Here is a 72089-nt window from a genome sequence, read left to right on the forward strand (position 1 = left end):
CATTATAAGCTTTTAATATTTTAAAGACGTGCCTGCCGTTCAAGGAGTGGTTTGTTTGGACTTGATAAGGCGTGAGATGCCGCCTCCCTGCGAAAATCCCCTTTTTTTCGTTTTTGGCCCTCCTGATATGGTTTGCAACGTGTCACGTGACTTAATCAACCTCGGTTATCCATACAGCCGTATAGTCAACTGGTGACGCTTGATTGAACAAAGCAGCAACATATTTTTTTCGTAATTTTTACCGTGTTAAAAAATCAGCTGAATTATTTTTTACACAGAAATTTGTCATAGCGTTGGCCGTTTTAAATTTTCATCGAAGATAAAAAGTCAAAATAATTTGTGAAAATTTACTAGTTTATGTCTTAAGTTTTTAGCTGTATAATTATAAACTATATGTACATTATATTACTTCAAAAAATAGATGTTTTAAAAAGTGGGAACGGGTCAAAATTGCACGAGAACAAAATTGCACGAAAATACTTTTGCACGAAGACAAATTTGCACGAAGGCACAAAATCGCACGAGGGAACAAAATTGCACGAGTTACAGTTTTGCACGAGAGTAAAAAAAAAACAAAAAATCAAAACTAAATAATAAAAAAAAAAAAGTTACTGACCGAGGGTAAGGGTTAGGGATAACAGTAATAGTAAAAAAAAAACTAAGATTATTTAAGATTATCATTATTTTTTAAATTATGATGTTTTCTGAAAATAATTAAGAACGTTCTAAAATTATAAAATTTAAAGTCTAAGCAAATATAATACTTTTTAAGAAATTCAAAACATGCTTGTTTTTGAACTTTAAATTAAAATTAGACTTAACAAAATTTTATATTTTACAAATATTTGAAAGTTTTTATAACTATCTTTTCAGATTAATTCTAAGTTTTATTAAAATTAAAAAAAAAAGCTACCGACCGAGGGTAAGGGTTAGGGGTGACAGTAAACGAAAAGTTACTGACCGAGGGTTAGGGGTTACAGTGATGGTAAATAAAAAAATAAAAGAAAAAAAAATTAACCCGTGCAAAATTGTCTGCTCTTGCAAAAGTGACCCTTCGTGCAAATTTGACAGCTAGCCTCTAAAAGTATATGTTATTAAAATTAATTGATAGTTGTTTAAACTCAAAATAATTCTACTTAACATTTCTTAACATTAGAGGTGAATGGGTAACTTATAAAAGTATACAATTTTTAACTGTTTTTGAGTTAATAAAGTATTTACAAATTATATAAAATCTTAAAAAAAACCTGGAATTTCGAACCAAACTCACTAACAAATCTGAAATTTTAAACCATTTCTTTATGTAAAGTAACAAAATTTGGATTAAACACGAAAAATATATCATGATGATTATTTATTTTTGTATAATTTAAACCTATTTACATTAAATATCACATTTAAAAAAGTTTTACATCATCTTTCGATGTTGTTATACTATTGAAGATAAATTTATTAACTTTAGTTTAATATATACTAAAAATGGACCAAAAAACTTATTTTTTAAAAGCTGGAAGAATTTTACAAAAAAACTTTGGCAACCCTATACACAAGTATAATAATTAAATTCGAAAACACAGAAATTGATATATCTTAGCTTATAAAGGTCGTAGGTGAGGTCTTACATCTTAATACTTATTTGCATAAAAAAGATTTGGTTTTGCGATAGGCTTTGCTAGTCTCGATCTTTAAGATTTAAGCCTCCATACGTTATTTATGGTATAGAAAGATACAAAAAAAAAATAAAGCGACATTTTAATGATAATGACTTGAAACTAGCTATATTTCTAGTAGATTGAAGTGTTTTTTAATCAAAACATATACTTTAATAAAACAAACAGTTTAAATGTACAAAGTATAGAAACTATAAATTATATAAAAAAACAATTTTTATAAAAATATATTGTCATATTTAAATATCGTTTTAATCAAAAAAAATTTGAAATAAACATCACGCTGGCATTTTTACTAGACAGCATTTTATAGTACCGAATATTAAACCGTTTTCTGATAAACACATTAAAAGTCCGTTTATCAAAAAAAAGTATTTACGGTTTACTACATAACAAAATGAAAAGTGCAACAAAGATTTTTAAAAAGTATCTAGTAAGGCCTTGCATTGTTTTACATTTGGTAAGTTTAGTTAATTATACAAACAATATGAGAAAAAAATATGTATAAAAAAAATTAACAACATATTTTTAAAAGGGTGTTAAAATATGAGTAGTAATAAGAAGTCAACAATATCTATTTAAATATTGAAATAGATAAAAAATCCAAGCCAAATTACACTTTTAAAAATTTCATCTTTATGTTAAGCCTTTAAAAAACGGTTTTAAGTACAAAGAAAAAATGGCTCTCATCAAAATAAAGTAGAGGCAACATAATATTTTTAAAATTAATAAAAAAAATTAATCTTTTTCAAAAGTTCATCTAGAGTTCTATTAACAAATAGAACTACGTATTAAACACAAACGTAAATATCAGATCATTTCGCCGAACACTGCCGTGTCAAGCCATAATACATTGTTATTATTTAAATTATTTATCTGGTCCAGCTGGATCAAAATTTTATAAAATGTATTTATCTGGATCAGTTTTAACGTGAGTTTAGATTAAAGTTCACGAAACCCCAACTTTTATTTTTAAATTAAGACGTTTTGACCTGGTAAAACACAAGCAATGACACAAAGTTAAGTATTTAGGCAAATAGTAAGTAGAGTTTTACTTTAGCAAGTATTATATTAAACTTTGTTCCAATAATTATTTTTTTCGAGTACTGTTGCAATATTTGTCAAACTTTAACAAAAAAAATACTTTACAAAAATTTGTGTAACCTCTATATCACTATAAATAAAGTATTAGTGTATTTAGTAGGTTAAATACCTTTTGAACTATGTAGTTGCAGCTGGTATGATAAAAATAAATGAAGTTTTCGTTAATTTTTAATTAAAATACTAAACAAATTAGAAAAATATTATAATCTAGTTACAGTTATTAACTTAAGAAGGTATATATAAAGTTTCCTTTGTATTGTTTGTAAATATATATATGTACACATAGCTTTAATTAAATATTAATTGTTTAATTATCCTCAACATTCTATAAATAGAAACTAAACAACAATAAAAGTGTTAACTAACTATTATATTTGTTACCATGTTTTAGTGGCAAAAACTCAGACGTTGTCAAATATTTATGAATTAGATTTATAATAAAAGTTAATAAGGTAGATTAGTAGAACTTTTTTATTAATTAACAATTTCATTAATATTTGTTAACGTTGAACTTTTTTCCCACTGAAAAACCTGGTAATAAATAAAATACTTAGTTCGCACTTATATTATTATCTTAATAAGCTCTTTATTCTGTAAGTTAAACAGTTTTGTTTGGTTAATACAAACAGTTATTAAAATACAAAACAAATATTTTTTGAACTTTGTATACTATGCTGTAAATTTATTGCTAATGTAAATGTTTATACAGGTTTTAAAATTGTATATTATGTTATAAACAAATTTAAAGTAAATAATTTAGCAAAAAGTTTTAAAATGAATGTTGTGTTTGAAATACATTTTCTAAAGTCTATCTAAAAACAATTTACTTCCTAGTAAAAAAAAACTTAAAATTTAAAATATTTCAATAAATAGTTTTAGTTTAAAAACTAAACATTTCTTAAAGAAACTAATTTAATGCTAAAACTTATTTGAAAAAATGTATAAGAATGGTTGAACTTAACAAAAAAACTGAATCCTTTTTTTTTACATGAAAAATAAGTAGTTTAATCAATGAACTAGGAAAACATTGTTCCAAATATTCTGTTGTGTTTTATTCTAAAAGTAAACAATTTACTACAAAAGAATTTTTATTTTGTTAAATTGTTCAATTTTGTTTATAATTCAACTACTCTTACACTAGTGATAAGTAGAAAGTTTAATGTCAATTAAAAAGCTAGAACTTTTTCAATATTTTGAAAATTATTTAATTAAAACAGACAATTGTGTTATAAGTGTTTAGCTTAGTTCATTTTAATTTTACATGAATCTAAAAAAATGAGGAAGCATACTACATCAAACAAAAACAGTATTGATTTCAAAGTAAATGATACAGAACAAGCAGAACTGGTAAAACCGCCAGAAGGAGGTTTAAAACGGAAGTGTTAAATGAAATAATATTTGGTGTTAACTTATACAAAAAAAATCATAGCTTAGTTCTTATTTTTTAAGCTTAAAAAAAATTTGTTTATAGCATAACACTTGACCTATATTTGAAATTTTTGGTAGTTGGTAAAAAGTTAGGTAAATAAGTAGATAAGTACATTTTAAATTGTCTGTTTAGTTTATGATTGATTGGCCCTACTTATTTAATAATTTTATACAAACTTACCAAAACTATTTATTGAGCTTTTACTTCATTTTTGCTTTTTTTTTATATTTCGAAAAATAAATGCTTTAGATTTACTAGGTGCTAAAACTGGTGCTATTTTCAAACTACCATGCCATTGTTTATTTGATTTACTGCTTGTTTTTGCCTGCCTTTATAATCTAAAAAATTGCTAAAGAAATTAAATAAAAAGTTAATTTTAAACTTAATTTTCAAGAACTTACTTACTAATCTCTTTAAAGATGTTTTAGTGTATTCTTATTAACACTATGAATATTTTCATTTTTCGTTTTAATATCAAAAAGTATAGTAAGCTATATTTGCGATGGATTGATCTAAGTGTAATTTCTTTAAAGCATCTCAGTTTTAATCTAAACTTAATGTTGGCAGCTTTTCTAGCGGCGGTCAGATTTATAAATATAAGTCTTTCGCCGGCTTAATAAGTTAAAAAAAAGTTTTAGTGGCTTCGTAGTTTTTAAAAAATATCCTGTAAATATTATAAAACTCTTTTAAAGAAAAAAGTGCAAAAACAGTTATTAAGTAAGTATTAATGTAAAGTATATACTAAAAAAACCCAACTTAAAAGTAAATGATAAAAACTTATTTATATTTGTCTTGTCAAGTTGTAAAAAGACGTCGAGGTTTGTAAGTCACCCAATCTAATTCAAGCTAAGCCAAATACAATGATAAAATCAATAATAAAAGTTAACAATTATAAAAGCGTTAAAAAGAATAAGAGACTATTTCACAAAAAAGTAATTCTTCTCAGGTGTACAGTACATATGTACTTTTTTAATATGTAGGTAACTAGCTATATATTATTTGTTGTAGGAAACTATTTGGTGTATTAGTCTTAAGTTTTAAAAACAATGCAACGGTAACAATAAATTGTTGTTAAATTTAGATTTTAAATGGACACTTTTTAATTTTAATTTTCACAATAAAATGATCAAAGTCAGACATAAATCTTTAAACAAAAAATTTAACAGTCGGTACTTGGACATCTACGAGGTATTGTCTTGCTTATTTAGCATTTTTTGGTGTTGCTAACTTATATGCCCAAAGAGTAGTACTAAGTGTAGCAATTCTTTCCATGGTAAACTCAACGTATCAAAAAGCTGATGACCAAACTATTACTAATCAATCTATAAGTTCCTGTCCTCAAAATATTGTACCTAATTCAGACACAGAGGCTAGTTTTTGTACATAATTTAATCATATTTAATTTAGCTTTCTTTGTAATCTCTTATCATAAGTGCATTACAATTTTTTTTTTGGGTTTTTGTGTAAGTGTTTGACTAAGGCATCGGAACCCGAGCCACAAAAACTAAAAGATATTAAGAGAAAATACATAAAATAAAAGAAACTAAATAAAACATTCAGAAATTACAATAAATTACACTATTTATAGCTTCTTACTGCAATCAAAACTAAACAAAAACTCAGTACATAAAAAAGAGTATATTTAAGGCAAATAGATTTTATAAAGATAATGTTCACACAAATAATACATTTAATCATAAAAAAAACGTAAGGGTCAACTAGTCAAAATGATTAGGAAAATTAAATTTAAAGCAAAAAAAATTCCACAAGGTTTACAAATTAATCAAATAAGTTTAGGGGGAGGCGTAGCGAAAAAAAAAAAACTTTTGTAGTTTTTTTACATTAGCAGTATTTAATTTGGATAAAGGTAAGTTTTTACAGAATTTTACTTGTAGCTATTCTACTTTTAAATTTTTAAAAGTTTATAACGAAAATTATTTATCCTCTCATGCAAAATACACCCTGGAGTAATTTCTTACACAAAGTCTCACAGTTCTATAAAAAAAAAGTGTCACTGGTTATATTTAAAATATTTTTTTTTATATTGTGTAAAAGGTTTGTTACTATGTATTTTATAAAAAGAAAATTTTCATTTAGATAAAATATAAACGATATTATGGTTTTCTGTTTAGAAAGCCTTATTAACTCATGATAAATTAATCAAAAAACATTGAAAAGCTAAAATTAAGTTTAAATTTTATTTTATTTTTGAGGTTTAATAGAATCAATTAAAACTGCACCGTTAAAAATTTAGTTACTTAATATAAATTTTGCTCATGAGACTTATATTTTAGGATGGTGAATTCAATTGGAGTGAAACACAAGAAGGAATTATTTTAGGGTCTTTTTTTTATGGGTATGTTGTATCGCAATTACCAGGAGGATATCTTGCAGGAAGGTAAATTTTTGTACTTGAAAAAAATTTGCTCAATATCGTGCATTTTTATTACAACGTACATCGTTATACTGACTAAAATTACTAATTCTCACTTTAAGAAAATGTCTTAAGTTAAAAACTAAAAGAGTATTTTTTTATAGCTGTAAAACATTACTAAAACTCTAGATCAGGGTTTCCCAAACTCATTTACTAAATCGCCCCCTATTCAGAAATTTGAAAAATAATCGCCCCCCACGATTTTAAAAAGTAGTTTTTCTCTTGAGTACAAACTTTTGAGCCAAAAAAATTGTGTTCGAAGTGTAGTTTAGTCTGGTATTTCTTATACACGCACTTTTGGGCTGTGTTCAAAGTAGTTTACAGGGCTTGAGAAAATAAGTTACTGTTGTTTTCTTATAAGCCTAGTAAAGTGTATTAAAATACTTAAATATTAAAAATCCTTGTGTAATCAGTAATCAATCCTGTTTAAATATGAATTGTTTTGAAACTTATAAAACTTTCAGGGTAGTGGTGGACAACTTTTGTAGTCAGCAATTCATATTTACTAAAAAATCTTTTCTTGTTTCAACTCGTTAAAAAAATGTAATTGCGGGCTACATAATTTAAAAAAATAACATATAGAAAACTAAAAAACTCGAGCATAATTGTAATAAAATGATTTACTATTATTGTGATCTAGGAAATACTAAAGTAACTGAAAACCAAATTGAAAGTGTATTTCAAAATCTTAAGCATCAAAAAACTAAATTTTGTAGTTTCAACTTACTTGGTGGGTGGAAATTTGATTGGATCTGGACCGTAAGTTACCCATCTGAAATCTTAACTGAAACCTGACATTATAACTATCTCTCATTTAACGAATTTCGGACATTTAGAGTGAATACTAAATAAATTATTTAAGCCGCACAAAATACTTAAACTATTTTATAAATAGGCATACTCTAAAATTAAATGCTAGAGATTAAAAATCTATAAAAGAATGAACAGATTTTTTAAACATAATGAAATAGATATTTAAACATTATTGCTGATCCAGTTTTAGGAAGTTTGACCGACTGGTTGATTATCTCACATGAAAATTAGGTTTATCAATAGCTTCTGTTAATGCAGTAAAATTATTAATTTCAATGCTGAGATATATTATAAGCAAATTAGTTGTAAAATTAAGAATTTAATTTTTAACTTTTTAAACTATATGTTTTGTAGTTGAATACCATTAAATAGTTTTTGACTTAAAATAACCTTTAGGAAACTAAGCCTTAATTTTAACATTTTTTTTTCTTCATTTAAATACGAAAAGAATCAAATGTTTTACAGTTAATTCTGTGAACAGAAAGTAATCAATTAAAAAGTTATTTTAATTGTGTTAAAACTTTCTTTTGTAACTCTAGCAGTCTTTTTGATTGCTTATTTATTACTGTTTAATTTTATTTTTCTCTAGTTATTAGCCTAAAATAATTTACCAGAAGAACATAGTGAAAAACTAAAAGCTAGTGTTGAACTATTAAAATAAACAACATATTCTAGTTTCTAATATGTTAAAAAAAAATAAAACAAAAAACAATTGTATTAATAGTTTAAAATTATTTAATATATAGATTTTCTATCAGTAATAAATCAGGTTAGAAAATAAATTTGAGTTTAATAATCTTGTAAATGAAAATTTTGAAGTCATTTCAAATAGAGACATCAAATCTATACTCTTTTAAAACCAAAAATAATTTTTGAAACAAAAACTTTAATGATTATCAAGGTTTTTTTATTTATACAGATTAAACAAGTAATAACAAAAATATGTCAAATAAATTTCTTTCAAACAAATACTTTAACAACTATGCTATAAAAACTTTTAGTGTAATGTAAATCGACAAATATAAACTACAAAATTAACCAGGTCAAAACAAAGCTATTAACATATTTAAAACATAAAACATTTTATAAATACAGTAGACTTGCTCTTTAATTCGCACTTTGAACAAAAAAAAGCTTAAACTCAAAAATTATTACCATTTTTTTTACAAAATGATAAATTTAAATATGTTGTATGCACTAACGTTATGAATAAAAATGAAATTAACTAAAACATAAAACAAACATTCATAAAAAAAAAAGATCTATATAAGCTATTAAATATTGTGTATTTTTTGTTTTATTAATACTTAATTAGTAATAGACTTTATTTAAGTTAAATTTAAGAGAGTATAAGTTTGCACTTTTTTTGGCTAAAAAGTGCGAACTCAAGAGGAAGTCTACCGTAATTAATATTTATTAGGCATTATGAAAACCTGTTATAGAATAAATAACTTAAAAGAATTTTTTATATAAAAAGACTACTTAAAAACAATACAAACCAGGTTAAACAAGAAGTATTTTAAATAATCAAATAAATAAATAAAACTTTCATAAAATAATGTCTGCTACTGAATTCTAATATAATGCGAAAGATGAGGTTCATGAATGCTTGCAAGTTTTTCTAATCTTATTCTAAATAAGTCAAATAAAGCCTCAAGTCACCTCCTTTACAAATATCTAGATTAGATATTTTGCTCAAGATGTTGATAACTAAACTGAAAGCTTTCTCAACAAAATAGCTAGAAGGAAAAACTATACACAACAATCTAAATTCCTCTCAAATAATTGGATACTTTTGCCTTAGTTTTTGTTGAGTCCAAAAGCTTTCATTTCGTTCTTTGGAAAAAATTACTTTAAGTTCAAGGTCAGTTTGTAAGTCGGAGAAGGTTTCCTGTGAGTCCTTTACTTCAAAAAGATCTGCCACGAAGGGATCAATATTTTTATCTATATGATAGCTTTTTTGTGTCAGATCGAAATTTTACTACTTAATATGTTGAAATTGTTAAAAATTCCAGATTAATTTTTTTTTTGCCTAAATTGTCAAATTCCAGGTTTTTCTAGGTAAATTGGCAACCTTGTATAGTTTTATTTCTTAGTCTAACTTAATGACTTTTCAAAAAACAATTGGAAATATCATGAGGTGATAGTTAATATAGAAAACATAGATTTTTACAAACCATTTATGATCCTAAATAACATATATGTAAGGTTAAAAAATAGTGAAAATAATTCCGATCGTCTATGATCTATGTAAATGTTAAATAAGTAAATATATAATTGAAAATATGTAATTAACTTGAAAGTAAGAGTCATAAGTACTTGATTTTTTCTCTATATTTTACATAAACACAATAAACTTTTTTGTTTAAGTTTTACCACAGGGTCAAATATTTAAAAGCAAGCTAAAATTAGTAAAATAGCAAAATAAAAAGTATAAATTTTATGACAACCCAAAATCGCCCCCTTTTCGCCCCCTTACTAGTTATCGCCCACCCTTTCGCTCCCTTACTAATTATCGCCCCCTGAAATACTAAAATCGCCCCCAGGGGGGCGATATCGCCCACTTTGGGAAACCCTGCTCTAGATGCTTAAGAAAAAACAACGGTTTGTAGATTTGTATAACATAAACTGTATAATTCTTTAAGTGTCTTTTAACTTTACAAATAAATTAAATGTTACTTAAAATGTATAAAATAGATATTGATATAATTTGGTCTATGACAAACTAAATTGCGTTTTATATACAGATTAAGTTAGTTTTAAGAATTCGTAGTTTAAGGATTTGGTACACAGTAAAGTCTTTAAAAGATTTTTTATTATTTTCATTCAACTAAATAAAAAACTATTAATAACTTAAATTAATTTAGTTTTGGACGTGCACTAGTTATTTAAGCATGAATATACTCGTAAAAAGAAACTTAAATTTTAAATAAAAGTTAATCGGTAGTTTTTAAAGATAAATTTCTTAAAAAAAATATCAAATGCATAAGCAAAATAAAGCATATTTTGTTTATTTTACTGATATATAGATACGGTGCAAAATTTGTCTATGGAACTGGATTGCTTATTTCATCAATTTTAACAATATTAACTCCTGTGGCGGCTAGAAGCAGTTATCAGCTTTTAATTGCAGTTAGAGTAATAGAAGGTTTAGTTCAGGTATTATGGTAGTTTTGTGAAATATCATGCTTCGTTATGCCTAAAACTAAGTACTATGACAGTCACCATGTGTTTAAAGTTATATAAATCTTTTGGTGAATATTTTGCTTGAGTTTATATAATATTTTTTAAATAAGTTTACCGAATTTTTACACTAAATAAAAGTTTGATTATCTGAAAACTAAACTAATATTTTAACAGGGGGTTTCATTTCCTTCAATGCATTCAATGTGGGGTAAATGGGTACCTCCTGTTGAAAGAAGTTTTCTCATTTCTATCGCATATGCAGGATCTCTGTTTGGTACTATTATATCCCAGCCTATTTCAGGGATACTTTGTTCTACTGATTTTTTAGGAGGGTGGCCATCTGTGTTTTACTTGTTCGGTAAATTTTTGAAATATAAGTATTTATGTTAAAAACTTTTATTATGAAATATATTAATTTTGTTTCTTTATCTAAGGTTCACTTGGTGTTATTTGGTGTACTCTTTGGTTTATTTTTGCTCACAGTTTACCAGAAGATCATCCTAGAATTTCAAAAGCAGAACTCAATTTTATTTTATCTACCAATCCTCAAGTAAATATATTTTTTTTAAAGTCAAAATTTGTCATGAACATAAAAAACACTATTTTTCATTTAAGTTTATTTATATACTGTTGATTGAAGTTTCACATTATTCATGATTGTATTTTTTTTTATACACTTTATACTATAAAAGGCTATGTTCTTTTTTTAAACCTACCTTAATCCATGTATACGTATTTGAAGAAGAAATTGTAGATTATATACAGCAGTTAAAAAGAAGTTTGCCTGATTTTTTACAGAAAATTGTAAATGATAAAGTACCTTGGAAGGAAATTTTGTTAAGCGGACCTGTTTGGGTGCTAGCAGCAGCATATGTAGCTAATAATTGGGGATTCTATATGCTTTTGACTTGTTTACCTACTTTTTTGAAAGATATTCTACACTACGACTTATCACAAGTTTGTTTTAGACTCTGTGAAAACCAAAAAGTATTAGCTTTTTTCAATTACTTTATAACTGCTTATATACTGCCATTACTTAAAACTTTCTAGTGAAAAGCCACGGTTACTTGAGAAATTATTTAATACTTATATTTATTTAAGACAAACTTTTAATTTTGTTTTCTTAAATAAAGTTTCGTGTTAGGTTAATTTTTGATAACAGAATTTTTCAACTGTTTTTTTTATTCATTTTACAAATTTAGCTAATAAAATTTTATAGGAAAAATAGCTTTTATAATTGTTTTAAAACTTGTATCAAACTAAAAACTTTAACTCTACCTCCTATTAACGAAAAGACTTTGAAATTTTTATAAAAACTAGACAGTTTTGAAAAATTTTCTTCTAATTATAATAAACATTTTTAAAGTTTTGGACCAAAGTTTATGCAAAAAACTTGTACTAATATAACAAGTAATAAATTTAATTTGAACTTAAACATACTTTAGGCTAAGAAGTTATTACCCTGTTCTTTTAAAACCACTGACTTGTTAAAGTTTGTAGTCAAAATTTACACAACGTAATTAAACTCACAAGCTTAAAATTACAAGAATATACAATAAAACCTGCTTTAGTATTGTTTCTTAGAAAACTAATATTTAATGTAAAAAAACCATTGGTTTTAATCTGAGTCTTTAGCCATTTAAGACATTAACAAAAAAAAAAAACTTTAAGTATTAAAATTTGTGTTTGTATATAAGCTTAACTTAATGAACTTTTTTTAGAGTGGTTTTATTGCGGCTCTTCCATACTTAGTGAATTGGATTTTCCAAATTTTGCTTGGATTTTTAGCAGATTACATAACAAAAAATGGTTATTTAACAACAACTCAAACAAGAAAACTTTTTAACACTTTTGGTAAGGTTAAACCGAAATATTACTTTACAAGTTTAATCATTTTTTTAATTAGTAAGAAGGTACATTTTTTTCGACTGTACCTACAAACAAACTCTTTTGTGCTAAGTACTTAGTCACGTTTGGTTTGACAGAAACATCGGTTCATCGTGACTTGGTTTGCTTAATGTTTCCTAATGATGACAAAACCAGGTCTCAGAATTTCCCATGAACTACTGTAATTGATTTAGAAAGGGTGTAGTCTATTGCTTTAAAAAGGATAAAATAAATATTAAATAAAACAAAGTCTATAAGTTAACTTATATAATTAGATAATTTTGATAGCTTACTAGGTAATTTTTCTTAAAGAAACTTGTAAGCAGACAGATACAACACGTAATCAAGTTATTTGAAATAAATGAGGTAATATGTTATTAAATCTTAAGATTATGGATAAGCAGAGCAGTCGAAATATACAAACAGCTACTGCAATATGTAAATTCGTAATTCAATAATATTATTTTCACTGTTGTAAAATTTTACTGTTATTATATTGTTTTTAATTGAATTTAACTAATAAGTCAAAAGTTTTATCCACATTTTAATTCTCACAGGACAAGTCGGTGCCGGAGTGTTTTTGATATTATCAGGCTACGTAGGCTGTAACCAAACACTTGTAGTTATGATGTTGTGTTTTGCACTAGGAACTAATTCTGCCATTTATGGTGGATTTCAAGTTAACGAATTAGATCTAGCTCCAAGGTAGCTTTTTTATTGTAACTAAATTATGATGTTAGCTTAAATAAATGTTTAAATTAGATCAGAATAAGCTAATTATTGTTTTAAAAAGTTTAAAAGTTAATGTTTTCTTTCTGTTGATACCTTTACTATATTTTAACAAGGTTGTACTAGTTTATCGTAATTATAAATGTATGTATAAAATCTAAATAAGCAATTTTATCTTAATTCAGTTTTAAAATTTTATTAATATTATTATATTAATAGTATAGCTATAGTTAGAACCGGATCCGGCCGGATATTGCCATTTTTGTCTGATATCCGGATCCGGCCGGATCTTGATATGAAAAAAAGATCCGGATCCGGTTCCGGTCGAATCTTAATTTAGAAAAAAGATTCGGATCCGGTTCCGGCCGGATCCTAACAGAGATCCGGCCGATTCGGATCTAGTTAGTAAAAAAGAGCATACAGAAAAGTATTTTTTTAAAAACAAACCCTGTGTAAATTAAAAAGAGTCATTTTCGTCAGTTAAAATTAAACACCTACCGTGATTGGCTCATTTTGTACACGTGAATAATTTACATTTGTTTACATTTAAACTATGAAATAAACATTTCAGAAATGCAACTCTTTACTTATGTTGTAAAATAAAAAACTTTACTACCAAAATGTCAACTTTATGGATAGCTGTTTTACTGATTATTAATTTAAAGTAATTTTTTCAGTTTTCAAAAACCTCATTCTGACTCAGGCTAGTTTATACTCACTCTAGCTAGTTTTTTTTGACTTAAACAGTGGCAACCCTGCTAGTTTAAAAATTTTTAGGAGTTTTTGAAAATCTTAGGCTGCCTCAGGCTAGTTTAGTTTTTTATAAAAACTCAGGCTAGTTTTAAGATTTTTTAAAAAACTCAGGCTAGTTTTCTTTTAGACATTTAATGAGTTTGAGCTGATCAAGTTTTCAATATTTTGTAATTTTCTAGTTAATTTAGTTCAAGAACTTGATTTCAGATTGTTAATTGTAAATATTACCTAAAATTTTCAACCTTGTGGCTAGCTGTTCTACTTATTATTAGATTAAAGTTTTTTTTTTTTTCAGTTTTTAAAAACCTCATTCTGACTCAGACTAGTTTATACTCACTTTACAGGGATCCCATATCCCTAGATTTCTCTAGATATCCCTAGATTTTTATAATTTTCCAACAAATAACCCCTAAATTTCCCTAAATAAAATTGAAAAAATCATGAATTTTCCTAGATTTTACTTTTTTTTAGTGCTGGACCAATTTTTATGATATATATATAATACAACTTACTATCCGGGTCCGGATCCGGCCGGATATTGCCATTTTTGTCTGATATCCGGATCCGGCCGAATCTTGATATGAAAAAAAGATCCGGATCCGGTTCCGGCCGGATTTTGATTTAAAAAAAGATCCGAATCCGGTTCCGGCCGGATTCTAATTTAAAAAACTATCCGGATCCGGGTCCGGCCGGATCCTAATTTAAAAAAAAAGTCCGGATCCGGGTCCGGTACATACATCACTAGTTTAAACACAGAAAGTTGTAGATTCTTTATTCAATTGGTTTTTAATAATTCTACTTAAACAAAAAAATAAAAATATTTTTTCAAATAATAAATAGTAATTTTCAAGTATATACTTAGTATAGGTGTTTCGATACATTTTGATTACAAGTATCTAATAAAAGTTTAAATAGTCTTTTTTTATGGTAAAAATAAATAACTTAGCTGACTTAAATAAAAAATAATGGCTATTTAAAAAAAAATATATATTTCAACTTAAAATTTGTACAAAATATTAAAGTTGTAAAAGAGTTTATCTCTTTATTAATAGTAAATGCTTTTCTATCTACCCCTAGTAAATTTAAACATAATTGCATCAATTTCTTTCCTTAACTTATTCATATGTGCTACGCTGTATGATCAATAAATTAACAATGATTTTAACATTTAGTGGTTTGAAAAACCACTGAAGTAAGAGTGAAATGTAATTTTAATTGATTTTAAATTTATAGTTTTCTTTTGTTTCATAAATTTGTTGTTATTTTATGGGAATTTTAGTTTATATTGCTCAGAGAAAGTTTTAAAAATAATGAAAGAAAACTCACTATAAAGTAAGTACATAGTGTCAAAACTGTTAAAAAAGCAGTGTTTTTTTAAACACAGGTTTCCCTAAGTAGGCAATAACTAGCAAAAGTAAACATGTAAGTAAAAGGTAAAGGGCGGATGTTTTGTAAAAGGAGTTTTTTTTTAAGTTTTGCCGAGTTAGCATTATTTACGTATTGTTAGAAAATCCTTGTTTAGGTTCATACACATATATTTTTATATAAGCATAAATAATACTTTTAGGATGCTTGTTGCTTAAACCATCCAGCCTAAAAAACTCGTAAACTAGTGCCTGTTTTATATAAGTGTGTATGATAGTAGTTTTCCCTTATAAAATTAAAGTGATATTCATAAACTTATATTTAAACTTGGCCTGCTTTAAATTTTTTGAACAAATTTTAAAACTGCTAGTATTGCAATAAGTAGTATAAACAAACCTGTACCAGGTTGTACAAACTATATATATATATTTCGTTTAGGGTCGTTAAATTTAATTCTACATAGTTTTGTTCAAAAATAGTTTGTTTTTATTAACTTTTAACTTACAGATATTCTGGTATTTTATTGGGTTTTAACAACACATTTGGTAGCATTCCTGGTTTTTTGGCACCTTTAGCAGTTGGTGCACTTACAGAAAAAAATGTTAGTTTTCAATTACCACAGCAGTACCTAATAGTTTAATTATTTTTAAACTAAATTTTTGTATGTATATAGAACAAGTAACCGTAAAACATTTTACAAATAATATAAAATTTCAACATTTTATTTACTTAGTCTTAACTAAATAAGTTTTTTTATCATACTGTTCTATTAAAAATGATTTTTAAATACTTATATGTACTGAAAATGTCAAATCAAAACTAACTGAAAATTTCGAACTAAATAGATTATAAGTCATTACAACCTGTATTGTTTAACAATATAGTAAATCAAAGTAAATAACTAAAATAGAGTGTGTACATTATTAAAAATGTATACGATAATCTAAAACATTAAGGTACATTTCTTACAATAAAACAGATAAAATTAATTTGACAGGTATACATAACTGAAATTTTTATTTTAATTTAAATCATGTAAAAAATAAATATTAGGTATAAGTTTTTTTCATAAAGTACCCCATTTATATAGTATATGAAATTTTTAGTTTACGTGTACTTAAAAAAAATTAAATATTTTTTTTTAAAGCATTACTTATAATACAGAACACATTAGAACAATGGCGGATTATATTTTTCATATCAGCTGCAATTTACACGACAGGGGCAGTTTTATTTTTAATTTTTGGAACCGGTGAAGAGCAAAGTTGGAATCGACTGAAGTCAACCGATGATGAACCGATTATTAGCAAATTTTGAAAAAAATATTGACAGTTATATTTGCATAAAAACAATGAGGTTCTAAACAAAATATTAAAAAAAAAAGTGTAGCTTGAACTATTTACACGTTTTATTTCTAATGAACTTACTAAAATTTAAAACAAAAGTAAATCAAGAATTTTTAAAATTTTTATCAGCATTTTATCTATGTCAATATTCGAGTATTTAATAATGGTAGTATAGTTAATAATCCTCTTTTAATATTGTATACATTGAGATATATTGTAGTAAAAAGACTAAAAAAAAGTCTTTTATTCTAGTTTATTGGTTAATATCTTAAATTATTTTACCAAAATAAAATTGAAAATAGTTAAAAATTATTTATAATGCTTTCATTTTGGCTTAATTTGTACATTCTTTATAAAACTATTATAGTTTCCAATTCGATCATAACATAGCTATACTTTCTTTAAACTTATAAATGACAAACTTTTTAAGCATTTTCTTAACTTCCCAGTTTATAGAACTACTATCTTTGTTATTCTTTTAGTTATAAATAAAATTATTTGTTTTTAAAACGTAATCTCATTTCAAAATCTTTTATTTAACAAATATTGGGCTTTGGTTTAAAAAGAAGGCTTTTTTTCAATGTGTGACATTATGGTCTAATTTTGTGTAAAACTTGTTTTAAAATACAAATTAAATAAATTTATCTCTTATCGTTTAATGATGTTTTTTTCAACTTAGTTTTAAGATCTAAAACGATAAATTTTTTATATTGATATAACTTCTATAACTAAGTTCGTTCGGTAAAGGTTTTTCGTATGGTTTAGTTATTTTATGTATTCGTGTGTGACTGATTAAAAGTAAACTGTCTGTTTTTATCTATTACTTAGCTTTTATTAAATCTCTATTGTATTATATTAAGATATTAAAAAATCCATTATGATAACAAACTTTATAACGAACCAACGTGTAATTTTATATTAATGTCTTTAAAAAGAAAAATTTATTTGAAAATCCAAGATAAAGACACTTTTTTATTAGCTAAATAATTCAAAATAAAATACTAAAAAAATACTTAGTAAACTCGATTTATACAGTAAAAAAATATTTCAGTTAAGTAATCCTGTTTTAAGATTTATACGCAATCTTATCTTTAGTATTCTACGATATTATCTACAAAGCAAAGTACGTTATGAAAGTTGGTTATTATAAGTATGTAGAGCGTAAAATAGTGACCTGCCAGATGCAGATAATTTTCCAAAATAAACAATGCCTCGAACATAATTTTGTTATAACTTTTTACTGAATTCTAGCTAATAATCATTTGATTTTAGAGATTGATAATTTCGTGTTATTTGTTGTTTATTTCCATCAATATTGTTACAAAAAAGATCGGAAAAAAAATTTATCTGCGGACCAGATCTGGCCAGAAACGTAATCTTTAGCTTGAAACAACCTGTAAAAATAGTCAAATTTGACCCTTTACCTATGAACAGTTTTAAACCACTGATTAACAAAGTATACGAAAGTTAATTCATTTAAGTATAAAAGCTATTTCGAAAAATTTAAAACAGTACAGTAAAAAATAAAAATGTTTTTTTTGTGTCATGATAGGAAGGAAACAAATGACTGAATCAATCAGAAAACTGCTACTGATCAAATTTATAAAATTCACATTTAAAACTTTACATTTGGTAAACACTTTCATTAAATGCTTTTATAACTTCTACAGCATATGCAAAGCGTTGATAAATATTTTACACCTTTAAATGTAGCTCAATTATTTCTTTTATAACATCCAATACTAGATTTTGTTACTGCTTGTTATTTTGCTTAGAATTTGTGTACATTTTAAATAATTTTTCGTTATAGATTTAAGTTATTTAAGTTATAAAATTTTAGATGTATTCTTTTACTAGATAACTTATGCCTTATTTACTTAATTGGACCTTTCATCCTGTCTTGTTCAATTTTGATTAAAAACTTTTTAAGCTCGTCAAAAAAGTTTCCAAGTTTTTAAATAACTTAAAGTTTTAAAACTACCCACTATGTAGCTTTAAATCTGCAACATTTACAAAAATAAAACTTTGATGGATGTTTTATTTAGAACTTTGACCGAACTTTTAAACTTATGTTGAACTTAAAAATTATCCATAAAACATTAACAATTTGTACTTATTGTCTTTACATCATTGATACAGGCAGATAGAGTTTTGATTTTTAGTTAGACTCTATTTTTTAGGTTTAATAATATACGACTAATAACGTATTAGATTTTTTGGTCTAAATATTTAGTTATATACTAAAAGTTATTATTTATTGTATAAAATCAAAACTCATAAAGAAAAATATACTGTTCTAGTAGTAATTTTATAAAAAAACATTTGTTAAAGTTTCTCATCTTAAATTTTTTAAATCTACAGATTATAATTATAAACTTTTTAAAAAAGTTGTCAATTGATTAAAGTCAAACTTTTCTGAAAAGCTTAAAAGATATGTAACTTTTAACCTCGTGGATCGTTTATTACTGCTCAGTTAATTAGTTAAAAATAAACTTTTATTTAAATTAAATTATATAAGTCAAAAGTAAGAGTTAAATAAATTTTTTAGTTGGAATGGGTTAAAGTTCAGTTTAGTTTCCGATTAAATTTACATGGTAACATATATAAAAACTACTCATAATAAGTAAAAAAGTATATAGTTTAATACAAATTTTAGCAACTATTTACTTTTTTTGACTATTTCAAAAAGTTTAATTACCTAACTACGAACCATCGTGACTTTATATTGTGATTATGATAGTTATTTCTTTTAGCTATATTAAACGTTATGCGTTTTTTAATTATGTTATGAAAAATATACCACTATAATAAAGTATATATGAAATTACTATACTAGTTAAAAAAATTTACAAAATATTCCAATATTAATCTAAAAACAATAAAAACTAATGACAAAGTTTTACACATATAGTACTGTAAGTATAAAATGGGAAAATAAAAGTTTACAACTAAAAATTTTCTCAAAGTTCCAATGTATCAAAAAATACTTAATACTAACTATATATATGACAGATCTAATTTTTAATTATATTTCACTAACAAAAAAAAGTTTTGAGGAACTAAACCCAAAAAAAGTACTATATTTTGAAAAAAATATTTTAATAAATAATCACTTGATTTATTTAGAAGATTATTGTAATTTAAAAAAAATTAGCAATTTTTTTTGTTTACTGTCCATAGCTCATTTTTAAATTACTGATTTTAAGTTTATATGCGACTAATAAAATTGCTAATAGAATGTCTAACTGTTTTAAAACAAGTCAAAGTAATTATATATGGGTCTTATTTTAATTAGTTTACGTTCAAAAATAGACACAAAACATTAACATTAAAGTAAAAATATAAGCTATTACAAACAAAAAGGCAAATTACACATTGAATTATTCATAGTTTTATAACAACAGAAATATTTTTATAAGTTTAAAAAATAATGACGAAAAAACTGTATACTTAAAATCTAAAGGATAGACACTGTTTGTACGACAATTTTAAAGAAAAATGTTATTATTTCAAATTAAAAACCAGGCTGGTTTACAAATTAAGTTAGTTATAAGTGACAAATGTATTTACAGTAACTCGTGTTAAGGCAAGTATAGGGAAGACTTATTATTTCAGTATATGATTGTAATAAAACGGTTTTTGCACACTGTTGCAATATTTGTAACAACATAAAAATAAAATAATTTACTTATTAACATGCTTGCAATAGCATGTGTAACTTTTATATCAATATAAACAAAGCGTTTATTAGATTAACGACATCCAGCACTAAAATTTGTATGTTAAACAAAGTTTTATGCATAAACACCTATTAATAGGTGAAATATTTATTAATTTTAAACTTAGAAGGCTAAGAAATGAAAAATTAAAACTGAAAAATAATCAAAATATTTTTTAAAGGTAGTTCATTAAGTGTTTTTGTAGTGAATTTTTTTATTATTCAAGTGTAGTGAAAAACAACTAAACTGGTTAAATTTTTTTTAATTCATTTTAAAAGTCAAACTGAAACCGTTACTGTTTTTTTATTCACTGGTATACTTGAATTCAAATAAATTCGTAAAGGTCTAACAGTGTATGGTTACAGAAGCTATATATATTTTTTTGTTAGTTTGTATACATATTGAAAAATAATGTTTAGTAAAAGAAGTAGCTTGACTGATGCTTTATTTTGATACACATATAAACTAAAATGACATAGGTTTTCAGGTTGTTATATTTCTAACTAATCATTAAAAAAATGTTTATTTTAAGACATTTTAATTTTCTAAAAGTATATACTTGTTGTGTAAATTTAAATCTTAACTCAATACCAGGTCAGTAGTAATTTAGGTTAACTGATAAAGTGCTTTAGACTTAGTTTTGAAAAGTGTTTATTTACTTTACTTTTAAAGTTACAACGGATATTCAAAAAAGTTCATTAAAAAAAAAAACTACAAAAACTCTTTAATTATCAAGTACCAATTCTAAAATTTTAAGAAAATTTTTTGTCGAATACAGTTAGCTCTTGCTTATTTACGCACATTGTGTCCACAGAAAAACTGCGTAAAGATACGAGAGATCGTAAAGATACGAGAGGTACCAAATATACTTACTATAATGGCTGTTTTTTTGATATTGCTTCTAGTTAAAAGCAGACTGGGGACTTTCTCACTTTTTAAAAATTTGTTTAATTTTTATACAAATATGAAAACAAAAGATAATACTATGCATATTTAAAAAAAAGGATTTAAATCTATATAAAAATAATAATATTTTTAGAAAATTTTTACTATTTTTAATAATAATTAGATTTTATCTTTATTTAAATGTGATTTATTTGATACTAAACATTTATATTCTGTTCTACTTAGCAAATTCAATTTATAATTAAGCATTTGTGTTAAATATAAACTCTATATTTATTAAGTATCACTGCTACTTTTTGCTAGGAAGTTTCATAAGGTTTCTTTTTTAGATGTTTGTTTATATAAAGGGCAAGAGTGCTGTGTTATTGGTTTGTGTTTTAAACTTTCATTATTTCATTATACTTTCATTATTTAACACAGTCATATTTCTTTAAGAATTCTAATTCAAACTCTTATTGTTAACAAAATTTCTGATATACTGAGGTATAACTAAATGTTTATCAATTAGTCAAAGAACATAAGTTTACAAAGTCTAAAGATATAGTGAAGTGAGTTAGCATTTAAAAACACATTTTACAATAAAATTATAAAATAAACCTAATTTGTGGAATATTAAAAAATATTAAATTTTTTTTTTTAATTTTTTAGAATTCTAAAATGCGTAACTAAACGAGAGTGCGTAACGTCACTAGTGCGTAAAGATGTGAGAGGTTACTGTAACTGCAAAAAAAGATCTACTTTTTTTTTTGAATTTAAATTTATATTTTACGTTAAAGGAAAATGTAATAGACGTCCTGGACAAGACGTTAAAAGGTATCAGTGGTGTACGACTCGATAACCGAAAGGTTCTTCGTGCATTAAGTCCTAGAAACAAAATTTTTGAGCTCTTTCTGTCGTTCAAAACTATAATAGATCTTAATACTTATAAATTGGCAAATTGAAATACACAAGTTTGTTTGAAAAAGTTATACTGTTTTAATGATAAATGACACAAACTTTAAATAAGATTTTGGTTTTTACTAGTTGACAAAACTTTCAATGAGTACTATTATCAAAAAAAGTACTGAAGTTATGTTTTTTTTTTTCTGGAAACTTGTTTGAATATTTTCGATTTAAAGAGAAAAAAAAACTTTAGATCAAAAATATATCAAACTGTACAAAAAAGTTTTATGTAGCTACATGACATTTTGAATTAAAAAAACTCGAATTTAAAAATCAAAATCAACACAGTAGAAAGTATAAGAGTTCAAATTGCAATATTTTTAATTGCGAAATTTTATAATACAACATTTCAACATACAAAACTTCCACAATTCAAAACTAGACATTTCAAATTACGACGATTAAACTTCTGATAATTTAGATTAAAACACTGTTATTAAATTAAAGTTTGTACTTATACAAAAAAAAAAAACAAACGCAGTCTGCGAACTGTATGTTTCCAAACATAAAATAAATGTTTTAATTGTCGAAACTATAAATGTCGAAGTTTGAAATTTCGTTTCTTTAATTGTTTTAAACTTTGTAAGTTGAATTATCTCAGTTTAAACTTTTGTAGTTTGAATTGTGGTGTTTTAGATTTTTAAATTATAGTTTTAGTGCAACAGTTTTTTAATATTTGAAAAATTTCATAACAGTCATAATTAAAGAAAATAAACTAAGAGTTTTTCAAAAAAAAATTACTTGAGTTAGTTTTAGTGAATGGACTTACAGAAATGAAACAACATACTGGTTCAAACAAATGTAGCAGCGATTTTAAACTACATAAAGCTGTACAGGAAATACTGATAAAACCGTCTGCAGAAGGTTAAACACGATATACTACTAAAAAATTTACTATTAGCAAAACTCCTATAACAAAATATATATTGCAGTATCCGTAACTAGTTTGAATTTATTAAAATAACTGAAAAACATTGTTAGGACATAAACTTAAGTGCTAACACAACAGTGGCGTCGCGTGGGGTGTTACACGGCCGCAATTGCACCACCTTAAAATTTTGTAAGAAAACGTTTTATTTTTTTTTTACAATAAAATCTTTTATAAAACTCCAATTTAGACAACGACCATTTTGCTCACTGCACTGCCGCAAACTCTTAGCTGCCTGCCGCAGATTAACTCAAAAAAGCAAAACTTCTTTAAGATTACCGCTAAATCAATATTTTGCGGTAAGTAAGCTGAGTTGAAAATTATTTAAAACGGTAAAAACAAAAAATGAAATAAAAGCTAAGCAGAGCAGAGGCGACTCGAGCAGTAACAAATCAGGCAGTAACAAATCGAGCAGGGCAACTCGAGCACCGGCAACTTAAGCACAAGCAACTCTTATTTATATTAGCACTTTTTGTTTTATTTTCTGACTCACCTAAGAAAAATACCACGCAACGCCACTGCTACACAATAACTTATTAAGGATTATCAATTATATTCCTCTAATTAACTTTTTCAAAAGTCACAAGAAATTAATTGTCTTAAACTATTGTGTCATAACATACTTCATACTGGTTTAAAACACAGTGAAGTTTTAATTTTTCTTGCAAAGTATTTATCAGTGTTTTCTATGAACAGTAGTTTATCAAAGACATAAGATAAAAATATTGTATTGATAATTACTTTATAGAAATAAACAAACTAACAAATGAAAAATGTTTACAAAATATTCAACAAATAGTTTATTTTCAACCGTTCTTTGTATTATATTTCTTAAAACTGTTATTTCAAAAATTAAAGGTTATATATGTAGTTTATAAACTTCACGACACAATAAAGCTTCCAATACTAATAAAATACTTTTTTTTTGTTAAAAATGTTTTTATAAAATCTAAAGTTGTTGACCTTTAATTTTTTACCTAGTGAAACATTCTAATATCTATTTCATTATGAAAAAGTTTTAAAAAACTGTATTTTTGACTAAAATACCAAAGAATTGCGCCAATTTAATAAATTTGATTGTTATAATATAAAAAAAAGACGAGCATAAAGTTAATCTTATAGGCAAATTTATTAATCTTTCAAAAAACATAAAACTTTAATGTCAATTATTTTCCTTATCTTAAAAGCTATCTAATTTTTATTTTATTTTAGAGAACGCACCTTTGTCTTTAATTAAAAAAAAAATTTGGTTTGGGGTTGGAATTATTTCATGGGGTCCCTCCAAAAATAAAGGTTTTTTTTTATAATTTTTTTTTTATTTTCCTTAGTTTGCATGTTATTTAAACTCTTAAATGTTTATTTTATAAATAATGTAAATATCTTTTACGATTTGACCCCAAAGCAAAATGATGTATATTACACTATCATTTGCCTTGGCCATTTCCTAGATAAAAAATTGATAAAAGGAAAAAAAAAAATTAATAAGAATGTGAATTACAACAAATTTTATTAAATTATTTTAGTTTAATTAAATTTGTTGTAATTCACATTCTTATTAATTTCTTTTTTATTTTTATCAGTTTTTTATCTAGGAAATGGCCAAGGCAAATGATAGTGTAATATACATAATTTTGCTTTGGGGCCAAATCGTAAAAGATAAAAATATTATTTATAAAATAAACATTTAAGAGTTTAAATAACATGCAAACTAAGGGAATTAAAAAAAAAATAATAAAAAATTATTTTTGGTTTAAAAGCAATAATAATGAAAAAAAAAATCTTTATCTTTGGAGGGACCCCATGAAATAATTCAAACCCCAAACCAATTTTTTTTTCAAATTAAAGACAAAGGTGCGTTCTCTAAAATATAAAAAAATTTAGATAGCTTTTAAGCTAAGGAAAATAATTGACATTAAAGTTTTATGTTTTTTGTAAATTAATAAAATTTCCTTTAAAATTAACTTTATGCTCGTAAAAAAAGGGGTAAAAGCAAATAAAAGATATTTGGAATCTATAGTACTGTGATAAGTTAGGCAGTGTAATTAAATAAAAATTTTATTTTACGCAGATACTCCAGAATACTATCCAACTTTATTAATATTTATACATATATATTTTTTTTTCATAAAAAATTCAACGTTTAAAAATTTTTGACAACATATGTTTTGTTTATATCATTTATTAACCAATACTTTTTTATTTTTTGGGTAGTTGAAAATTTATTTCGTAAATAAGAGTTGATTAAAGTATCCCCAATATTGACAGTGTCAAGTTTTGAAATATGCTAAATAATAAACAATGTACAATAACGCATATATTAAAATAATCTTTTTTTAAAACTTATTTTAGCTCAGGTGTACCTATTTAGTATATAGCATAACTATCTCATGTAGTAAAATTTAGTTTTATAAACAATGCAAGGGTAAAAAAAAGTTTTTGTTCAATTTATTATTTCAATAAACATTCTACTCATAATAAAATGATCAAAGTCTTACATAAATCTTTAAACAAAAAAAAAATTAACAGTCGGTACTTGGACATCTGCGAGGTATTGTCTTGCTTATTTAGCATTTTTTGGTTTTGCTAACTTATATGCCCAAAGAGTAGTACTAAGTGTAGCAATTCTTTCCATGGTAAACTCAACGTATCAAAAAGCTGATGACCAAACTATTACTAATCAATCTATAAGTTCCTGTCCTCAAAATATTGTACCTAATTCAAACACAAAGGTTAGTTTTTATTATACGGTAAAACTGTCGAATTGAAATTTGTAACTATTTTTCTTTTATTTTACTGAAATCTGATTTAAAAACAATACAGATATAAAATAAATCGGAACGACTTGAAGTATATTTTTAGTACATCTTTTTATATTCTTATTTTATATGTGTAAGAATTAATTTACTTCATAAACATAAATAGATGCTAAAACTACAGTTGTTTAAAAAAAATTAAAATAACAGAAAAAAACTTAAATAGTTATTTTAAAATTTAATTTTTGTTAAGTTAAAATAATAACGTTGTTAGAGTCTTCTTAGAAAAACTCTAAATAAGATAGATTTTTTAATCAAAAAGTCAAAAAATTAAATGTAGTGTTTTATTTCTATTTTGTTTATTAATAAATGTCAATTGTAACGTCTATATATGATTAAATCAATAAATAAGTTTAAAACTAAGTTAATTATACAATATTCTGAACTTCACTTATATTTTAGGATGGTGAATTCAATTGGAGTGAAACACAAGAGGGAATTATTTTAGGGTCGTTTTTTTACGGGTATATTGTATCGCAACTACCAGGAGGATATCTTGCAGGAAGGTAAATTTGATTTTTTGAATCTGTTTTCTTGTAAGCAGTGTAATTTGAACTTAAACTAAATGAATTTGTTTTCTTAGACCAATCATTTATTTATTAAAAAGTAAATATTTTTACACCTATCAGAACTTCAAAACAGTTTGTTACTTAAACTTTTATTATAATTTTCAACGGTATGCTTTTAGCAATTAACTATAAAACTATTAAAATAAAATCATTAAAATACATTTCTTAATGGTAGAAAAAAAGCTTTAATAAATTTAAGCGTTAAGGAGGTTATATTTTAATTTTTTACTACTTCTAATATATAGATACGGGGCAAAATTAGTCTATGGAACTGGAATGCTAGTTTCTTCAATTTTAACAATACTAACTCCTGTGGCGGCTAGAAGCAGCTATGAACTTTTAATTGCAGTTAGAATATTAGAAGGTTTAGTTCAGGTACTATGGTAATTTTCAAAACTATTAAACTTCGTTAGACATAACACAGAGTGGACCAGCATCTCGACACAGGGAATTTTTTTGTTGAATTTTTCTTTAAATATCAGTACATAAAAAGCCAAGATTCTAGCGCATTTAGAATTTCAAACTAAATTTTAAAATTCTGTTCACAACACAAGTTATGCAGTTGGCGCAAAACTAATTGAAGGTTTTTTGCAGAAATCAATTTTTTATGTCCATAGAAATTAAAAATAAATCGTCAAAAAATCTTTAAAAATATATTTAAAAAAAAACAATTTTTGTAGTTTACCAAAGGTATTTTAAAGTTGCGTTCAATAAGTTTAAGTATAAACTTTTTTGAACAGTTCAAAAGCTAATTTTTATTAAAGTTATTTAAAAAAAGGCTTTATTTTCACTGTTTTTTGCAGTTAATAGAGTAAAGGTTAGTAATTAATATATTCTCCCCAATACCTGGATATGCATACTCCATACTAAAAACCTTGGTTTTAGTAGATTAAATGAAAAAATATCTAGCGTTTAAGGATAATACATGAACTGTTTATTTAATTATTTAGTTTTATCAAAAAAAAAAATCTTACTATGTTTCAAGTTTTAGTATAATTTAATATTCATTGTTTAATATAGAAATAAAAAGTTTTATTATATTAAGCATATTGTTTTCATTAGTTTTAAAATATTATTTTACAACCTTTTTTTTCTAATTTAATTGGTTTTCACCATGACAATGTATATATTTTTCAGTATAATCAATAAATTGAGAATAAACAGAGACAAAAATTGTATCAAATGTTTTCTAAAAACGAAAAAAAAAAATGTTGCGTCGATACGCAAAATTATTAATAAATTGAATTTATAACTAAAATTTTCTCTTTTTTGTGATACACCTTTTTTTTTTAGCTTTAATAGCCATAAGACCTTAAAAGTTTCAGTTTAAAGTCTTAAATAATTAAAATATCTTAAAAAATATATATCATTTAAGATTAAGGTATGTTTACACAAATTTCTAAGGTTGTATAAACCTGTGCCTAGTTCAGCGCGATTCTGGCTTACTGTGCATTACACTATATGCTATAACTGTTTGAATGTTTTAAAGACATAAAAATTTTGGGTGAACAACTTACATAAAATAAAATTATTTAAATAATTCTACTTAATTTTACTATCAAATAAGAAAGAAAACATTTAAAAACTAAGTGAACACTTTAACAGGGGGTTTCATTTCCTTCAATGCACTCAATGTGGGGTAGATGGGCACCTCCTGTTGAGAGAAGTTTTCTCATTTCTGTTAATTATGCTGGATCTCAGTTTGGAACTGTTATATCCCAGCCTATTTCAGGGATACTTTGTTCTACTGATTTTTTAGGAGGGTGGCCATCTGTGTTTTACTTATTCGGTAAGTTTTTAAAATATAAGTATTTATGCTATAAATTTTTTATTAGATAGTTTATTAATTTTGTTTCTTTATCTAAGGTTCACTTGGTGTTATTTGGTGTGTTTTTTGGTTTATTTTTGCTCACAGTTCACCAGAAGGTCATCCTAGAATTTCGAAAGCAGAACTTAATTTTATTTTATCTACGAATCCTCAAGTAAATATATTTTTTTATAGTCAAAACTTTGAATGAATATGAAACATATTGTTTCTTATTCTAGTTTATTGATTTACTACTTGTTTATTATTTTAATTTTACTTAACTTAGTTTATTATACTTTTCATACTACTTATAGATATATAAGGCCAATATTTTGATTAGAAGTATTAGTTTTATAGATAGCCTTTTAAAACCAGCTTGTTTAATTTGTTTTAGAAAACTGTAAATGATAAAGTACCTTGGAAGGAAATTTTGTTAAGCGGACCTGTTTGGGTGCTAGCAGCAGCATATGTAGCTAATAATTGGGGATTCTATATGCTTTTGACTTGTTTACCTACTTTTTTGAAAGATATCCTACACTACGACTTATCACAAGTTACTTCAAATTATTTAAATGTATAACATATAACTTTTAAACCTTTTTTTGTAAGAAACAAATATTTTTTTTAATCTTTACGAACAAAAAGTCAGGAAACGACGAGAAATTTGTAACTTGTGTACTACAGAATCCATTTTAAGTTTGATTTTGTAATTAAAGTTTGATAACTTATTACAATTTAAAGTATCACATACTAAAACTAAAATTTTTCAATGTTCACTTTTAGTATTTGAAAAACTGTTATTTGCAAATTATTTTTTATACATGGTTAGAGATAAGCTAAGAAGAAAATTTTTGTTTTTATTATATTTGTATTATTTTATTTTTTGTTTAAAAATATACTATACTTTAATATAAATACTAAACAGGTTGTATATATAAGAAATTTTTAAATCATGAAAAATTTTTACATTAATAAGTACTAAATATTTCACAGCAATAGGTTGTTAATTGTTGTATAACTAATATTTTTAGACACTTCGTATTATAAAAAAGAATACTTTTTTTATAGTTTGATTTTATTAAACAAGTTTATTAAGAGATTAATACTTACATAGATCAATGATCAGAAACTAGTCTATTAACTTAATCCGTATTGTTAATTAATTATTTAGAACATAAAACGTACAAAACTTAAGTTCACATATAAACATTTATACATGTCTTTGAGTTATCTAAACAAACTTAAAAAACTTTTTTAGAGTGGTTTTATTGCGGCTCTTCCATACTTAGTGATGTGGATATTCATAAATGTTTTTGGGTTTATTGCTGATTATATTAGAAGAAATAGTTATCTAACAACAACTCAAACAAGAAAACTCTTTAATACTATTGGTGTGTTTATTCGTTTACTTCTAAAAAAATTGTTAGTTATTAGTTGTTTAGAAGAAAAAATAATAATTTAACTAAAAATATAAACCAAGTAAACTTACTAATATTATAACTTGACTTTAGCTCGGTATTTTATTAAAAATCTTCGCTGAACCAAATTGTTTTTAATTATAACACTTAGCTAAGTTATTAAATATGGCATACATAATGTGTTAGACCATAAAATCTTAAAGCAGGGCTCGTAAAAATATCAAAACAGCTGTTTCAATAGGTAAACTCATATTTTTAATTAAAGCGTTTTGATCAATTTAAACAAACAAAGAACTTTGTTCGTAAATAAATTTTTTACATAATGAAATTTTTTTGCTGTTAAATAAAGGTAAACGATAGTTTCGGCAACTTTCAGAAAACTACTGCTTAAAATTAGTGATTGGAAGACCAATACTTTTTTAAAACTAAGATATGATTTTTATTTAAAAATTACTAAGTAATAGGGCTGTTAATTGTTTTATGTTAACTTCTTACTTTACAGATTTTGATACTTCAGTTTGCAAAAAACTGATAATTTATAGTTTATTATATCAATTGTATTGTTTGCAAAAATTAAAGATCTACCGGAAAATTTCTTCAGATCAAGATCCATATCTTTTTCTAAATTAAAATTTGGCCTAATCCGATAGAATACTGATGAAAATGAAATAAAAACTGCTACTTAGGTTTTATGTTGGTTTAAGACTTAAAAATGTAAATGTTTATCTATTCATCAACAAATACAAATTTAGTTTTTCATGTGTTGTAGATTTAATAATGTCCTGGACAAGACGTTAAAAGGTATCCGTTGTGTGCGACTCGATAACCGAAAGGTTTTTTTGTGCACCAGGTCCCACGACCGAATATTTTGAGCGTATTTTTTGTCGTTCAATAAACTATGCATAATAAACTTCATTAAGAAATATTTAATTTCATCTCGGTTTTATTCTCACAGGACAAGTCGGCGCCGGAGTGTTTTTGATATTGTCAGGTTACGTAGGGTGTAACCAGACACTTGTAATTATGATGTTGTGTTTTGCACTAGGAATTAATGCTGCCATTTATGGTGGATTTCAAGTTAATGGTGTAGACTTGTCTCCAAGGTAGTTTTTCTTAAAATTTAGTCCAAAGTAAATTATGCTTTTAGCTTTGATAAACTTTTGTGGCATCAAGTAGAATCGTAAAACTAAATTTAAACTATATTTTGAAAAGGTGATTTCAACTTTTTGTTTTTTGTTGATACCTCAACTGTACTTTCAAGTTTTATTAGTTCACCCTTGTTACAAAACTCTTAGTTCTCTTTACAATTAAATACTTTATGTCTTAATACAGCTAAAAAAGTTAGCTAGATACTAGAGTTTTAATTATCTGCTTTTAAAACATATTTATACTGCTGTATAAATAGACATTACATACTACTAATAAAATTAAGTATATTTAAAATTCTAATTTTTGATTGATTTTTAGATACTTGACTACTATAAAGTTAGATTTTTTAAAATAATAGCTGTAACAATTTTCAATTAATACTTAGGCCAGATATTTTATGCACTTAAATTTAAACTATCTTGATAAATTTTTATGGTAATTGTTTTTTTTTTAGGTAAAAGTAGCTAGATTAACTAAGTTTCAAAATACATTTTACTTTGAAACTTCACTATTAAAGTGATGTATAGTTTTAAGAGTTAAAAAAAAGTGTTTTCTTATTTTTTAGTAAGCATTTAACGATCTTGAAAAACTTAAAAATACTTTATTAACTTGTCTTTCTTAAAATACTTGTAAACTTTATTAGTATTAAACCTGTACTTAAAACATTAATTAACTTAAACCTTAAAATATATATGTATGACAACTTACATTAAAAAATGTGTGTAACTGTAACTTTTAATCATATAACAGTTATTCATAAAATAAAATAATTTCTGAGGAGGTGTGACAAAAACCAAAACAGCTGTTCGAGCTAAAAAATAAACAGTTTTGTATCAAAACTATACAAGTATATAATATAAGTGAAATTGATACCAGTCTTAAATAAAAAATTAAAGTAGTATTTGAAAGTTTACATTCTAGGTTATTAGCTTAAAACTGCTCTAACTACTTTTTAAGAACTGTGAGCAGTTAAAGTAATATTAAAAATAAACCATTATGATATTTAGAATAAATATAGATTTCATTTTATTTATAACTTTTTAATTGAATCTTATAGTTAAGAAAAATCTTAACTTTTTTGATTGTTTTTATTAATCTTTGGAACTTACAGATATTCTGGTATTTTAATGGGTATCACTAACACATTCGGTAGCGTTCCTGGTTTTGTGGCACCTTTGGCTGTTGGTGCACTTACAGAAAATAGTGTTTGTTTATTTAGTACCATTTATATCAATTAAAAAAATTACTTAAGTTTTTTTACATAGAATGAGCAATTCTTCAATTAACTGCAATAAGATAACGTTTATGATAATGTTTAAAACAAAAAACTTGGTTATATCGTTGAAATTGGTTTTCTTATGTTTGAAAATAGTGTCAAAATATAAATTGAACTGTTTAATAATGTATAAATTATTAAAAACTTAATTCAAACTCATTTCAAGCTTTGTTGTTTAAGAACACAGTATGCTTATGTAAATTATTTTATTTTTAAGAATTTCAAGGTTTTTTTTTTGATATGAGGCCTCATAAAAGTATTTATAAAAGTTTGATATAAAAAAAAATCATGTAAACTATGAAAAGAATGTCTGAAGTTTTTTTAATGAGTTCAAAAATACTTTTTTTTACTATATTAAAACTAAACAGAGAAAAAACAGCTTAATAAAATTCCAATTCATTAAGTTTTATAACGAAATAATAACTTTACTAAAAAAAAGATTTGACTACATTAAAATTGTTTAACATGATAGAAATAATTATAGCACGTGTTTATTTGTTACAAAAAGTTTAACTTTCAACTACAGAACACATTAGAACAATGGCGGATTATATTTTTCATATCAGCTGCAATTTACACGACAGGGGCAGTTTTATTTTTAATTTTTGGAACCGGTGAAGAGCAAAGTTGGAATCGACCGAAATCAACCGATGATGAACCAATTATTAGCAAATTTTGAAAAAATTAGATATTTATATTTGCACTCAAACAATAAATTTTTAACCAAATAGATTAAAAAAAGATTAGCTTGTACAGTTGACAGATTTTGTTTTTAAAAAGCTAAATTATACTTAAGTTAAAAGTAGTTTACAAATAACTTGTTTTTTAAATTAAAGCAGCTTAATAGAACAGAAACGTATAAACATACTGAAATAAAGTTTGAGAAAAAGTAATTAGATTCTTAAAGTAATACTATGTTTCAATGTTTATATAAGATTTTATAGCTTAACTAATAGTAACTGTCAATACAACTTTTAGGTAAGCTTTTTTTACAACTAAAACACAGAATATATATTATTTAATTTACTTGCTAGGTTAAGATATTCTATGATTTAAATAAAATTTATTTGGAAAGTTGTAATATTTAATTTAACTTTTTGGATTAATTTTATTTTTTGAGAACTACATAAAAGCTGTTATAATTTTTTTCTACAAATTTATAAATAAATTTTTGAATATTTTTAAACAGCTTGTAAGAAATTATATACTTTATGTTTTTAAGTAAACACTTTTATCAGTAAACAATTTGTTTTCATTTGAAGTGCTATACTTTTGTTATGATTAAGCCAACATCATATATTTTTGTGTATTAAATACATAAATAAATTTAAAAATTTGAATACATAACTACTATGTATAAAACGAAAATTAATAAACTAAAAGACTTTTTACTGAAAGTCAAAAGTATCACAATAGTGTTTTTTTTTTAGCTTTGAATGCAAAAAATGTAGAAAAATAAAATTAAACACAAATAATATTTAAGAATATTGTCGTTTATTTACACGAAACATTTTTTATCACAAAAATTCAGGTTTTTTTTACACTGCAAAAAAAAAAAACAGCTAGGTATAGGTTTCACAAATCTAAATTAAGTTATAAAAGAAACTACGCTCTAAGTAAACTGTAAAGAAACTACTACACGATTCAAATTTTAAAAAGTATTCAAACACAATAAAAGACAATTACAAACGTATATAAAAAATTACCCAATAAAATTAATAAATGCCTTCATACAAAAACTACTGTTACATAGAGAACTGATTATAAAAATTAAGAAAAGTGAAGGTAATTTAAAAGAACACAGTGTACTGGAAAAAGTACGTTATTTGAATGAAGATAAAGATGATAATTGATGTTTTTTAAAAAATATATTCAATCAAAATTGCTTTGATTGTACAAGGTTTAACTAAGTTTGCATAAAAATTTTGAAATAATTTTACTTTTTAACAAAAATATTTTTCTTTGCTGTTTTTCTTTTATAACTTGATTAAGGTCTTTTGTTAGATAATGCCAATTTAATATAATATATACTTAAACACAATCAAAACAATAAAAACTTTTTTTTTAAAACAATATATGCTAAAAAAAACAACCGTTTATAGTAATCAACTGCGTACAATTTTTGAAAGTTTAACAACATATTGTTGATTTCTAGTTCTTTTAAGAGTGATTAAGCCAGTTGAAAAAAGTTATGCGAAATTTTAAAGTATAAATTATTGATTAGTCTAAAACAAGTCGTCGGTATCATCTGATGATGACGTGGTGTAGTCGTCATTGGACACGACTTTCTTTTTTCTTCTCGGTCTTAAAAGTTCTGGCTGATTAAACAACGCCAATATACTGTTAAAATCAAATTTTACTGCAACATCATAGGCTGTAAGTCCTTTTTCGTTCTTAATATCGTGTTTGGCTCCAGCACTAAAATCAAATAATTGAATAGAATTTAATGCTCAAAAACTATTCCAAGCATAGAAAAACTTTAAATTCTTCTAAAATTTAATATTGTTAAAAAATCTAAGTGTACGTTTAAAAAAAAAAGTTATTTTAAAGTTTAATGTATATATAATTAACTTTAATTAGTTTAGTTTTCAACAGTTTTAAGTAACTTTAATATTAAAGCATTGTAAACTCTACAATATACAATAATTATGCAAAACTAAATAAGAGTACTTTTGATAGTGTCATATAAGAAACTTATAGATGTCTCGTTTACAATTAAAATGATTTAATTTACGTTTTAATTGTTTTAACTAATGCTTTTAATTTTAAAGAGTTTCACTTATATATTTGAGTAAAAACATATAAACAAGCATCAAAATAATAAAAAAATAGGTAAACTTTTACTTCATTTAAATACCTTAACAAATCTTAATACTTTTATATCTGAAAATTAAACTTTGTCTCTTACTATTTAAGTAAAATACATTACTAGTAATAAAAAATGTAATATCAAAAAGTATATACATAAATATATAATTTTAGTCCTTTTTTTTGGTAAATTTTGCGACTAAAATCTAAAATAATCAAAACAAATTCAAAACTAAACATTATTTTACCGCTTTAGAAAATAAGACAGTAATTTGACAGCGTTAAGCAGCTAAACATACTACAATTAAAACAACACAAATCTGAAACATCAACACAAAAACTACATCACTATATACAGAAGTCAACTAACAGAAGTAAAGTTTTCACCACATCCTTCCCCTCCGGTCCTTTCTTCACGGCCAAGTGAAGCGGGGTGTTCATCTGCGGACCGCTTCTTCGGTTCACGTCGGCTCCTTTGTCTATCAGCGGCTTCAGACAAGACCTGCGTTCGTTGGCTACAGCTATGAGAAGGGGACTTCTTCGCTCGGCGTCTTGGCAGTTGGGATCTGCTCCTTCTACGAGCAGCTGTTTGATCTCTTCTTCCCTTCCATCACCCTTCAGTCCTAGCTCCTTCACCAGGAGTCTGTCTTCGGGCTGCAGATAAATCATGTGTTTTTTTTAATGAGGACGAGAGAGTTTTATAGCAACAGTTTTTAATTTTTTAAGCATTGGGAACTAGTAAAAGCTTTCACTAACGCTAAACAGTTTAAAACACAATTAAATTTTTAATTTGCGTAGAAGTTTGACGTGGACCATTTTAAGGTAAGAATCAAAAAGTGTCATCGTTACACAAGTATGGCTTGTCTCAGTTCAGTATTTCTTGGAAAATTAAATTTTGCACAACTTACATTTTTAAGTGTTTCTTCTTTCTTTTAAATTAGCTTAGGTCGCTTCAACATTTTTGTAACTAACTAAGTAAATTTTTCTAAATCATGATATCTAAAAACTATATTTATAATCCGGCTACTTTTCAAAAATTAAAAAAAAATTGCCTCTCTCCATTACAAACCCCATAATGTCAAGTGTAATTTTTTAGCTTTTGTCAATTATATCTCAGTTCATACTTGTGAAAAGGTATTGCTTTATTTACTCGGGCGTGAAATTATTAACTTAAAACAAAAAAAACTTAACGCTTCAGTGTTAAACTGGCATATCAAAAGTTAGAATTTTGACAACCCTGCCTCGGACATTTTTATTTACTCTTCGTTACAAACTCTAGAATACTTAGTGTAAAACAGTTGTTGTTGCCTTACTAGTTATCGCCCCCTTGCTGCACAAAATTTGAAAATCGCCCACCAGCTTACTAAAATTGTCTCCTTTGGAAATCCTGGTCTAAATCAATTACCTTACAGACTTTACTACGAGCTATAAAAAAATAATCAAAAAACTTTTAAATGTAAAATTTGTTCTACAATTAGTTTTAAGATAGCAAATAAATATAGCAATACATTTATGCTAAACTGTAGGAAATACTATATATACGTTTGTTATAGAACACGACATTTTAAACAAAATATAAAACTTATTATAAATGGTTAAACGATGTCATGAAAACAATTTCAAATGTGTATAAGATTAGATCAAAAAATAATTTAAGCCAATTTTTTTACAAAAGACAAAAAACAACTTAAAGTTCATAAAATAGTCTTAACTTATGTTTACATTACTCTAAAATTTTGACGAGTTTTTTAAATAAGTTAAAAAAAATTTACTTTAATGTAGTTTAGTAAATTGAATGTAGTAGTTAACAATTAAAACAAAATAACAAACGTTAAACTGCACTGTACTTAACACCAAATTATTAGATTCACAACATAGTTATACTTGCATAGTTTTTTTTATTACAAAACTATTTTACTACAAACTCACAACTATTTACTCATGCTTTGTGACAAGTTTTTTTAAGTTTATGACTCAAAGTTTACTTTAGCTGAATGAAACACTTTAAGTTATGTGTTTCAAAGTCTGAATAAAATTATAGTTGTATCATCTTTTTATATTTCTAAAAAGTTAATATTTTATCTTTTATCCAACGTAAATTCACGCATGAGAAATTATAGCGTCATTTAAAGTTTACACACCTTTTTAACCAAATATTTACGAGCTACAACATGTTCGTATGCAGCTTTAACAAGTGATATATGTTTAAATTGTTTTAGTAAAAAATAATTAAATGCAAGTAATGAATGTTTTAAAACAACTATTTTAAGAATTGATTAATATGAAACTTTACAAAGTTCTATTGTTAGAAGAAGCTTTGTGTATTCAAAAACTGTTTTCAACTGGTATAATTACGTCTTAATCAATAAAAAATTTAACAAATATTTTATAAAGTTTTACTTTTTATTTACTTTTGATATAAAATTGGGTTTAACTCGAATATCTTTAGGTATTACACAAATTTATTAAAACGAGAAATGTATGATTTTAATATTCAAATTATTTTCCAATTTCAAATCAAAACATCGTAAAATGTTCTATAATGTGTTTTCTATTGCATTTATTATCTGAAACTTACATTCATTTTTTCTTCCCTCAATAATGTGGTTGACTTCTTATTTTTCCTTTTAGTTTTTCTAGGTGTTTTTAATTGTTCTTCTTCTTTTAAAGTACTACCAAAAGCAATCTTTTTGTTGTACTTATAAATATCTAAAGAGTTTATATAAGTATTTATCAGTACTATTTTTAATTGATCTAATATCCTGTAGTTTGGAAGCTAATTTTTAGTTGCAAACAACTTTTAGTTTATAGTGTAAATTTCTTATCACAAACTCTTGTTCTCTTACCTCTATGAAGACCTTTAGATTCACTAAAGTCTGGATGACTTTTCAAACTAAAGTTAAGACTTATGATTAATTCATCTTCTCCTTCGTCTATTGTAGTTCCTAAAATCTTTAAGAAATGCTTAAATAAACTATCAAACTAAAATATAATAAAAAAGCTACATTTTAGTATTTTACAACTTAAGTATGATAAAAACACATTACATCTAAGTTTTTTAAGTCTACTTTTGCAAAAATTTTCACGTTGAAAAAAACTGGTGCAAACTTTTTACCATATTGAGATATATTTGCATTGCTCATTTTAGTTATTAAAAAAATAGAAATACATTGCTTTGATTGCTACAAACTAGTTTCAAATATTCATTTTTAACTAGCTCTACTTTAAAACTTTGTTGGTAAAACTTTCAAACTAATGTTAGACCAATCAGTCGTTTTACAGTTAAATACCTAAAAAATTTAACATCTATCATTACGACATAAACAGAAACTTTTTCAAAGTATGACGGAAACATTTAAGTAATTTTGTCTTATAAACAATACTTGTACATAACATATAAAATTATAACTTTAATACATATATTTTTAGGTATTTAACTTTCAATAATAAATTTTAAATTTCATTAACAATACAATGTTTCACTCGTTTGAAAACGAGATCTTCAGTTGTTTAAAATCTGCAAAAATGTATATAATAACATGTAGGAAGACATTATGCTAAATTTGAAACAAAAGAAAAAAAAAATTAAAACAAAAAACTGAATAAAATCTAAGTAAAACTTATAGCTTAAAGTTACTAGTATATGAAGATTATAATGTTGTTAGGTTAGATTTAGAAAAATTTAAGTTACTTAATAACTATATAATCTTTAAACTTAAACAAAAAAATGAAAATAATTATACTAACATTTAGTAGCCTTGCGAAATTTGTAGATAACTAACAAAGAAAACAACTCTTCAACTAAAGCCGATTTTATTCAGTTTTTGTTATATATATTTTTTAATTTCTTTTATTTCAAGTTTAGCTTAATGTCTCTTACATGTTATTATATAAATTTTTACAGATTTTAAACAACTGAAGATCTCGTTTTCAAACGAATAAAATCAAAAATTTATTATTGATCATTCTCCTTTTATTTAACTTGAGAACTTTGATTGCCACCTTTAAAGTATAAAGTACGCAGTATTTAACTTTAATTTATTAGATTTAAACAAAAATTAATCAAATGCAAAATAAAAGGAAAAACTAGCAAATAAAAATTAAATTGTTATGTTTTAGTGGGGATAGAACAAAATTAAAACATTATAGCATGAAAGTTTAGTTTTGCATATTATACAAATACTTTAATTTTACACATAATAAGCTAAACTATACTTTTACTCAAAAGTTTATACTTCAACAAACGAAATCAACCTTTCCAAGTCTTGGTTCCCCGATAACTGAGCGGAATTCCACGTTATTTGACGTGTATCCTCTAAGATGCCCACAAATATGATCAAGCTGCTTTCGCCAAAACCCTGTTTGCGCTTACTATTTAGAACACAATTTGAAAACTTAAACTTTCTGAATTTTTTTTTCTGACAGTTATTTGATATTAAACAATAAAAAATAGTTTTTGTCGAACATTAGAGTTCAAACTATATCTGTACGAATTAAATTAAGTTAGTTGATAAACATAAGAGCTTTTAATAAAACTTAAATTTAAAAGTTGTTCAAAATACGTAGTACTTTTTTTCTATCTGTTTATAAAATAAGTGTCCCTCAATTTTTCTTAAAAAATAGTTTAACCAGACAAAAGAAGAAAAAAAAGTTATTGTCGTTTTAATCTGTACATCTGCTGTACATCTATATTTTTAGAATATAAAACGAAGCTTAATACAACAAAGTTAGGAATAAAATTATATAGCAACCTCTACCAGGACTAATTGCATTGAGTGGAGGCATTTTGTCTCTCATTCTCAATTCTTGTGCTCTTAACTCTTCCATTAACTGTTGTTCCTGGGTTATTTTCTTTGCACCTGGGTAAAACAAACCAACAGTTTGACACTGAACTTCTTTGGTCGGTCGCTTTGAAGCTCGAATAACACGTGTACTAAAAAGTTTATAATTTAAATACGTGCCTATATAAACTTTATTGAAGTAAAGTTTTAATTTAATAAACTAAAAATACAAATACTTAAATAGTAATGCACAAATAATAATATTTTTTTAAAGGGGCCTGCTTCAAAAAAAAAAACCTCAATATATATTAATCATTTTTAGTTTTTAAGACAAATGTACCTTTTTCAAAAAAAAAAATATAGAGATATTTTAATATAAATATAACACTAGAATTAGAAATTAAGAATATAAGAGAGATGTTTAATGTTGAATTTACGTATTTTAAAATGAGCAAATTACACTTTTACAGTACCTTGATAATCGTACTACAACTAACAAACTTTTAATCATTATAACTTTACAGATTCATAAAAGACTAAGATACATTAAACATTCCGAAATTAGAAAACTTAGTCACAGGTAAAACTTAAAATTAATTTTTGTATAGGAAAAATTTAATTTACATAGCATAAAGTATTTAACTCCTTTGAAAAAATGTATACAAACTTTAAGAAATAAAAAACTTACGATCGGTTGTTTGCTGATGGTAAATTGGGCATTGGTACAGTTTGCCACATAGGTAGGTTTTTAAACGAATAGGAAAACTCCTGATCTTCAAGTTGAGAATTTCGCGGGTCAATCCGTTCGGGAGCTTCGAAATGAGCACCGCAGTTTGAGCAAAATTTTGAATAAGGCTGGTTGTTGGTCTTGCACAAAGAACAGCAAATAGGTAGCTCTTTAGGTATTGGCTAAAATAATAATTAGTGGTTTTTAGGCTCCAAAACAGGCTAACTTTAAGATCTGATAAAAAAGGCTTCAATTTTTGTTGAAGTATTTAAATTTATTTTTTTTAAAAACAGTTAACTCCTAATACTAAAAACATTATAACAAAAGCTACCTTTTCCCCACACCAATCACAGAATCTAGCATCTGGGTTGTTTATGCGTCCGCAAACGGAACATTTTATCAGGTTTCCGTCCAATCTGGGCAGAGGTGGTGCGTTTTCACCAGTGTGAACAGCTGCAGGGAACCTATGCTCACAGGAAGCACAGTGAGTAAGAGAGGGAGGATTACTTGAACCACATGCCCCACATATTATTGAATCCTGAAATTTGTAGATTTTTTTTAAACTAGTTGCATTAAATGTACAGAGGGCATAAGCTATTTTTTAAAATAACTTATTTTGTTGTCACTACCAAAAACTTTTCTGTGCTTATAATGCAAAGTATTAGTATGTTGAAATACTCAGTTTATCTGAAACAATTGTTTTACTGGCCTTAATAGTAAGCCAGAATTTCAGCCTGCCTACTAAGTAACTCGTTTTTATTTCATATTTACTTACTCAGAAGAAATCAATATATATTTCTATATATCTAACAAAAAAATTTAGACATCAACAGTAATGTAAAAATAAAAAACATTTTTCTTAAACTAATTTTTACCTAAAACTTTTGATTTAACTTTTTTAAACTGCAAAGTTAATAAAAAACGTGTTTATTAAAGACAATAATTCTACATTTTAGGCCGAAAAATATAACTTTTGCACCTTTGAAAATAACTCCATGATCTTTTATACGAAACTTTATTGAAATTACTTAATTTTAGAAGAGTAAAAATATATTTTTTAAAATTTTAAGAAATTCTTTATAAACAATTTTCTTAGTAATCTCATTAAACATTTTGACATACTACTTTTAAAATATTCAATGTCGTTTAACAATCAGTTTTAGTTTTGATAAAAAATCTGTAGACTTCATTATACCTTTGACCTAGTTTTATTATAGTTAAGGCTTTGAAAAAAAATCTTATTTTTTTTCTTTTTTTTACAAGGACTTGACATAAAATTTTGAAAATAACAATGACAAACAACACTAAAGTACTTTACATAGAACTTTTATTAAACCATACATTGTAAGAAGTAAATAAGTTTTTCTTACTTTCATTCTGACTGTAGCAATTTGATGGGGTCTTGAAGCTATTGGCTCCTCACAAACGATGCACTTTTCTTGATTTAGTGGAATGTATGAGTGACATTTTAGACACATTCCCATCTTAGATAACAAATATTTGTTTTTTATAACTATTACCCAGAAAGCAAAAATATAATTATCTAAAAACATTTAAATTTATTAATATAATACAAAAAATATTATTCAACAAATACAAATAGAAATAAATTGAACAACAACTTTAAAAAGATGTAATTTTACAAAAGCTAACAGATCCAGATTCAATGTTAGTCGAATTCGGATCAATTGGAACTGGTTTTCCACATTCAGGACAAAACCTACACACTTTACTTTTCAAGCGCAGGTTGTCACAATGCACACATCTGTTTTAATTATGAAACATTTAATTTTAGACAGTTGACCCAATACAAACTATAATATTTATCTATATTTGTTATAGTTTTATTATTCTAATATTTTTTAGCTATTTTTTTTTATAGTTTTTTTTTTAATACGTAAACTAATTTTTGTAACAAAGTTTAGCAAAATTGTTTGTTTATTTTTTACTAGTATGGTATATTAGTTTGTAATATATATTTCAATTAGACTTTTAAGAAAGGATACCATAAAACTACACAATCAAAAAAGTAAATTAATGTGATAAACAAATAAAAAAATGTAACTATCTATGAATATTTACGACTAATAGTTATAATAATAAAAGTTTTTAACCAACCGAACCATTTCCGGTTTAGGATCCAAACCATTCAGACATTGGGTTAAATCAAAACTCTGTTCACGAATTGCTGTATTTTTTGAATAAAGTCTTTTAGTATGATAAAAGTATAATTGGTAAACAAAAATGATATCTATAAAATATCTACAGTAAATAAAAATACAGAAGTACGGATAAACATAAAATAAATTGATGTTATACATAAAATTAATATGCATTGACACAAGTACAATATTTCAGATAAGTAAGTCACTAACTATTATTGGAAGGACGAATACTTCTAACTAAATTTTCTCTCGATCCTTTTTCTGGTTTTTGACCATTGAGTATATTGGAAGTCATTAATTTTGAAGACAGCTAGCAATTAAAAAAAAGTTTATACAGTTTTTTACTTCTATTTTACTAGTTGAGAAAGAGCTGATAAATGCTGATTTGTTTATAAAAATTATTTTAACATGTATATACAAAATATTTTTTAATTTTAGCAGAAATAATGAAAAATTTTAACAATTTTAAAAACTACGTCTATTGTTAAATTCTAATTACTGATAAAATTTGACTACTAACTAAATCAATAAAGTAAACAATCACATTTCTTTTAATCTTTGTAAATTTCAAACATTTTTGAAGTTAGACTTAGCTGTAAATGTTTTTTAATAGTTTGCAACGCAAATGCACTTGTTAGCTAAAATTTTATACTCTAATGCAGTGGCATATATTTGTAGTTACTCTTATGTATAAACCAATAAACAGATAGCTTGACTAAAAAATATTTTCACTAATAATATTCCAAACTAGCTGCACTAAAGCATTATTACTAATTTACTATATTTTAAACTTAGAGTTTTTTACCATTAAAAAAAGAAACTGAATGAGTGATATAAATATTTTAACAATTATTGATGTCAAAAATAAGTTTCTGCAGTAGCATGCTTTTTAACACAAACTAAATTAAGAATTTTTTTAATTTTTTAGAGTACAAATTTTCTTTAATCAGGTTTTATTGAATACTTTACTTATAAAATTAAATTTTATAAAATATCAAAATATCTAAACAAATTTTTTCTTTTAAAATCTCATCTTACTTTAAAATTTATCAAGTTAAAAATACAAAGCAAATGTTTTTAGTGAAGTTAGTTTTCATAAATTTAGTGACGCTCTATACGGAGTCCCTATACCACATAAAATACTTTGTTTGTTTTAGTTTGAAACATCTAAAAACGAAGAAGAACATCTCCAGATAAAACTTACTTTATTAACTTTGCACGAACACACTTAATATAATACTTTTATTAGTTTGAAACTAGTTAGATTCAATGTTAATATTCAATTTAAGGTGCTAGTAATGCAACAAGTTAAACATAATTTACAAACAAATTTAGTTTTTTTTTTTTTTATAAAAAAACTATTGTTTAAAACAAATATATCATTAACATATTATATTTTCTTACTTTTCTGAAAATGAAAAACAAAATCTTATTTACGACATTTTTTACCACATTTTTATGGTTAAATAAAAGATTACTTGTTACTTTTACTAAGCTTTGTGCTACACTTGAGAGTATATTTAATTTAGACTATATCTAACTACTAAGCTTTATAGTATGCAATTTACTACTATCGAGCTTATTTAATGTAATTTTCTTTTTATTTATAAGTGTTTTGAGTAAGTTGACTTCAACGAAAAAAAATTCTACTCTTTTGAGAAAATTTAGATAAAGAACTGCGATAGAAAATTGTGTAAAAGGTCAAATAACTGTATCAAGTGATTTTCTGTATCAAATAAACTATTAAATTTTTTATCCAAAAGTTTAAAACTAAAAGATGAATACTACAAATATGTTTTAATGTAATCTCATATAATAATTAGTACTTAGTATTACAACATTTATCTTATGATCAACGATTTTGAATAAAAATTAGAGTAGTATTTCTGAAAACTTTGATGTTTAATAAATATTAAACTGAACTTGCATGTAAACTTTAATTACAAAGAGAATTGCTATTCTTGCTTGAAAGTAATTATTGATAAAATGTATTAATAAAAAACAAATTAATTGCTTTTATCAACTGATATGGATATAGAAGTAAAACATCAATATAAAAAAAACATTAGCTTTCTTTGATTGAATATTTTTGGATAAGCTATGATATTAAAATAATTTTCCAAACTACCCTTTGCAATCTAATCATAAACTATCCAAGTTTCTTTTTAGAATACTATTCCTATGAAAAAATATCAAGTTTAATATCACTTTTAGAACTACAGTAATATATTTTTGTAAGTTTGTATAAATTCTGCATGTAGGATTTTAATGACTTTTTTTAAATTATAGTAGTCTGATTTTTAACTTCACATGTAAAACACAGGTAAAAAATTCATAGATATACCGTACATCTAAAACTTTTGCTGTGAATTATTGTTCAATAGACCTATTTTTCATTTATAATTTTTATTAAGAAAATTAATACTACAAATAAATTTATAATCTTATTTTAACAAACATAAACATAAAAACATTTAGAAAAAATACTACTAGTTAAACTAGTATTAATGAATAAAAGTTGTAAATAAAATTTTGCATAAAAGTAGATCAAAATAAAAACTTGAAGACATAAAATCAGAATTATCTTGAGTTAAGAAGTAATATTTTACAATTTATAGTAACTTTACTTAAAATACATTCTAGCTTACAAACAATAACTTTAAATGTAAGACTTGATTTAATGAATTACAGCATGCAACAATACGCGACAGACTAATGTACATTCGAAATATTTGAAACATGAATTCTATATTGTAAACTAGTCACAGCACATAAAAAAGTTCAAACATTTAAGAAACTAGTGCTTACTTTTGTTTCGTTTAACAGCTCACGTTGAAAATGTGTTTCATTATCACTATCAGAACTAAAACTTCCACCTTCTGATTCCTGGTATTCTACATTAAACACCTTAGTCACCACATTGCTTTCCCGGCCATCTCTTTAAGAAGATGTCATTGTTTTAATAGAACTATGTATTAGTGTCTAATGTTGAAAGATAGTTGTTAACAACAGATAGTTGAAAAAAATCAAATTATTCGTAATTGATAACAAAGATTATCAGTCAATGAGCTTTTCTGTTTTGAAAACTTTTTTTAAACATGTTTACAAAACAAAAACTTTTGAAAATAAAAAAGTTTGGTACAAATTATTCACACAAGTTTTTTTAAGGATTAAATATTTATAGCTCTGATGTAAACAATCTTTTTTATAATATTGTCTAAAAACTTGGAAAACATTCATAGCATATTGTTCAGTTTTAAAATTTATATATAAATTAAAATTTGTAATTGTTTCTTACGCTTATTTTCAACAAAGTTTACCTAGTAACAGCCACTGCTTTAATATATCTTTTACCAGCTCTTAGCATAAATGGCTCTTTGTACAGCATTGTTGTCTGTTTACCAAGTTTCTTTTCAGGTGTTGGTCTAGTGTTATCTACAGTATAGAATATTCTTGTTCCAACAGTTTCTAAATAAAATACTATTATAGTAATAGTTACAGAAATAACATATATTTAAACTTGTATACAGAATGTGTGTAAATACAAATGTTAAAAACATACTATAAATACTTTAAAGAGAAAGCACATTTTAACTAAACATATTTTTACAAAAGTAATTAAGAAACTTAAGATAAATTTTGTTTTAGTACTTACATGTATAAAATAATAACTAACTTTTTCATAAACATTTTAATACTAATCTAGAAAAATTAGTTGAGAAATTTGTGTTTTTTGTTTTTTTATTTGGTTAAAAGAACTATTGGAAAAAAAAAGTTATCAACATAAAAAACATCTATGTAATTATCTTGTATTTATAAATGTTATAAACAGTGTCTGTGATTCTTAATTTGAAAACTTTTAAACAAAATGTACAAGACCAAGCTCTTAAAAGTATACAAAAGCTTTTAAATACCAGATTTTAACTCAATAAGAGTGTTTGAGTCAATGTTGTTTTTGGTTTTTGCAAAAACTGGGTACCGCAAAGGTACAATTGTTGGTACTGATATTGATCCAGCCGTCATATTTAATTGTTAATAAATACAACATTCATATGAGCATGTTTCAATGAAAAATTGGTATAGTTACCAATAATTTTTTAGTGTAATAAATCTACAAAAAAAAATAACCGTACAGATAAAACACAACTGATTAAAGTTAGATTACTACTATACATTTTAAACATAGTTTAACAAAACTAACATATTTTACCAAGAAAGTAGAGTAGGTAAAAACTTTAAAATATAGACATAATAAAAGTATAGAATAAAACAATATACATTATAAAACAAGCAACAACAAGGATAAAACAATAACTTTACTTTTTTATCTAAACGGCTTATGTTGTCAATTACATTTTTATTATTAGCTTTAGCAGTTTCACTGCTAAACGAAATATCAAACTAAAAAGCTGTAAAATAAAAATTAAAAAACAAATGTTTAAAAACTGTTAACAATTAAATATTAAAAAAACATGCTCAATGAATCTCTTAATGCTATAAAATATTATGCTGTTGCACAAAAATAAATGGACATTGAGGGAGTAATTTAAAAACTATACAAATAAGTACGAATGTTTTCTTCAAAAAGCTTAAATTCAAATCTCATACAAAAACTTAAAATGTAAAGTTTGATAAAAGTATACAATAGTTGAATAAAGTTAAAGCTACTTGCAAGGTAGAAATTTTTAGCTATTAACTAAAATCAACAATAAGAATTTAATCTATATAAACAAAAAATCATAAGTTAACAAAAAACTAGCTTAAGTGTGTCACAATTCTATTGTGTATTCATGGCAGCTGATTGTGAATTATTTTGGTTGCACTTACTATACATCCAAACTATTTCTGTTACTTATACAATAGTGTTGGTATTTAGTTTCTTCAAAAGTTGAGCATCAGTACTCATTTTCACTTAGTAGCTTATGACATTACTTGAGTATTTACATCAAATACCCATCAAATATAACTCCAAATATTAATAAAAAAAAACAGTCAGTGCTTTCTAATATACATACTACCTATCTAGGTTTCTTATACATCAAAAATAATGCTTTATCTAAATCTTAATTCTATAAATGAACAGGAGAAAATTAACTGATAATAACTATCTAACATATATTAAGCATTTATCTTGCTGATGAAAATAATATAGCTACCTGACTTTTATAACCTTTTAGCAAACATACCTTTGGCAAAGAAAGATTCTTTAATTATATATAAAAAAAAGATAATAAGTACATAGTATTGTATTTAGAATTGACTCCAAATGTTAATACACCTCAGTCCTAAATACTTTTTTTTTTCTTTTTTGTTAAAATTCTTAATTACTAAAACAGTCACTAATGAAACTAATTTGGAAACATTTTGATTGTCTTAAGATAGGGGTGGGCAATATACAGCTCAGGGACCAGATTGGCAAGCCATAAATTAAGTAAAATCTAGCCTTAAAAAGGTTAAACTGTAGTAAGCAAGCATGTAAATCTTGCCCACTCAACAAATTTTTGAAACTCGCATTAGATACTTTTAGATTTGAAATGAAGAGCAATGAAAAAAAGTTCTAAAGTACAATTTACAAGATTTAAAGCTATAACAATGTATAATAAAAAAAAAGTCACATATATTTAGTATTATGTCAAATTAAATTGGATATTAATTGAGTGTTTTTAGTGAATTAAATGTAATTGAAATGCTTTGGCTTGTCAAGTACTAAACTTTTCTATATCTGGTTTGCCAAATAAAAACATTGCCCACCTGTATCTTAATATATATATACAAGTTTTAAACAGCTTTAACTGAGTAGCTTTGAAATATTTAATTAAATTAAGTTTTTAGATTTTACTTTTGAAAAACTAAATTTTTATTGCACTTTTATATTGTTTTGAGAAGAAGAAACTCAGTTTTGTATAATTTTTTTTTTATTGAAAAAAACATCAGTCTCAAACTCTACCCCTTGCAACGATAAACGTTTTCTGGGGAATAATAAGTATTATATTAATATGTATATTCATAACCACAAGTTTATTATATAAAAAAAAAGTTTAAAAAAGATAAGTTAGAAAACATAGAGGCAACAGTTGATAAAGAAAAAACAAAGACATAGAAACACCAAACTAGAATAAACTATAAAACTTGTACTTTAAAATAGTTATTTAATTGTGTTGTCTCACTTATTTTAGACCCACAGAAATATTACATTATAGCTGCATTTACTATTGACAATTATAGCATAGTCTAACCAAGGTAACTGAAAATACCCTACAAATTAATATCTTTTCGATTATTTTTTTATGCATTACACCAGGGATTATTTTGTCAAACAACGGCTCAAAGGCAGTGTACTGCTACTGCCTAAAAAAAATCTAAAGCCAGTGTCTTATCTTTCTGTGTTTATTTTTTTTTTTCAAAGAACCCTAAATCTACTTGTTTTTAATACAAAACTTAGAAATATATTGTTAATTTTAGTATAACTGCACTTGTGGTAAATAATTATAATTTTTTTACTAAAGTTAATGAAAGTAGTCACACAATTTTTTTACTTTAACATCAACTCACAAAAGATTTGTTCAATAAAATCTTATCCTAGTGTAATGCATAAAAGCTTAATTAAAAAAATAATAGCTTGACTTATTTGCGAACACGAACAGTTTATTTGATGATTTTATTTTGTTTAAACATTTTTAATACGGTTCGAAATTTACTTTTATATTTTTTAAACATAATGTTACTTATAATTATATACAGTGCATTTACAAACTTAACAAACCGTTTATCTTTTGGTGATGGTCTTCTTATAGGGAAGATTCTTTTAATTAGTTTCGCTATTCTTCTTTCTTGGTCTTAGTTGAAGAACAACGCTTTCTACCTCATTCTTTCTATTATTTGATAAACCTTTTGGTACATTAAAAATGTGTATTCTGGTTTGTTAATTGTCGGTATATTTTTAAGTGAATAATTAAGTTTAACTCTTTTTTTATTTTCGACAATTTGTTTTATTATTATTATTACTATTTCAAAATTATAATTAAATATTTTTATTTTTAGAGGCTTTGTCTTTCTATTTAAAAGGAGCAATTATTTATGGTTTTATACTAAAGTTTCGATCAATAGTGCTCGAAAAAAAAATTGTAGCTAAATATTCAATTAGACAATAAACCACAGTTTTTAGCAGTTGTTTCATTTATGAGATATTTCTATCATTATACCATTTTTAAATTCTAAAATTATAATATTGTAAATTTTTTTAAATTAAACAATTTAAATTTCTCGACTTATATGTTTTTAAGAAGATTTCAGATTTTTTTACAACAACTGAGGATCTCCTATATGCAAGTAAAGGAGTGAAACATTGTTTTGTTAGTAATAAACTGTTAAAATAAACATTGAATTCTAAAATTATGTAAAACATTTAAAATGTGGTAAAGTTTTTTTTTATGTTTAATTAAAAACTAAAAATCTATAATTTTTCAAAATGTTTCAAATTAACAACTAATTTTTTTCTAGTTCTTGCATAACTGTGTGTTTTCTATTTATAAAAGATAATAATAAAACATTTTATACAGAATTATGACTATCAAATTGATTCAATTAGAATATATAAATGAATAAACAAAAATTAATACTTTATACTTAGTAAAAAAGTATTTTATGTAAAAACATAAACTACTTTTTGACAATAAACAAGAAATACTTGAAAATACGGGAGCGGGTCAGAATGACACAGCGACAAAATGACACGGTCGTCAAATAGACACGGTGCGTCACTTTGGCACAGCGACAAAATGACACGGTGCGTCACCTTGGCACGATGCGTCAGTTTGGCACGGAGGGTCACTTTGGCATGGCGACGAAATGACACGTTGCGTCACTTTGGCACAGAGGGTCACTTTGACACGGCGACAAATTGACACGGTGCGTCACTTTGACACAGCGACAAAATGACACGGTGCGTCACCTTGGCACGGTGCGTCACTTTGGCACGGAGGGTCAATTTGGTACGGCGACAAAATGACACGATGCGTCACTTTGGCACAGAGGGTCACTTTGGCACAGCGACAAAACGACACGGTGCGTCACTTTGGCACGGAGGGTCACTTTGGCACAGCGACAAAATGACACGGTGCGTCACTTTGGCACGGAGGGTCACTTTGGCGCAGCGACAAAACGACACGGTGCGTCACTTTGGCACGGAGGGTCACTTTGGCGCAGCGACAAAATGACACGGAGGGTCACTTTAGCACAGCGACAAAATGACACTGTGGTTAATAAGGGAGGGAACGATTTTTTGTGAAACTTCAATCTTCATTGGTATGGACAACGATCTTATTTTTCTAGGAAAATTTTCGGTTTCCTGTCTTCTAACCTTTTTTGTAGAATCAGCTACAATCACATTGATTAACTTTAAAAACAAAGACCGCAGGAGTTTTTTATCGTGACTTCATAAAATAAAGTGAAACACGTTCACCTTCGTCCAAAAATACCTTCTATTCTCATCGTCGTACTTATAAACAACATGCTCATTTTTAAGCAGTAGCAAGGCAAGGTGTTAGGTGTGCTTAAAAGCTGTGCTTAATAAACAACAACTAGTTGTTTGTATCAAACAACGTTCACAAAGATGCAAAAGCAGCAACTTTTTTAACAAAATACGACTGCCAAAATTAAAGGGAATTTATTTTTGATTTCTTTCGAATGGAAAAACTTAAACCCAGTTTAGTACTAGAACATGAAACGAGTAATAAAAATTAGAAAATGACTCGCCATTTTACGACTAAAAAGATAAAAACTCATATAAACATATTTTTTAAACTTCAGCAATATTCTGATTTAAAAAATACACTCTTCATTTTAGATCAATCATTCAGTACATCAAAACAATAAACTAGTAGATGTAAATACAGAGGAAAATTTGTTTTATAAACTAAAACTCAGACGTTATCGAAAGCAACTTTTCTGCTGTTGTAATTCTAAATTCTAATGCGGTTCTTATTATACGTTTTTATGCTTAAAAAAATTAATACTTGCGCTCTTTTGTCGATTTAATAGGTTGTAATTTTGAACTAAAATACTGCATTTCCTGACGAAAATATAATAATAATTTTTTTTTTTTACTTTTTCATCAGAAAGAAATTAACTCCTAATTAATAAACAACATTTAAAATTTTAGAAAAATGTCTTTAGAAAACCCAGAAAATGTATTTATTTTTTCAAAAAACTCCTTTTTTTATTCGCAAGATTAAAAATAGAAAATTAAATATTATTTTCATAACTGAGTTAAGACAAAACCGAGTTTTTTAAAACTTTGTAATAAAACTCAAGAATATAAAGTAGAAGAAATGTTTTACAAGCAAATTAAAATCTGCTTTTACTGTATTATTATGAAATTTGTTTACTGAATTTGTATTAAATATAAATGCAATTAAATACTATAATATCTATCATACTCTAAGTTTAATATTTTATATTTTAGACTAAAAATGTTGTAAAAAATAAAAAGACTTAAAGTATTAACTTTAATAGAATGGCTGCAGCTTTAATTAGAAGGCTGCAGCAGCAATGTTGTATGTATAACCTCTTCTAGTGATTATTTTTTTAAAGTGATAAATATATAAATGCGCATGAATGTTTGCATCAGACTCTTAATTTTCTCTCAACTGTTCATAATACTATTTTTATTTTTTTCATAAATTTAATCTCCAGGTCCGTTCATTTTAATTATTTGCTTTTAGACAAGTTTATTATATATTTTCAATAAAGAGTTTTAAGTAAATATCCTAACTTATTATCTTTTGTTGAATATATATATATATATACATATTTAATATAAATGGCTTACTACAAAAGCAGCTTAACTCTGTATATTTAAAAATTAGAGTTAAAACACGCATGACTAATTCTTACTACGAAATAACTCTGTATTAAACTAAATCTTAGTTATTTTTTATAACAATTCCTGATAATAACTAATTAAACGTTTAACAAAAAATACTAAGTTTTATTCATTACATAAATATGAAAAGTCGTGAAAATTAAAAAATAAAACTTAAGAATATTTTTGTTTTTATACTATGACTTAAATTTAAAAACAATGTATCATATATAGTTTCAAATGTATCAAGCTACTATAGTTTGGAAAAAATATAATAAATCTTTTGTTTAACTAATTACTATCAAAATTTTACAATTAAAAGATATATTACTGAAGAAGTTTAGTTTTGCTCGTAATTTTGTTAAACTTATGCAATCCATGTTAGTGACGCACCGTGTCATTTAGTCGCTGTGTCAAAGTGACGTATCGTGTCATTTTGTCGCTGTGCCAAAATGACCCTCCGTGCCAAAGTGACGCACCGTGTCATTTTGTCGCTGTGCCAAAGTGACCCTCCGTGCCAAAGTGACGCACCGTGTCGTTTTGTCGCTGTGACAAAGTGACCCTCCGTGCCAAAGTGACGTATCGTGTCATTTTGTCGCTGTGCCAAAATGACCCTCCGTGCCAAAGTGACGCACCGTGCCAAGGTGACGCACCGTGTCATTTTGTCGCTGTGCCAAAGTGACGCACCGTGCCAGAGTGACGCACCGTGTCATTTTGTCGCTGTGCCAAAGTGACACACCGTGTCATTTTGTCGCCGTGCCAAAGTGACCCTCCGTGTCGAAGTGACGCACCGTGCCAAAGTGACGCACCGTGTCATTTTGTCGCTGTGTCATTCTGACACCCACCCGAAAATACATAAGTACCTAAAAACAGTTTAGTTCTAAATAATAGCTAAAAAGTTTTTTTCAGAAACTACATTTTTCTTAATAGTTTTTGTTTAATTTTTATATATTTATTTTTATTTTTTTTCGAATTTAGCTTAATTTTTAGATTTTTTTTTCTGAGTACCATTTCAGTAAACTAGTTAATTATCAAGCTTTAAGATAGTTATTTAATGCTAATGTATTCATTATAATACTAGTTTTATGCTTTTGCTCAACAACTGATTGTGAGTTCACTTTGGTGGCGGTGATCACATGATTGGATTGTTGGTGTGATTTTTTTGTTGTAGCGCCGGTGAACACTTACTTGGGGATTTGAGCTTCATGATTTTCCCACACTTTGTGGTTTTTAGTGTTGAGATTTTAGCCTTGTGAGTGTTCTCCAAATGGCGTGTCACCAAGGGCTTTTTATTTGTTTAAAAGATAGTTTTTTGTTTATTTTATTTTTGGATAGTTAAAGTTAAATATTAATGGGGCAGGTAAAATTACATATGATGTAACACACTCACTTTTCCCCAGAAAACGTTTATCGTTGCAAGGGGTAGAGTTTGAGACTGATGTTTTTTTACCATAAAAAAAAAAAAAGTATAAACTAGAATAGATTTAAAATGGTGATCTAACGAATCCAAAAATTTTGGATCCGGCTAGATTCGGTTCCGAATTTTATTTTAAAATAAGGATTTGGCTAGATCCGTTTCAGAATTTTATTATAAAATTTAGATCTGGCTAGATCCGAACCCGAACATTTTGATAATTGGAATTCTAAAAATTTAAGTTGTTAGAAATTTAAATACTTTACAAGTTTACAAATAAAAATTATGTTAAACTAAAATTAATTATTTAGTAAAAAAAAATTGAGCAATATCTTTAACGTATTAATAAATTTATTTTTAATGTAGGAAATGTTTATTTTAAAAGCAAAACAAATTCATGCTACTCACACAAAAACTTAGTTTAAATGTTTTGATATGCATTCAAGAAACGTTAACAATTAACTTGTATTTTTTATATTTGTGTTTTGTAAATATGAAGAATATCAGCTTTAATAAATGCTTAAAGCAGAAAACAAATCACGAAAAAAACTAAAATATTTTACGTTTAACTTAAGATTAAATTTTTAGTGTTACCCTAAACGAATTAGAACATTAACATTCGCAAGTGTTTATAATTATAAAACAAAGTGCTATTGAAAATAACATGAAGCCCTAATAAATTGGCTTAAAAAAAAGTAAAGTAAAGGCCTAAAAAAAGAATAATAATTACAACTGTAAAAAAAAGTTATCAAATTAGACTTAGGATTACGCTTTTACCATTTAAAAAACATATACAAGTTAACTTGTGCAACTATTTAGAAACGTAAACCTAACTACAGTTGCAAAAGATGTCTCTACACGCTTATACTACAAAAAAACTGTTTTAGTTTTTCCAAGTTGTGGTTGAGAAATGAAATATTTTCGCCGGTCTTTGAAAGCAATCCATTTCACATGTGCTTTCACAGATTACCAGCTTCAGAAAATAATATTTCAGAATACACAGAAGATGATGGTGCAGAAAGATATTCGCTTGCAAAGCTGGCAAGCTTGCAAAGCCCTTAATTTCTGCTTAAATTTCTTCATTAAATGAAACCTGTTGATGGCTTTCCTGTGTAGCTGTGTTTGATTCTGTTTTAAACAAAGAGTAGTAAGTTAAATACTCTTGGGATTAAAATTTGCAGAGGGTTGTGGTTTGGTTTCTCTTATGGCAATATTGGAGAATCACTACTTCGATCAGTCTCACAACAGACATGATTCTTAACATTCAGTCTTAGCAGCTCTTTAACAATATTTATGAGATAAGAAGGGAAAGCGAAAAGTCAGTATCGGGGATCAACAGCTGTTGTGACTAAAAGTAGTTTGTTGATATTTGGGTCTAAGTTGTTCTTGTTGTTATAGAACCTTCGTTCGCAAGCCTCTCCTATTTTTCTGTCTAAAGTTCTACAAACATTTGATACTTTCTCTGAGTTTTTATAAATTTAACAAACTTTGTCTGTGATCTTACATGCGTGATCACAATTGAAATCAATGCATTGTTTTTACTACACTACTTTGTAACCAGGAGCGCAGCGTGAAGAGAGACACTGGCGCATGCTTGCCTCCTAAAAAAAAGAAAATAAAAAAAATTTATAGAATTTAATTTCTTCATTCTTTTATCATTTAATTTCCTTGCTTAACAGCTAAGCGAACTTTACGATAACAAAATATACAAAGCCGGTGCGTAGAAATAATTGTGTAGTGGTTTTGATACAAAACATCATAAAGATTTTTTTATAAATTCATAAACTTCATAAGAATTAAGATTCTGAAGATGCTCAAACATGGTAATGCACCGTGGTAGTATAACAGTTAAGATTGAATTTTTCAAGGAAGTATACTAACATTTTGTAAACAAACCTTCAAGTTAAACATTTCATATCGAAGATTAAAAAGATCAAGTTAAATTATAACACACAAACACAAGACATAAAAAGGTATCCGTGGTGTGCGACTCGGTAATCGAAAGGGTTTCTCGTGCACCAGGTTCTAGGACCAAATATTTTTAGCGTATTTTTTTTGTCGTTCAATAGACTATATATACTATAGAATGCGGTTCAAACGGTATGAAATTTGTTCGGTCATTTTTGTAAACTATTATTTACATTATAACTTTCCTTTAACAAATTTTTACAGATGTATAGTGTAACAAAGGTACAGAAAACTACACATTAAAGTAAAAAAAAATCTATTAAAACTAGTTTTTCTTAATTTTTTCTAAATAAACACATTAATGATTTCCTCTATCAAACAATTTGAGTTTTACAACTTCAAACTTTCTTTTTTTTTTTGTTTTAAAAAGTTTTTAGATACTTTTATATTTAAGTTTTTCATTATTGAGTCTTAGTTTTTTTAGGTTTTTTAAAAAATTTTAGTTTTGTTAGTTTATAAACAGTGAATGTATTAACTAAGCATTAGTTATGTTTTATTTAGTTTAAATTTGTGCAAGTAGAGAAAATTATAATCGAATTTTAATTTTTTAAACGTAGCTATAGTTGTGCAAAAAATGCTACATTTTGAAATAAATAATTGTTTTTTGAACAATAATTATTTTATATAGTGAAATTATTTCAACTGTAGTACTTAAAATAAGGTCTTTGTATAGATTAAAATAAAAGTTAAAAGTTAGGTAGTTTTTTTTTTATGAGTAAATGTTGTGCACCCTCTAACAAAAACACCACGCTACGCTATTGTTGAGAACTAAGTTTGGTTATTCAAATTGCCGAGGGTGAGATTCAATTATAAGATAAACAAGATGTAGTATATTATTTTTTATAGTTTTATAGAAAATACCCCTACTTTATTTATTTGTTGATGCACGCCACTAATTACTTTGTTTTATAGTATCTTATATTCAAATTGTTTGATTTATTGTTAGAAGTTGTTTTTCTGACCTTCCCGAAACAACTTTCAATTTTTTTTTCAAATCTAGTTTCATATGTTTGATTTTGTTTTATTAAATTAAAAACAATTTAAAAAAAAAAATTAAGTTGTTATTTTAAATGTTTTTTTAGTTATATCATTGCTGAATATTTTATATGTTAAAAAATCAGATACATTTTCTTTTTAACCGTAATAACACAACTAATACCTAGCAAGTCAGGGGTTGTACTAGTTTTTTACAAATTTGTTTGTAATTTGGATGAAAAAAAATTTAATTGTAAAAAAGAGTAGCCTGGTTTTTTTGATTTAATGAAATTTTTTTAATATAAAAGATATAGTTAGTTTTTCGTTTTAATTTTTTTATCAAAGTAAAAATGAAACAAACTTTACTTTTTATAAAGAAAAATATTCAATCATTAAATTAGTTTTCATTAGTGTAATTTTAAGTTTATAGTTTAGTAATTGTTTTCTCACACATGTTCGAAGTACTTTTAAAACTCTAATTAAAATATCTAATCAACTAAATTTGATATTGATAAAATTTAAGTAAAATATGTTGTCAATAAATAGTACAACTTTTATTACCATAAATTTTATTTTTATATTGTTTATTGTGCAATGTTGGACTCAGGCATCAAAACCTGAGCCACTTAAACAGGACACACAAAAAGAGAAAAAGAAAATAGAAAATAAACTTATATTCAACACTTAAAGATAAATTATATATTTATGTATATAAACATAACTTAAATAGTTTTTTTGTGAAAAAAAAATTGTATTAAAGTTGTAAATATTTAAAATCATTCATTTATTTAAATATTTGTAAACGTTAGTTTAAGTAGATGTTTACCAGTTTAATATGTTTATTTAAACTTTTTTTTTTCAATTCAATTTAGTATTTTTTTATGTCTTTGTCTATATTGAACGTAAAAATTAGTCTTACGTACTACAATATATGTTAAAATAAATAAAACTGAAAGTTTGGGATCTATAGCGCAAATAATTATTTTGTGTCTTTAAAAATATATACACTAAAGTAAATTACTAAATCTAAAGTTTATAGTCATTAGCTAAATTAAATACCAGCTTTCTAAAAAAAAATTTTGATTTACTGTAACAAATCTAAAAATTTCAATATAACGAACTGCATGTTTTTCTATACTTATGTTTCATTTTTTGTCTATAAAAATACAATTTTACTCATAAATGTATTTCATAACTTTTGATACAAAATGTTATTTTAAAACTTTTAGCATAAGACAGTTTTTATATGTTTTTATAAACTTAAAATAATTTTAAACATTGTTTTATATCAATTGCTGTGTTACCTTATCAAGTGCTAAAGAAACAATTTTCAAAGAGTAGTAAAAAACAGTCAGAGTCTAAGATCTAATAAGTTGAATAAAAAGTTTAGTCATCTTTCCAATTTCAACTATACATTTTGAAACTAGTTACAAGATTGCTATTCGTTTTTTCAAATATTTTTCCAGGTTTTCAAATTTTCTTCCAGGTTTTCTAAATTTCTTTTTATAAGCATATCTTTTTTTGATAATTTTTAGTAGTAAGTTTTAATTTAGTTTTTAAAATGCTGTTCAAAATATATAAATAACTTAAGAGTTACTGTAAGCATTGCAAATTGTTTTATTATGTTGGAACTTGTACTAAATTCTTCTAAGATGGTTTTAAGAGGCAGCTTTTGATTGTTCTTCTAAAGCTGTATAACTTTTTCTATCAGTTCTTTTTCTTTTTTGTAAACATTAAGTTGTTCTCTAACTTCATTTTTCTTTTTAAACTCAGCTTCTGTTTTCTATCTTTCCTGCTTTTTTTTTTGAAAACAGTTTGTACTATGAACTTGATTGCCGAACTAAACTGATCATTCTACTACAGATATTAACTATGTGAGTTTCTAATGAATTTAGCCTTTAATAACATTTTATTAACTTCCTAGATACTAAGATCAACTCAGACATAATATCTTTCATCACCTTTTATTTATACTAAAGCCACGCTCGATCTCAGCTTGCTTTTTGTGCAAAACTAAGATTGTTTGTACAATTATGGCTAATGACTTATATTTTCCCATATCTAAAGTTTGGAAGAAAAAAGTATCCAAGCGCTCAGAAAGTTTATATGATACAAGTTTTGCAGAAACTTCTGGCTTAGATAGTAACGATCTATATTCTCTTATGCCTTCATCGCCCTGGTCACTACTTATGATTTTGGCTGATTATAACTCTAAAACTAGTTCTTTAAACCTTTCCAATGACTTAGCTAAAGGTATTAATATTTTTTTCAAGACATGATGCCTTTTTAATTAAGTTTATTGTTCTTGGAGTAAGAATTCTTTTTTAAGGTTTTTCAATAACTCCAATCGCAAACTTTCGGCACTCACCTTTAAACTCCATAACTGCTAAATGTTCAACTACGTCTTCCGTTATTAGCTTAAAAATTATTTGAGCAGCAGCACAACCAACTTTAACATGTTTTCAATGATATTGTTTGTCCTTTAGATCAAAGTTAGGGACGATTTCAAAGGCAGAACTCACATCACAATCTTTCAAAAAAATGTTCAACAGTTTTTTAAACAGATTTTGGATGTCTTCAAACGTATAAGGAATGATGGGACTATCTTGTTGAGAACGGGCAAGAGAAGGTTCTATAGTTTTACAGTTATAGCAAAAAAAAAAGTTTTGCAACCACCAATACGTCACCAGCTGCTATCACTTTTATAATATTATATCTTTCCCCAGAAGGATTATCCTACTTTAAAAGTTTTTACTACTTAAAAATACTTTTTTCGATGTCATCCCATTTTTTTTATTTATAAGTCATAAAAACTATCAGTATTTAGATTTTATCCAAATCATAAAGACTTACAAAATATAAAACTTTAAAAGGTCCAGGTTTTTTTTTTGCCTAAATTGTCAAATTCCAGGTAAAGTGGCAACCCTGTAGTTAAATTATTTTTAAAATAAGTGTTTAGTTGAAGTGAAATATTTAAAATATACTTTTAATTACATCATCTCTAAACTATTTTCACTTTATTAAGATCTTTGGTAGATTTATAAGCACATACTGTTACTATTTATAGTAGTATTTGTCAATTTGTTTTTTTTTCTACAAAATTGTTATTAGTTGATGTGTCTAGTTTTAATTAGTTAGTTAAGTTTTTAACAGCAACTAATTGTGAAAGAGTAAAAAAAAATGTCTACTGCATAACTTGAAAAGTTACACCCCAAGTATTAGGCTCGTTTTAAGCAGTAGCGTTTAATAAAAGGTTCTGAAGTGCTGATACCTTTGTTGAGCCATTTACAGTTTGGGAATTCAATTGTATCAAATCAGTCTGCGGTTTATGATCTTAAAACACTATATTAATAAAAGTTTTAAAAAAATAGACTAATCTGAGTTTTTGCAACCCTGAATTAGTATCAGACTAAATTTTATATGCAGACCTTTGAGCGAAAGTTTTGCGTTTTTCTTATTAACTTAAGTCAATTCAAAAAAACTATATATGATAAAAGTCACAAGTTAGAAGATTTGAAAAATTTGTCATTAAACTTCAAGTTTTGTTTTTTGAAAGTAAATTGAAGTTTTTAAAATATACATCGATGACATAACATCGATCCTGCTAACAATTAAAGTACTATTTTTTTTAACTTTTTTAAATTTTGCTGGTGTTATAAACTTTTTTTTTTCCTTTTGCAACTAATTGAAGGTTAACATTTTTAAAAACATATTAATTATACAAAAATAAACCTATATAGTACTTTTTAACAACTATAAATATTTTTAATTAAGGTAAAAAAGTATTTCTAGAAATTTTGTGATGGTAAGTTGAATTTATTCAAAGCAGATATAGGATGAAAATTTAAAATATGTTTTTTTAAAACAAAGAAAATCTTGAAACGCAACTAAAACGAATCCTATTATTGCTAAAATAACTTAATACTCTAAGAAAATAGAATCAAGCTTTGGTAAATGTTTTAAAGTACAAAGTCAAATATATTAAAAACAAAGAAGCCTTGGTTTTTGTTAGACTAAAAACATCAAATGTATTGCAAAACTATTAATTTCACCTACAGAAAGGGTTTTTTTTTAATTAGTTAAAATATGTCATTTGACAACAGCTGTGACAAAACCAAAAAAATACTTATGAAAAACGAAGGCTAAAAAGACTCGATATGAAAGCTAAAAAAACATATTATTTCTTAATTTAATTAAAAAGTTATAGTTGTAAGAAAATATGTACTGAAATTACATAATTAAAGACAAAGAAACTTGGCAAGTCAAAAAGACATTAAACACAATATAAATATTTTGTTAATTTTAGTATCAGAGTAGAACAATCTCATCAAGTGTGTGTATTTGAAAAGTTTACATGTAACACTCAAAGACAAAAGAACACGAAATAATACAAAACATATGCACATTTAAAGCCATGAAAACTTTATTAGCTCATGTTAGCTTGTTTAACAACTTCCTTAGCAGCAAGAATCAATGGATTGAGTGTCGCTAATGGAGCTGAGTTCATCAAAAATGGATGCTGAAATATAAATTTGTACTTTTTTTACTTATATAATAGTTTATATGTTTATATATAAAAAAAAAACTCATATACACCACAACTTTTAAATAAAAATCTTAATAAATTTTAAAATTCTTTTTTTTTTTATCAAGTTTATTTATCGTACTTTTGAATAATTTTTTAAATTACCGCCGTCTAAAAATTTTACGATTGAGTGTCGATAATGGAGGTGTGTTCATCAAAAATGGATGCTGAAATTTACACATATATATCTTATGAAAACTAAGTTTTTAGGTTATTAGTATAAATAACCAAATAAAATACTAAGTGATATTAATTTAAAATGTTTAAGATTAAATTAAAAATTTAACTAAAATGCTAGTATTTGTTTAAAAATTAGTAAAATTAAGGTATTTCGAAACTTACATAACAAAACACATCTTCTACTAATACAAGACTTGAAAATAATTTCAACTTTAATAATGAAAAAAAAAATGATTCAATAAAGTTTATAGTATACAATGTTTTCACATGGATTTTGTTGCTACTAATTGCATTCTTGCAACAACCACTACATAAAACACTGTATATAATAAACTAACTTTCAGCAATTCAGTGGCACTTAAACGCTTATCAACATCCATTTCCAAACAGGCACCCAAAAAATTTCTGAAAGTTTTTGAAAGTTTTTCAGGATTTTGCACCTCTGGAGTTCCGTTTGTAGCAATCAAGTATAAAGCCTGATAAATATAATGTTACTTTTTTCCGACAAAAAAACAATTTTTGTCTGATAAAACTTTTTGATTTTGTTTTTAATTGTTTTTACTGAAAAAAAAATTCATTTATTTTCTTAACTTTTTCTACTAGTTTGGTTTAGTTTTCAAACACTTACTATTTTAAAATTTATGTTAATTACGGTTTCTTTATATTAATAAGGATAAAACTAATTCATCCGTTAAAGGTTATAATGACTTATAAACTTTGAAAATAATTGTTTTGTAGTCCAAGACAAGTTTAATCATTAGATATTAATAAACTAAGCATGATACACGATTGCATATCTATATATTAAAAAAGCAAACTCGTAAAGGATTCTCGTTAAGATACGGCGGTTCACCTTCAACCATTTCTATAGCCATGATCCCTAATGACCATATATCAACCTGTTTTAAAATGTCAAATTAATAAAATCTAAAGGTATTTTATTTATCAAACAAAACTCCATATATTGTAGTAAAAACTGTAAAATAAAATGTGGTTTAATCGATCAAGTAATTCCAACTGAATACATTGTACGCATACAAATATATTTGTCTAACTTTTATTGTTCATTTTAATCAACTTGTAAATGACAAAACATGACAAACTTTGGGGCCATATGCTTTTCTAGTAACAACTTCAGGTGCCATCCAATATGGTGTACCAACCATTGTTGATCTTTTACTTTGCTCTGGTGTTATTTGAGCACAAAATCCGAAATCAGCTGCAAAAATTAATATATTAGTGTGTAAAATCTACTTGACATTCAATAAACTACTTTGTAAAAAAAAAAGTTAATAATACTCGAAACAAACTTAATTTAACACTTCCTTGCATTCCTAGCAAAATGTTGTCACTTTTGATATCTCTATGAATTACATTTCTGCTGTGCAAAAACTCTAATGCTTGTAGACACTGTTAAAATATATTATGTTAAATATGGGAGCTGTTATTGGTACTTTAGCCTATAAGCAATAAAAACTACATTTCAAAACAAATGAAAATTAATTTTGATAGGACTGTAGAAAATTGAAAACCCAAGTATTTAACAAATATTAAAGCAATAAATCAACCTCTCTACAAACTGCTGCAATTTGACCCTCATCCATGCAAGTTTCGGTTACAACGTCGGTTAGAGACCCACCAGCCAAAAAGTCCATAACTACCCATAGCTCTTCGCCCTAGAATTAGTTTTTTATTAACACTATAATCATATTATAACTTGAAATAAACATTTTATGATGTGAAAACATAATATTATCATAGAGTTGTTTTTAGTACTGGTGGTGTGTTGAACCATAGTATTTAATTTTAAAACGTATAGATTAAATTAAAAGTATATAAAAGCTTTAAATTATCTGCATATTAAACTCTATTAATATTTAATTTAGTTTCAAATATATACAAATATTTTAAAAGGCACAAAATGTTTGTTATTTTTTTTTGATAATATTTGCAAACTTTAAGGTAGGCATCTATGTAGTTGACAATGTTGTTATGTTTGTTTTCTCTCATGACAATTATTTCATTAATAATAAGTTCTTTTTTCGGTTGTTGAGACAAATTCATTTGCTTAATGGCAACTTGCTCTCCAGTAACTACATCTTCAGCTGTGAAAACAGTTCCTGAAGCACTGTTGATTAAGATTACTATAGATACTAAATATAAAAAATTTAAATATAAATTATTAAGTAAAAAGTTAAAATATTTATCTAAAAAACTATATGTAGTTGTATGCAACTTACCCTTGACCAATTTTATGAAAGCTAGTGTACCGGGTTTCTGGGTTTCCAACGCTCACAATCATACCTTAATGTTAATATGAATCACAACTATGTAATAAAAATATTTTAAAAATTGAGTTTAACTAACGCAGTTTAGCAAGCACTTCTTCATCGCTAACTTTCTTGCGCTTTTGTTTTTCTGCTCGATTATTTGTAGATTGTGGTTTTTCCAGATTTGCAAATGGCTCGATAACTGACCGTGTTCTAATCTGTTGTTGATAAAACAAAATTAGTATTATTATTTACTTACCTACTTACAAAACTGCAGCTGAAAAATATATTAAATCATAATACTGCAACTGTAAGCAGATGTACAGCATTTATTAAGGTTGTTATTTGTACTTCAACATACAGATTTGGTGCGGTCAGGTCTTGGAAGTGTGGGAGGCGGTGGCTGGTCATCTTCGGACGAGTCATCGCTTGCATTTTCCTTCTGTTTTTCTGGTATCTGCGCTGGAAGTTGACTTGTCACTAATGCCGTACTGGCCGTAGAAAACCTCTGTAATTGTTAATGATTTTAAATGGAAGCGTAGTTGTCTAAAGCCATTCATAAAAGATTAAGCGATTGTTGTATTTGTTTTGAATTTGTAGAGTTTTATCCAAAATATTATAAATTTGTTAAACAAAATTCAGGTAAGATTTTAGATATAAATGATTAGAGTTGGTATATAAATGACGTTCTGTATAAAAAAATACAAATAAAAAAGCGATAAATACTGTTATACTATATATCTAACTACTCCCACAGATTTTTCAAATGCTGTTTAGCTCGCTTCCTTATTGCTAGTCTTCTGTTTAGATTGCTTTAATGCTTAGGTCCAAATTATGAATGAATTACAATTTAATTTCGACCAGGGTTTCCCAAAGTGGACGGTACCGCCCCCCTGGGGGCGATTTTAGTAATTTGGGGGGCAATAATTAATAAAAGGGCAAAAGGGGGGCGATTTAAAATTTTTAAATCTTGAAACTTACACTAAATATTCGTGAGTTGCAGATGAAGAGCAAAAAAAAAAGTCTTAGGTATTTTAAATTGTAGTCTTGTTGGATGGGCAGTAGCCTTTTTGATTTCTTCAAAGGGGGGAATTTTACAATAAAAAAATTTGGAAAATAATTTAAACTCTTATAGAAAAAAAAAAGAATTATCATTTATTAACCAAATCTAAAAAAATCATTTAGATTGAAAAAAATACTGGAGATCTACTTACTATATTTATGAAGGAAAAAAAAGTTTAAAATATATAAAGATAACTCTAGAGAATAATACACAACAACTAAAATTATTAGAATCTAAAATGTCGCAATTTGAATTGTCAGGCTTTAAACTGTCGTGTACTACCAAACTATGACAAGAATAAAGAAATATAATAGTTAATCAATAGTTAGTTTTTTTAATAAAAATGCTCAATATAGTTAGTAATTCTGTAAAAAAATACATTGAAACTACTTAATACCTGATTATTAGAAGGTTGTGCGACTAACTTCTGCATATACTTTTCACCTTTTGGCTCATAGTTTCCATTATCGTAAAACTCCAGCACCTTGAGAAAAATTTTACAATTTAAATTTAATTTTGCTTCAAATTGTAGTTTTTTTGTATATATACTATGTTTTTACGACCAATCAAAGTTGTAATTTAATTTTATGGAAGTCGACGCCTTTAAAACTATCAAAAACTGAAAAAATATATATTTAAGTTTGTAATTAAAAAATAACTTATTTAAAAAAAAAGTTTTTTTGACATAATTATCTCCAAAATAAGACCAAGTTAAGATTGATAAAATTCTAGTTTAATAACGAACGTCAATAAAAAATTTGATGTAACGAAATACTTATAAATTAGTTACATCATTTTAAAAACTTATAAAAAATTAATTACTTACTTATCATTAGTATTTTATTGTAAAAAATGCATCAATATTATTAATTTAGAATCACTAACACAAAATATTTTGAAACTAAAACAGTTGCATTATTATGCTTAGTTTATTTTATCAAAAAAAAACGAGAAATAGCAATGTTGTAAATTAAAATATGAGTAATCAAATGCTTACACCTAAAACTTACCTTCAGAAGAGTTTGTGGATTTTTTTGTTGCTCAGTTCTTGTAATATTTGAATTTTGTAGAAGCCGAGCCCATTGCAAAGGCATTCCCTAGTATAATATTTTTATTATAAATCAATAAGACTTTTAATTAACACTAAGGAATATAAAAACCTAAATTGTTTTAATTTAAAGTTTCAATAAAGAACTCTTACAGTAAATTCTCCAGTCACTGCATCGAAACCAACATGTATTGTGTGCTCAAAATCAACGGGATAGGAAATGTCCGGTCTTTCTTTTTGCTTATTCTTTGCTAATATTTTTTATTAAACGCTTTAAACACAGTTAAACTTTCTAAGCAAGAAATAAATACAATACCACAATCAGAGTTCATTAATACAGCATTTATTTTAGTATTTAATCTGTTATTGAACAAATTAATTTTTTTAACTCAACTGTTAGAGCATAATACTAATATAATAACTATTTGTTGCTATATGCAGTGCAGTCTTTTATCAATAAAATCTTAAGAGCTTTACTAACTAGTAACATTATTTTATTATTTAATGAAAAAATTACAATAATAATTTACTAGGCTGAACCTTTTGCATCAAAAATGATATAACTTTATATATTAATAACTTATTATACTCACCAAATACAAAATTTCCTCATTTCAAATTCAAAACCCTTTAACTTACATTTACAAAAAAAAATTCAACCCAAGTTTACTTATTTTAAATTATCAAGCTATTTTAATTTTAAATATTTAAAATATAGATTTAAATGTTTGTTAACAAAAGATCCTAATGAAACAAGTTCACTGGATAATAAATAAAAACAAATTATACAGTAATCTTCCTTTATTGTACCAACATATGTTTCTGTGTGTTAACGAATAAACACACTTCAACTGGGTTCTGTAAAAAAATAAATACTGTAATGAAAGAATAGAAGCTAAAGTAGGTGTATACATGTGTTCATTAAATTAAAAAATTTCTACAGATTTTTAGAGGTTAATAGTTAATAATAGGTAAAATACTTAATGTCAAATTCGACTGTTATAAAACTGTATAATATTTGTAATTACTAAGTCTAAACTAAATTAAGTAAAGTAAACTAAAATACACAACAAAACAACAAATCATAATAAAAACAAATCACTTACTTTAATGGAAAGAATAACTAATTCAAATTTATTTTATATTTGCTAATGATTGAACAAAATATATCAAACAATTACGTCACAATATATAAGAACATTAAGAAAGCTATTTAATTTGTATTGTAAAGTTATTTAATTTAGTGTTTATGTTTGGGAAAGCAGTAAAGCGCTTTAATATGAAAAGTAGTATGTTATCTATTTTGAATAAAAAGTGAAACAACAATCATTAATTAGTGGATCAATAAAACTTAACATCGGTAAAGACAATAAAAGTCACAGGAACTTGATATAAGTTATATTTTATATATTAAATGTTAGTAATGATTAAATCTTAATTATAACAAAATCAAAGTTAGATACAATTAGGAATCAGATTTAGTTTTAATGTAAAAATTAAAAATGTAAAACTTAAGTTTAAGAAAACTAAGCACAAAAAATAAAACTTGTTATTAAGCTTACAAAGCACTGACCGATAATTAAGTTACAGTAACATACAAAAAATCACAATGACTTAAATCACATATATATTGTATATAATAATTAGTGAAACAATTGATTGTTGTTTCATAAAGGAGCAGTCGAGTGTTTAAATTAAAGATCCCATACAGATATTTTAAATGTTTAATAATTAAACTGTGTTATAAATTACGGGTTGTATTTAATACGAAAGTTAAAATGTAAAACATAAAACAACATGGTGGTCATATGCTAAGTATAAACCTGCAGAAAAAACCTCTAGCTCTATTGGGCGTAGTAGGTAAAAAAGCACTTTCATATTAAACACAGCCCGTAATTTATAACACAGTTTAATTATTAAATATTTAAAATATCTGTATGGGATCTTTAATTTAAACACCCGACTGCTCCTTTATAAAACAACAATCAATTGTTTCAATAATTATTATATACAATATATATGTAATTTAAGTCATCTGTGATTTGAATACAGGTTTTTAATTAAACTTGGAACTTAACACATAAAGATGTGATGAATTATAGTCGGAGGGTAAAATGAATATATATAATGTCGGAGAATAGAAAGTGACATGTGTGAAATAAATATATAATTTTATTAATATACATTAAGTGAATGTGTGTGTTTATGTAAAAGGTTAATGAAAAATATGGGAGGTGAGAAAGCGTCAAGGTGTTATTTGAGAAGAACCGTCGGTTGTGTACACAGTTGATTAATAAATCACGTATTTTATTAAGTAATTGTTTACTATCTTCTGCTAAAATTGCCATTCGTTCAAGGTTGCATGTTTGGCAGATCTTGCTCGCGCTGTTGATGTTATTGTTGACGTGGTGAAGGATGCTTCATTTTATTTCTGGTTTGGTACCACACCTGTCAAAATACTGCCAAACGAAATCTGACAATATTGTGATATTCTTTTTATTTACATGCTTAAAACTATGTACTCTTTCATTACAGTATTTTTTTTTACAGAACCCAGTTGAAGTGTGTTAATTCGTTAACACACAGAAACATATGTTGGTACAATAAAGAAAGATTACTGTACAATTTGTTTCTATTTTAATTTTATGTACATATTTTTTATACAACTCTTTTAATTTGCAGTTTGTTTATTATCTTAAACAAAACTTATAAAAAAATACAATCAACTGCATTCGTTTTCAATAAATTTACATTCCTGCATTTAAACTACTTTATTTAAAGATTATATAAAAAAAACTACAAAACTGTTAACTCACATTTATCTTCGGGGCTAAAAATCTTCGTTATTATATTTTGCTTTTTTTCATTTTTAGGTAACGAAGGTAGAGGCTTGTGAGTGTTAGAAGTGTTAGATGCTTGTTTGTTATTGGTTGGTTGTTGAGAAGAGACTATTCTGATTGGCGGAGCGGGTGGCTTCATCTCATCGTTATCACTATCCATTTTGATTCTTAATAGTAACTAAGTCTTTTGAATTCAATAACTAGCGAATTAAATTGGTTAAACTGCTCATAAATAAAATTTGGTAATTTAAAAACTTGAGTTTAAATATAAAATTACAAGGAAATTATAATTAAAGACGAATATATGTGCAATAAAGATCTACTCATGTTGTAAATTTGGAAATTTAGAATAAAATTTGCTTAAAAACTTTGCACGGTTATAAAACTTAATTTTGATAAAAACGATAAAAATAATAGAAAATTTCAGTCAGGAAAGTTAAAACCAGCTCAAATTTCAAACTCACTTAATCAAAAAGCATCAAGTATTGAAATAAAAAATAAGTGGAATAACAGAAATTTTATTACAAAACAAAAAGCACTAAAAGAGTAAGTAACATAATAACTTCAAAGTAATATATATTAACATTAATTAAAAGTTAAATTTACGATTTGGTCTTTTTTACGAAAAAAGTTCACTAATTTGTTCCATTTTCTTTCTTTGTTATAGTCCATTAAGTTTGTAAGTTTCGAGAAGTATCTTAACTCAAATTTAGGTAGGTGAAACCATTAGGTAACAGTAAAAATTATAAAACTTCTGATGATTGTCTTTACATTCAAGCTGTATACAGTATTTCAGCACAAATAGATAACACTAAACATAACAAAACTTCTTTTGTGGGTTTAGAAAATATTGGTTTTTATTACTACGTTTTGTCTTTGAACCGCTCACTTTTGTTAGTCTGTTTGCTAAAATACTACACAGTTTTACTTTTAACAAGCAACACATTTCAATTGTATTTATTTTAAACAACTTAATAGAAAAAGTAGTCAGAATCTACAAGAATTTATACAACAAAAGTTTTTTTAATACCCTACCCTATTTGTTAAGAACTTTAAAAAAAGCTTAGATTAAAAAATATATATCTTAATTTGTATAAAATTTATTTTGGTCTAATTAGTGATAACTTTTAAACATTTTGTCATTGCTTACAAATATTAATTACTTAACAGAATATAGAACTAGCTGCAAAATTTTAATTTGTACAAAGAAATACATTGGGAAGAAAATTAAAAAATTAGACAACAGTGTGTTTGTAATTAAAATATGTATAACTTTTTTTTAGAAACTATTATTCTAATGATTTTTTTTATAAGTACACAATTTTCTCAATTCAAAAATTGAAGTAACTTTAATCTTATGATTTTCTAACATTAGTAATAAAAATTTGTATCCTAACTAGTAAAATACTAATCAAAAATTATACAACACCATAGCAGAATGAACAATTTAAAACCAGTATAAAATTAATTTTAATTATAAAAAATGCTTCAAAAATAAGTCTCTCACAATGAACAAGAAAACTTGAGTCTTAAATAAATAAAGGCCAGCAATATCGTTCGAAAGCTTTTAAGTGATAAAAATTCGTAAACTAAATTTACAAAATAGTTTCTATTAAAAAAACTTATTATTTTTACAAAAGCATTTTATCAATCCAGTGACAAAACTAATTTAATTGTTAGTAAAAAACTTTTAATTACAATACTAAGTTTTAACTATAATTAATTACTATTAATTTAAGGTGGTAAAATGTAAGCTAAGGCGGTAGAAATAAATTAATGCACTGCGAATGATTCCAAAGTTGGCTGCCAAAATATAGTTTAAATCAAGGCAACTGCACAATAAATTGGCGCATTTAAAATGCAAAAGTCGCATTCTCTAAGGTCAAGTGCAAGATATCGACTTTTTCATTCTATGAAACATCATACAATTCTTAAATAGAAAAGTATTCACGTATTTTGTACTAAAATAAAAACAATTTTCAAAAGCATAAAGATAGTTTAGGAAAATTTGCAACGCATCATAATATAATTGATAATAAGCTCATAAAGAGTATTCAGAATTGTACCAAATTATAAGCTAAGAAAAATCGACTTCAAAATAAATGCTTTCAAGTTTTGTCAACGATAAAGTTGTATTATTGCTTTCCAAGAACTTCTCTAGCTGCAAGAATATTCGGGTTGAGCTGGATAAGAGGTGCACTTTTTTGTAGGAATGGATGCTGTAAAAATATCAAATTGTTGCAGTAAAATAAAAAATGCCTGAAATTTTCTACGAATTGAAAATATACTAAAAGAACAACTATACCATACAATTACAAACAATGTGCTTTTAATTAAATTTAGGATGTAGCTAGCGTGATTTATAAAAAATATTACTACTTTATTTTTGTATAAAAACTATTTAGATTTTACTTAATAAGTTATCTTATTACAAATATGACCTCAAACTCAAAAGTAGTTGTCATCGTTATATAAAAAAACTTCAATCTTTATGGTATATTAAAGAATAACAAATTAGATTTCTTTAATTTAAGCCTTGTTTGCATTTATTTATTTTCTTAAAAAATTTCAACAAGAACATTTCTTGTATAAACTTTTAGAACACTTTTGATTTTTTTTGTTTTTCAGCCTTTGTACTAAGAATCATTAGAGTTTTATTATTTTCAATAACAAAACAAAAAATTTAAGTACTAGTTGCAACGCTTTTAATCTAATAGATCAGTTCATTTATTTTTTTATCTAAAACATTTTAGGGCTACAAAATCTATTAAACGTTAATTACACCATATAGTTTAACACTTTTACTTTTTAAGTTTGTACTATCTATAAGTTTAAATAATATATTTTACTTGCAAAAGTTGAGTAGCATTTTTGCGTTTATCAGCATCTATTTCAAGACAGGAAAATAGAAAATCTTTAAATTCGTCAGATATTTGATCTAGGCTCTGAATTTCAGGAGTTCCATTGGTTGCAATCAAATAAAGTGCCTAATTATAAAAAAATTTATTTACATTTAATTTATTTTAAAACATTAATTTCTTCGAATTTAACAAAAAAAGTTAAATAGGTATAAGTAAAACAATTAAAAATTAAACATCTTTAATAAAAAACTTTAAAACTTCAAAGTTTTATTTTCACATTTACTTTGTATTCCTTTTAC

General features: G+C 25.5%; 6 protein-coding genes across 6 annotated transcripts in view; 3 read left to right on the forward strand and 3 right to left on the reverse strand.

Annotated features, from left to right (window-relative positions):
- LOC145834925 (NADH-cytochrome b5 reductase 3-like) overlaps positions 1-212 on the forward strand; it is an 11948-nt gene extending 11736 nt beyond the window's left edge. Inside the window, exon 9 of the mRNA XM_082942456.1 lies at positions 27-212. Coding sequence (XP_082798582.1) covers positions 27-196 — 170 coding nt within the window. The 3' untranslated portion in view covers positions 197-212. The remainder of the gene's footprint in view (positions 1-26) is intronic.
- Positions 213-4049: 3837 nt separating this feature from the next.
- On the forward strand, positions 4050-13232 carry LOC145833376 (sialin-like). Its single transcript, XM_082940555.1, has 9 exons — positions 4050-4140; positions 5370-5572; positions 6498-6601; positions 10480-10609; positions 10811-10994; positions 11071-11186; positions 11435-11593; positions 12358-12490; positions 13081-13232. Exons 1-9 carry the CDS (start codon positions 4050-4052, stop codon positions 13230-13232), a joined length of 1272 nt encoding a protein of 423 aa, XP_082796681.1.
- Positions 13233-23056: 9824 nt separating this feature from the next.
- Positions 23057-32922, forward strand: LOC145833378 (sialin-like). Its single transcript, XM_082940556.1, has 11 exons — positions 23057-23147; positions 25738-25940; positions 26427-26530; positions 26839-26968; positions 28199-28382; positions 28460-28575; positions 28795-28953; positions 29659-29791; positions 30774-30921; positions 32079-32172; positions 32770-32922. Exons 1-11 carry the CDS (start codon positions 23057-23059, stop codon positions 32920-32922), a joined length of 1515 nt encoding a protein of 504 aa, XP_082796682.1.
- A 1416-nt stretch (positions 32923-34338) lies between these two features.
- On the reverse strand, positions 34339-46830 carry LOC145833759 (double zinc ribbon and ankyrin repeat-containing protein 1-like). Its single transcript, XM_082940933.1, has 15 exons — positions 46639-46830; positions 46045-46192; positions 45533-45662; positions 42935-43034; positions 42678-42747; positions 42213-42324; positions 41930-42043; positions 40891-41097; positions 40521-40741; positions 39803-39984; positions 39306-39409; positions 37898-38003; positions 37630-37760; positions 35422-35705; positions 34339-34661 (listed from the first exon to the last, which is right to left on the reverse strand). The coding sequence occupies exons 1-15, from the start codon at positions 46745-46747 to the stop codon at positions 34469-34471; spliced, it is 2211 nt and encodes a 736-aa protein (XP_082797059.1). The 5' UTR covers positions 46748-46830; the 3' UTR covers positions 34339-34468.
- Positions 46831-60831: 14001 nt separating this feature from the next.
- On the reverse strand, positions 60832-69203 carry LOC145835092 (serine/threonine-protein kinase PAK 2-like). The gene is made up of 14 exons (XM_082942637.1): positions 68906-69203; positions 66243-66340; positions 66052-66138; positions 65439-65525; positions 64340-64486; positions 64076-64196; positions 63949-64012; positions 63665-63836; positions 63277-63384; positions 63019-63118; positions 62812-62927; positions 62527-62607; positions 62047-62184; positions 60832-61462 (listed from the first exon to the last, which is right to left on the reverse strand). Exons 1-14 carry the CDS (start codon positions 69087-69089, stop codon positions 61370-61372), a joined length of 1596 nt encoding a protein of 531 aa, XP_082798763.1. The 5' UTR covers positions 69090-69203; the 3' UTR covers positions 60832-61369.
- Positions 69204-70441: 1238 nt separating this feature from the next.
- The window catches only part of LOC145835093 (serine/threonine-protein kinase PAK 1-like), a 9872-nt gene continuing 8224 nt past the window's right edge, over positions 70442-72089 (reverse strand). The window contains exons 13-14 of the mRNA XM_082942638.1: positions 71779-71916; positions 70442-71148 (exon numbers count right to left, since the gene is read on the reverse strand). Coding sequence (XP_082798764.1) covers positions 71065-71148; positions 71779-71916 — 222 coding nt within the window. The 3' untranslated portion in view covers positions 70442-71064. The remainder of the gene's footprint in view (positions 71149-71778; positions 71917-72089) is intronic.

The sequence above is a fragment of the Thalia democratica genome, chromosome 4 (assembly GCF_965202585.1).
Source record: "Thalia democratica chromosome 4, ktThaDemo2.hap1.1, whole genome shotgun sequence".
NCBI classification, from domain to species: domain Eukaryota; kingdom Metazoa; phylum Chordata; class Thaliacea; order Salpida; family Salpidae; genus Thalia; species Thalia democratica.

Coding starts and splice junctions, on each gene's coding strand:
- LOC145833759 (XM_082940933.1), bottom strand. CDS start 46,747: ATGACGGCTGGATCAATATCAGTACCAACAATTGTACCTTTGCGGTAC. Junction 43,035..45,532: donor AGCTGTTAAACGAAACAAAA/GTAAGCACTAGT, acceptor TTTAATTGCTAG/CTGTCTTCAAAATTAATGAC. Junction 37,761..37,897: donor ATCTAAAGGTCTTCATAGAG/GTAAGAGAACAA, acceptor TAAACTCTTTAG/ATATTTATAAGTACAACAAA.
- LOC145833376 (XM_082940555.1), top strand. CDS start 4,050: ATGAGGAAGCATACTACATCAAACAAAAACAGTATTGATTTCAAAGTA. Junction 10,610..10,810: donor TAATAGAAGGTTTAGTTCAG/GTATTATGGTAG, acceptor ATATTTTAACAG/GGGGTTTCATTTCCTTCAAT. Junction 12,491..13,080: donor AAAACTTTTTAACACTTTTG/GTAAGGTTAAAC, acceptor TAATTCTCACAG/GACAAGTCGGTGCCGGAGTG.
- LOC145833378 (XM_082940556.1), top strand. CDS start 23,057: ATGAAACAACATACTGGTTCAAACAAATGTAGCAGCGATTTTAAACTA. Junction 23,148..25,737: donor GATAAAACCGTCTGCAGAAG/GTTAAACACGAT, acceptor AAAAATTAACAG/TCGGTACTTGGACATCTGCG. Junction 28,954..29,658: donor TACACTACGACTTATCACAA/GTTACTTCAAAT, acceptor AAACTTTTTTAG/AGTGGTTTTATTGCGGCTCT.
- LOC145835092 (XM_082942637.1), bottom strand. CDS start 69,089: ATGGATAGTGATAACGATGAGATGAAGCCACCCGCTCCGCCAATCAGA. Junction 64,197..64,339: donor GACCTGACCGCACCAAATCT/GTATGTTGAAGT, acceptor TATCAACAACAG/ATTAGAACACGGTCAGTTAT. Junction 62,185..62,526: donor TTAACGAGAATCCTTTACGA/GTTTGCTTTTTT, acceptor TATATTTATCAG/GCTTTATACTTGATTGCTAC.